The 71,511-nt window shown below is 47.9% G+C and overlaps 2 protein-coding genes and 1 pseudogene across 24 annotated transcripts; 1 reads left to right on the forward strand and 2 right to left on the reverse strand.

The window, feature by feature from the left end:
• Positions 1-21,417: 21,417 nt before the first annotated feature.
• LOC136473225 (protein trichome birefringence-like 14) lies at positions 21,418-24,980 on the reverse strand. 2 transcript variants are annotated; one of them, XM_066470902.1, is made up of 5 exons: positions 24,797-24,980; positions 23,431-23,678; positions 23,159-23,341; positions 22,749-22,944; positions 21,418-22,641 (listed from the first exon to the last, which is right to left on the reverse strand). In XM_066470902.1, exons 2-5 carry the CDS (start codon positions 23,582-23,584, stop codon positions 21,813-21,815), a joined length of 1,362 nt encoding a protein of 453 aa, XP_066326999.1. In that variant the 5' UTR covers positions 23,585-23,678; positions 24,797-24,980; the 3' UTR covers positions 21,418-21,812. The 2 variants fall into 2 exon arrangements, with proteins under 2 accessions (XP_066326999.1, XP_066326998.1); XM_066470901.1 differs by having other exon boundaries at positions 24,693-24,980.
• A 2,332-nt stretch (positions 24,981-27,312) lies between these two features.
• Positions 27,313-34,229, forward strand: LOC136477138 (uncharacterized). 22 transcript variants are annotated; one of them, XM_066475186.1, is made up of 16 exons: positions 27,313-27,804; positions 27,938-28,022; positions 28,134-28,189; positions 28,422-28,501; positions 29,076-29,992; positions 30,086-30,169; positions 30,379-30,495; positions 30,659-30,735; positions 30,890-31,001; positions 31,674-31,761; positions 31,927-31,994; positions 32,085-32,201; positions 32,332-32,416; positions 32,810-32,876; positions 33,503-33,558; positions 33,993-34,229. In XM_066475186.1, coding segments are annotated over exons 8-16 (633 nt in total). In that variant the 5' UTR covers positions 27,313-27,804; positions 27,938-28,022; positions 28,134-28,189; positions 28,422-28,501; positions 29,076-29,992; positions 30,086-30,169; positions 30,379-30,495; positions 30,659-30,696; the 3' UTR covers positions 33,994-34,229. The 22 variants fall into 22 exon arrangements, 19 of the variants coding, with proteins under 19 accessions (XP_066331283.1, XP_066331288.1, XP_066331289.1 ...); XM_066475191.1 differs by having other exon boundaries at positions 29,076-29,962; XM_066475192.1 differs by lacking the exon at positions 30,086-30,169 and having other exon boundaries at positions 29,076-29,448; positions 29,847-29,962.
• Positions 34,230-39,529: 5,300 nt separating this feature from the next.
• Positions 39,530-45,791, reverse strand: LOC136477295 (uncharacterized; annotated as a pseudogene).
• Positions 45,792-71,511: the final 25,720 nt, after the last annotated feature.

Here is a 71,511-nt window from a genome sequence, read left to right on the forward strand (position 1 = left end):
CTACAAATGTCACTCCTCATCACATGGGGTTTTTGAAGAAAAAATTTTGTAGTTGGGATTTTTGGTGTGGGGATTTTTGGGTTGTTACATCGGTCGTCCTGAGAGGACCTACGCCACCTCACCTTCTTGTTCACCAATGTCATGGCGTAGCTTGCTGGAGGGGAGCCACTCTCTATGGAATACCCCATCCGGAGCACCCCAATAGTGCTCCCGTTCGGTCTCCGCAACGTCGTAGAAACCGTTGGCCACCTTGTGGCGCAACGCGTGCCTCCTTTCCCCATGAACGACGAGTTCATAGGAATGACCGAATATGTCACAAAGTCTTTCCATGACCTACTTGTGGAAGAAATGGAGTTGCCCTTAGCCTCTGACTCCAGTAGGGGTAGCCATCACCCATCTCGTGAATGTTTTATGGCAAGTACCCCCGAGGAACACGTCAAAAGCATCCATGAGGAGGAGGCTACCCTGACAAATGACCTTGATGATGAGGTCAAGGGGGATACAGAGCCTCTACCCTCTTTGTGGATGTAGCAGCTAAAGGCCCAGCACCAAGAGCTCAAGGAAGCACAACTCTAGCTCAAGCAGGAACGTGCAGCTCGAGCAGGAACTTTTGATGCTAGAAACATGAGCAACAGCAATGAACTAGACGTAGGGACATTCTACCCGAACCAGTATAAACCTCATGTCCTCTTAGCACACCATCCGAGCTAGACATGCAATATTAGAAATTTACTAGTTGGTGGCAACTCAAAACACCGATAGTTGGCGTGCTAGGTAGGGGCCTTTTGCGCGTCTCGACATCCACACCAGGCCTCAGATGGCAAGTCACAACCTCAGCTAGCTCCTAGGCACGCACGTGTGCTTCGAGGACCTAGACTTCATTGTCACGACGGAGGGAGAGTTGGCAATGGCTCCTGCCACTGTCTGACCTCTTCACTCCGCTAGCCTCGATGCGATCGCCAAGGCACTTGAGGAGCTTTAGCTGCACGCAACAGAGGCCTGCGCCCCCGAAAGCAACCAGCTCCTTGACTTTGACTACGGGAGGTTAGATCATCAGCTAGGCATCTTCCTAGGACCCTGACTATCCTTAGAGGACTTGCGCCACCTCACCTTCTTGTTCACCAATGTTATGGCATAGCTTGCCGAAGGGGAGCCTCTCTAGAATACCCCATCTGGAGCACCCCGATAGTGCTCCTGTTCGGTCTCCACAACTCTATAGAGACCATTTGCCACCTTGTGGCACAACATGCGCCTCCTTTCCCCATGAACGACGAGTTTGTAGGAATGACCGAATATGTTGCGGAGTCTTTCCACGACCTCCTTGCAGAAGAAATGGAGTCGCCCTTCGCCTCTGACTCCAGCAGGGTCAGCCATCACCTGTCTCGTGAATGTTTTATGGCAGGTACCCTCGAGGAACACATCGAAAGCATCCATGAGGAGGAGGCTACCCTGACAAATGACCTCAATGATGAGGTCGAGGGGGATACAGAGGCTCTACCCCCCTTGCGGATGTAGTAGCTGAAGGCCTAGCACCAAGAGCTCAAGGAAGCACGACTCCAGCTCGAGCAGGAACACGCAGAGCTCGATCGAGAGATCGAGCGCCATGGACACAGTGGGTGCGTGCACCATGGCCCAGGCAAGCCAAAACATTGCTGCTGTGGTGGCCTTGCTTCGTGGGCTTCCCGGGCCCACAACACCTGAGGATCATTGGGTCCATCGTGAGATTCACATGCTACTCGAGCGTACGGTGGTGTAGCAAGCTGAAAGCTCATTGTCCTGACAATGTGAGTTCAATGCCAGCTAGCGCATGCCCTTGGAGCAACCCAACAATGACACATCAGTCCACCAGGCGCCGCAAGGCGGCAGACAGCGCACCGCGGTCCCGGTGCATGAGCGTCTCGGCCATAATTGTGACGTGCGTGACACCCTCAACACCCGTAGGCATACCCATGGTGATGTGGGGGAGGGGGCTAGCCACGGCTACCACCCTCATCATGGTGGACGCTACAACAGCAGCGAGGACCAAAGCCCAAGCCTCGGCTGAAGGCTCTAGTTTGGTTTTGGTGAATTGATGAAACCCTAAGTGCTAACCTAGTTTATCAAAGTGATTGTGAGATAAGTAGCACTACTCCAAGTGGTGAAGCAAATGAAGATCATGACTTGATGATGGTGATGCCATGGTGATGATCAAGTGCTTGGACTTGGAAAAGGGGCAAGAGAGAAACAAAAAGCTCAAGGCAAAGGTGAAATTGATAGGAGCTTTTTGGTTTAGTGATCGAGACACTTCACGAGTGTGTTCACATTTAGGATCGATAGCTATACTATTAAGAGGGGTGAAACTCGTATTGAAATGAGGTTATCAAAGTGTCACTAGATGCTCTAACTCATTGCATATGCATTTAGGATTTAGTGGAGTGCTAACACCCTTGAAAACATTTGTGAAAATATGCTAACACACATGCACAAAGGTGATACACATTGTGTTTAGAACTTGAGAGCAAGGGTTTGAAACTTCACCGACGGAGTGTACAAAAAAGATAGGGTTTCACAGAGTGCACCACACGCTATCCTCGTGGGACCGGACACATCTGGTGTCCAAACCTAGGCGTCGGTCAGTCAGTAGAGATTGATTGGACTCTAAGCAAGTCTGGTCATGTATGACCGGATGCGTTCGGTTGCTCAGAGAGCTCACTGGACTCTCTCTGAGTTGCATAGGATGCTGGCTGATAAAACTGACCGGACGCTACTTTGGCGTGTCCGGTGCTAATGACATGGTGCTCGGGGGTTTGGTCTATGTGTTGACCGAACACTGAGTGAGTCTGGTTAGGGGTGACCGGACGTGTCCGGTCATGAATTTCCACCTCTAGACACTTACTGGAAGTGACTAGACGCTGGGGTCTTACCTCCGGTCATGATCTAACTAACGTGTCCAGTCGTGAATGGAACCTCTCTGGAAACGACCGGACTCGGCAAAGGTGTGTCCGGTGTTGGCACTATGTTGCGTCCAGTCATGACTTAATCATTGAGATTGAGTGCTCAGCATTTGAAGCAAGGGATGACATGGCAGCCATCCATTGACCGGATGCTAGCAGGGTGCGTCCGGTTGATCTGACCGGTGCATCCGGTCACCTCGATTTTCATTGGACTAAGGAGCCAATGACTCTATTTCATGGGGGCTCTCTATTTAAGCCCCATGGCTAGCTCAAGCTCACTCTCTTGGCCATTTGCATTGACATAGCAACCTTGTGAGCTTACCCAAAGCCCTCTCACTCATCTCCATCATTGATTCATCATCTTTGTGAGATTGGGAGAGAATCCAAGTGCATTGCTTGAGTGTTTGCATCTAGAGGCACTTGGTGTTTGTGTTTCGCTGTGGGATTTGCTTGTTACTCTTAGTGATTGCCACCACCTAGATGGCTTGGAGTAGCGAGGATCATTGAGCAGAGGTTGGTGATTGTCTCCGGCTCCGATCGTGGTGATTGTGAGGGGTTCTTGACATTTTCCCGGCGAAGAGCCAAAAGGTACTCTAGTAAATTGCTAATGGCTTGTGTGATCCTCATCTTGTGTTAGTTGTGCGGCAACCTATTGAGGGTTTAGCGTGTGATGCCAATTAGCGCATGAACCTCCAAGTGAGTGAATCGCCACAATGAGGACTAGCTTGCCGACAAGCAAGTGAACCTCGGTAAAACAAATCATTGTGTCATCATTTGATTTCGAGGTGATTGGTATTCATTGGTATTCATCCTTGTGATTGATTGGTTCATTCCTTGACTCGGCGGTATATCCATCTTGCCCTATCTCTTTACATTATCACAAACTAGTTGTCAAGCTCTTTAGTGTAGCTAGTCGTGAGAGCTTGTTAGTTTGGTTAGTGTGGCTCTTTAGTTAGCTTTTGAGAGCACACTAACTTAGTGTAGCAACATAGCAATTGTGTGGATAGAGCTATACAAAATAGAATTGGGTAGGTGGCTTGCAACCCCATGTATAGTGCTAGCGCAAAATTCGCTTCGCCATTTTATTGACTAATCATTTGTCTTAGTGTTGTTATAGAAATTTTTAATAGGCTATTCACCCCCACTCTAGCCATTAGGACCTTTCATTGGCCTGCCAGGACCTCAGGCCTTCGACTGACACTTCCTCAATGCCGCCTTCCCGCCACGGTACCGACCTCCAACCAACATCCCAAAATACTCTAGGGAAACAAACCCCGGACTATGGATCGAGGATTATCGACTTGCTTGCCAAGCCGGTGGAGCGGATAATGATGACTTCATTATCCACAACCTTCCTATCGGTGTTTCGTACAAGCACCGGCAAGTAGATTTATTGTAATGCATGTTAGGCTCAGATGGTGCGCTAAAGGACACAAGATTTATACTGGTTCGGGTTGAATGTCCCTACGTCAAGTTTGTTGCTGCTCGTGTTATTAGCACCGAAAATGGTTCGTAGTAGGGGGTACAAATGATCGAGAGAGGGACAGGTCCCAAGTCTCTGATGGAAGGGTCAAAAGGAGGCCAAGAGCTTGGTAGCAGCTTGACTGTGTGTGTTGTGTGTTGTGCCATCAAAAGTCGGTCCTTTTGCTGGAGGAAGCGCATCCCCTTTTATAGATGAAGGGGATGGCTTTATAAGTGATAGGGCTAGGGTGCGTACACTACCTAGCCTTGTTGCTCATGTCTACCCAGCCTTGTCGCCCATTCTGGTGGGTGTGAAAGGATGATAAGCACCTACAATACTGTTGATGCCTCTGTAGAATGTCAGGATGGTTATAGAGTACTGCCCTGCGTAGGGTATGGACTGTAGTATAGTGGCTTTGACTTATGAGCATCGCCCAGCCTTGCTTCGCATGCCTTCTGGTTCCTATGAGTCTCTGTCGGAGGGACGTGGGGTCAGGGTCTGGAGTAGCGCCGTGGGCAAGGTCTTCTGATTTGGTGGACCCAAGGGGCCGGGAAGCGGACGCCGCTCCCCTATGATCATAACGTGGTGACCGCACATCCGTCATTTGTGGAGGATGCGAGTCCTTTTCTAGACCATAGTGGTTGTCGTATATCTTCATCGAGTTCCGTGTCCCAGAGCTAAAGGCGGCGCCTACAACTCTACAGGGCGAAGAGCACACACCCACAATACTTCTCAGGCTCTGCTACGCCCGGAAGGGTCTAAAGCACATGTCCCATAATTCCCTGGCAGTACCTTTCCTATCGGGGCGTAGGGTATGGTCCTTGAAGCCATGGTTGAGCCGAACGTCTTGTCTTGCCCTATACCCATCATCATGAGGAAATGGGGAGAGGTTGTCAGGCAAGATGAAACCAGTCCTTGGACATCGAGCGAGGCGAGGTTCATCCTCAGACGTCGAGCGAGGCGGAAACCAGTCCTTATTCCTCGGGCGAGACCGAGCCCATCCCTCGAGGGTTGGGCGAGGCAGAGTCTATCCCTCGGGCGAGGCGGAGCTGGCCCAAAGGCGTCGGGCAAGGCGGAGACTAGCCCTTAGCCCTCGGGTGAGGTGGAGCTGGCTCTAAGGCATCGGGCGAGGCGAAACTAAACTCCCATCATTCGGGCAAGGAACGTAGCGACGCCCTTATCCGTCCAAAAGTTTTTAACGTTCGATGGTTATTGGTTCCACCTCCTAGGGTACCCCGGTGTTAGGTCCCCGACACTTCCATTGTTCTTGGCTAATTCGACACGAACATGGTTGGAACACCTTCCACCCAACAGAATCCAAAGTTGGGCGGACCTAAAAGAGATCTTCGTGTTGAACTTCTAGGGCACGTACAAGCGTCCTGGGAACCCATGGGATCTAAAAACTACCGATAGATGGCCGAAGAAACCCTCCATGGGTACATCCAGTGCTTCTCTTGGTAGTTCAACAAGCTGCATAATGTTACCAATGCCGACATTATAGGAGTTTTCCTATCTAGAATCACCTACAAGTCCCTAGTTCATAAGCTAGGACGTAAGGTCCCATGAACCACCAAGGAGCTCCTTGACATCATCACTAGCCACGCCTCGGGTGAGGAGGCAGTCGAAGCAATCTTCGACTGCCTCAAAGGCAAGGCAAAGTAGGATGAGTACACCAGCGAAGGCACCTCCAACCATCCCGTTAAGAAGAAGAACAAGCAGCAGAGCGAAGGCTCGCTCATGGCCGTTGTCGACCGCAAGGGGGGCCAGAAGCCCACAGAGGGTACCCCAAACCACTTCGAGAAGCTACTCGAAGGGCCATGCCTAAACCATTCCTTCCTTGTCAAGCATCTATACAAGGACTGTGGCCTCATAAAGCGGTTCTTGTCCGAAGGCTTCAACAAGGGAGGGCATGGGAAGGACCCTGAGCCAACTGTGGACAACACCGAGGGGAGGGATGGTGACTTTCTAACACTGGATGGCTACCTCATGATCTTTAGAGGGTTGGCGGCCTACGACTCCAAGCGCCGCCAGAAGCTTGCACGTCATGAGGTCTATATGGCCGAACCGGTCATGCCTATCTTCCTCCGGTAGTCGGAGTCCACCATAACCTTTGATCGGACCGACCACCCTGAGAGCGTCCCACAACCAGGGAGATATCTGCTCATGGTTGACCCGATCATTGGCATGAACCATCTCACCAAGGTACTGATGGATGGAGGTAGTGGCCTCAACATCATGTATGCCAAAATGCTTGATGCCATGGGCATCGACCGATCACGCGTTCGACTGACCGGAGTGCCTTTCCATGGTATCATGCCTAGAAAGCAGGCCGTGCCACTTGGGCAAATTGATCTGCCCATCACTTTTGGGGATCCGTCCAATTATAGGACAGAGACCCCCACCTTCGAGGTGGTCGGGTTCCATGGAACCTACCATGCCATCCTACGATGTCCATGCTATGCGAAGTTCATGGCCATCCCTAACTACACCTATCTAAAGCTGAAGATGCTAGGATCGTGTGGGGTCATCACCATCAGCACCTCCTTCCAGCGCCCCTAGAATGCGAGGTCGAGTGCTACGATCACGCCACGGCAATCGTCGCCTCCAAAGAGCTTGCAACCATTGGGAAGGAGGTCGCTGAGGAAGCACCCGACCCCAAGCAGTTGGCTAGGTCTTTCGAGCTAGTGTAGGGCGCCAAGGAGGTCCTCATAGACCCTAGTGGCTCCAAAGGCAAAGCAGTGCGCATTGGCACCACTCTTTATTCCAAATAGGAAAGCACGCCCGTTGGCTTCCTCCACGCCAACAGAGACATCTTTGTGTGGAAACCCTTAGACATGCTAGGCATTCCGAGAGAAGTCACCGAGCATGCCTTAAAGATCAGGCCAGGCTCCAAGCTAGTGAAATAGTGCCTACATCACTTCTATGAGGGGAAACATAGGGCCATCGGCGAGGAGATCATGAAGCTATTGGCGGCAGGGTTCATTAGGAAAGTATACCACCTAGAGTGGTTAGCCAATCCCGTCCTTGTATGAAAGAAGAGCGGAAAATGGAGAATATGTGTTGACTACACGGGTCTCAACAAAGTGTGTCCAAAGGACCCATTTCCTTTGCCACGCATAGACCAAGTAGTCGACGCTACCTCGGGGTGTGAAACCCTTTACTTCCTTGATGCGTACTCCGGGTACCATCAAATCGTGATGAAAGAGTCCGACCAGCTCACGACATCTTTCATCACCCCGTTCGGATCATTCTATTACGTCACAATGTCGTTCGGTCTAAAGAACATAGGGGCTACGTACCAGCATTGTATGCTCAAGTGTTTTGGAGACCTCATCAGGCAAACCGTTGAGGCCTCGTAGATGACATCATGGTCAAGTCCAAATGGGCTGACTAGGTCATAGCTGACCTTGAGCAGACCTTCACAAAACTTTGAGCAAATGGCATTAAGCTCAATCCCGAGAAGTGAATTTTTAGGGTCCCGAGGGGTATGCTTCTTGGTTTCATCGTCTCCAAATGTGGCATCGAAGCCAACCCGAAGAAGATCTCAGCCATCACAAGGATGGGCCTGATTCAGAACATGAAGGGGGTACAGCGAGTTACAGGGTGCCTCGCCATGCTTAGCCACTTCATCTCATGCGTCGGTGAACGAGGTCTCCCCCTCTATTAGCTTCTAAAGAAGGCCAACCATTTTGAATGGACGTCCGAGGCCTAGGAGGCGCTTGACATGGTCAAATATCTCCTGACGAAGGCTCCGATCCTGGTTCCTCTGACTGACGGAGAACCACTTCTACTATACATTGCGGCCACCACGCAAGTGGTCAGCGCTGCCCTGGTGGTGGAGCGAGATGAAGAGGGACATGCCCTCAAAGTACAGTGCCACATGTACTTCATTAGTGAGGTCATGTCCGATTCTAGGACCCGCTACCCTCAAATCCAGAAGCTCCTGTATGTCGTCCTCATCGCCAAGAGGAATCTATGCCACTACTTCAAGTCACATCTAGTGACAGTCGTGACGTCCTTCTCCCTCGGTGAGGTCATCCAAAACCAGGATGCCATGGGAAGAATCATGAAGTGGGCACTCGAGCTGATGGGACAAGGCATCTCATATGCCTCTCGCACGGCCATCATGTCCCAAGTGCTGGCTAATTTCATTGTAGACTAGACCGATGTCCAAATGTCGCCAGTAGTCATCAACCAGGGCTATTAGACAATGTACTTCGATGGATTGCTGATGAAGAAAGGTGCCGGTGTAGGGCAAGCCATTTCCCTCCTCCAACAATATGACCAAATATGAGGTGCTCATCAATAGCCTATGCATCACCATCGAGTTGGATATCCGACGCCTCGATGTCCGAGGTGACTTCCAGCTGGTCATTGACCAAGCCATGAAGGAGTCGAGCTGCCATGATACCAAGATGGCTACATACTACTGAGAAGTCCACCAGCTAGAGGACAAGTTCGATGGCCTTGAGCTTAATCACATCCCGAGGCATCCCAATAAGGCAGCCGACGTGCTGGCGAAGGCGGCATCTGGCCGAGAGCCGATGCCGATAGGTGTTTTCACTAGCAATCAGCACAAACCCTCGATCTGCTTTGAGGAGCTAGAACAAGCCAGTGATGGGCCGCCTACCCTAGGCTTAGGGGCTAACCAGCCGTCGTCTCCATCTGACCCTGAGGTCATGGAGCTTGATGAGGATCCAGTGATAGAGCCCGACCCTCTGGCTGACTGAAGGATGCCTTACCTCGACTCCCTTCTCCGTGAGGCGCTGTAGATGACAAGATAGAGGCTCAATGGCTCGCGCGTCATGCCAAGTCTTTTGTCCTTGTTGAGGGTGAACTCTACAAGCAAAGCCACACCAGGATCCTACAGCACTGCATCCCCATCGAATAAGGGAAGTGGTTGTTGAGCGATGTCCACGGTGGGATCTACGGTAACCATGCCACGCCTAGAACCCTGGTCAGAAACACATTCCATCAAGGCTTCTACTGGATGACCGCAGTAGCCGACATCGAATAGATTGTGTGCACCTACGAAGGGTGTTAGTACTATGCTCGGTAGACCCACCTACCGGCCTAAGCACTCCAGACGATCCACATCACATGGTCATTCGTGGTCTAGGGGCTCTATCTATTCGAACCTCTCCAAAGAGCGCCTGGGGGCTATACCCAATTGCTTGTCACTGTAGACAAGTTTACAGAGTGGATAGAGGCCCGATCGATCTCCGCGATCAAGTCCGAGCAATCCACGCTGTTCTTCCTTGATATCGTCCATCGCTTTGGAGTACCGAACGCCATTATCACGGACAATGGCATGCAGTTCGTAGGGAAGAAGTTTCTCTCATTCTATGATGAATATCACATCCGCATCGATTAGGTTGCCATAGCGCACCCCCGCACAAACGGGCAGGTCGAGCGCACAAACGGCATGGTCCTACAGGGCCTCAAACCTAGGATCTTCAACCAGTTGAACAAGTTTGGCGAACGATGGGTCATAGAGCTTCCTGTGGTGCTCTAGAGCCTGAGGATGACCCCTAGCCAGGCCACTGGCTATGCACCATTCTTCATGGTCCATGGTTCTAAGGCTATCCAACCAACCGACCTCAACTATGGAGCGCCAAGGGTTAGGGCATACGATGAATAGGGAGCCAAGGCATACCTCAAGGACGCCATGGACCAGCTAGATGAAGCGCATGGCATTGCCCTCCTCCACTTGGCCAAGTACCAACAAGCATTGCGTCGATACCACAGCCACCGAGTGTGGGGTCAGGCCTTCAACATTGGAGACCTGGTCCTTCGCCTCGTCTAGAGCAGCAAGGACCGCCATAAGCTCTCTCTGCCATGGGAGGGACCATACATCATCATAGAGGTGCTCTGACCAGGCGCCTACAAGCTCAAGACCATCCACGACGAAGACTTCGTCAATGCCTAGAACATTGAGCAGCTACGTCACTTTTACCCTTAATAAACGCATACTTTCTCTTATCAGTTTTGCTATCTAACTCCCCGACCTTTAGTGACACCTAACCCTAGTAATGGCGGGGGGTCGGGCCTCACTCGGGGGGTAATAAGAGCGTACCTATCCGGTAAACATTCTCTACTCCCGACCATCTCTCACGTTAAGGCCCAGAAGCGAGGTTTATGGAAACAAACGTTGAGTAAAACTGGTCGGACTACGAGAGACCTACGCCTCAGCGGCTATGGCGCCTTTGCTCACCAGCATGACCAGAGTTTTTTTCCACACCCTAGGCTTTTTTGGCCTTAGTCACAAGAAGTGTCGGTGCATGTCTAAGAGTTTATCCACCTGGCCTACTTTCTCTGTGCCCAACCCCTATCACATTAAGACCTAGGAGCTAGGGTTGTGGGAACAAACTCTGAGTATAACTGGTTGGACTGTGAGAAACCTACGCCCCAGCGGCTACGATGCCTTTGCTCACCAGCGTGATCAGAATTTGCTCACCTACCCCCCGAGCTTTATGACCTTAACAACAAAATGGGTCAGAATGCACTAAACTTTTTATAAAAAAGGGGAGAAGGGCTAAAAAGTTGTTTAGCTATAACGAAATTTAGGAGCTTGTCCATTTATTACAAGTTCACCACCTGGCTTATCTGCCTAATTAAATTCTTGCGTGGGATGTTCTCATCCTCTATCTCCGTAGGTAGGTCATGTCCCAGTAGGGCAATACAAGTGATCGGATGGCTTAGCCACTGCCGAGGGACGGGTAAAGAGCAGCAGGTTGCCCCACGTAGGTTATGCCGACCCCGTTATGAACGACGGACCTAGATTCCGCTCAAACATATCCAGTAAGAGATCCCTAAACCCATCACTCATGCCATCGAGGTAAGTCCTATGCCAGCGGGCCACCCAAGTCGATCGAACGATTTGGGCCACTACCGAGAGACGGGTCACCCTTACTTTATGCACATTAATTTCGCTATTGAGCCCCTGACCCCAGCAACGACAAGGGGTCGGGTCTCGCTTGGGGGATGGCAAGAGTGTCTATTTGGTAGACATTCTCGATGCTCGATCCCTTTCTCGCACTAAAACCTAGAGGCAAGGTGTGCGAAAATAAACTCTGAGTAAAACTGGTCGGACTACTACAAACCTATGCCCCAGCGGCTATGGCATTTCTGCTCACCAGCGTGATCAGAGTTTTTGTCCCTGCACCCCGAGCTTTAGCCTATGCCTTCTTTAGAAGGATTTCAAGGGACCCACTGGCGGAATCTCCATCAAGGAGAGGCCGGTAGGTCACCTAGGTTAGTTGGATGGCTCGGGCCACTGTCAAGAGACGGGTATGGAGAATTGGGATGCCGTATTCAGGTTACACCGGCTCTGTCAAGAACGTTAGACCTGGACCCCACACAGACATATCCAGTAAGAGCTCCCTGAACCTGTCACTCGAGCCATCAAGGTAACTTTACTAACCCCCACTTTTCTTTTCCATTGCATGATCATTCATTCATACATTCTCATGCATGCATTCATACATTCATTCATTCATCCATACATTCATCTCATACATCCAAGCATTGCATAAGCAATTGCTACATCACAACGCTTCGCGTCGCATCATGAAGCGGTAGTTGTCTTATTCGATTTGAGCGACAACCGACCGAGGTTTGAAGGCCGGCCCACGAAGGGCTCAAGGCCGCCTCGCGTTAAACAGAGCCAGGGGAGAAAAACATAGATGAGCCCTAGCGGCCTTGCCCGACCCCACTCAGAAGCGGATAGGGACATCTAGACCTTTCTCGTTCGATCCAAACCTCGAGCCAAGCCCATAGAATCTCTATCAAGGAGAGGCCAGCGGGCCACCTGAGTCGCTCTCTGGAGTGACATGGGCATCTACCAGGAGGCAGGTGAAGGAGCAGTGGAATGCCACATGAGGGCTATGCTGACTGCATCAGCGAATGATGGACCCGGATTCCACTCAGACATGCCGTTAGCGAGCTCACCAAGCGCGACACTCGAGCCATCGAGGCAAGTGTCGTTAGCTCAGCTCCTCCGATTGTGAAAACCACAGATAGGGTGACACATGAAACATGACCGACCCCCACCGAGCCCCATGAGGCTCGAGGGCTCGACCTACCCGACCCAAACTCGGGAATCCACCTGACCAGGGTTCGAAGGCCTGCCCACCAAGGGCTCGAGGCCGCCTCGCATCAAATAGAGCCAGGGGAGAAAATGTAGATGAGCCCCAATGGCCTTTGCCTGACCCGCTCAAAAGTGGATAGGGTCATCTCGACCTTCTCGTTAGATCCTTACCTCGAGTCGAGCCCATAGAATCTCCATCGAGGAGAGGTCAGCAGACCCCTTGAGTCGCTCTCTGGAGCAACACAGGCATCTACCGGGAGGCGAGTTAAGGAGTAGTGGAATGCCACATGAGGGCTATGCTGACCCCGTCATGAATGATGAACTCAGATTCTACTCAAACATGCTCGATAGTGAGCTCATCGAGCGTGTCACTCGAGCCATCGAGGCAAGCGACGTTAGCTCAACCCCTTCGATTGCGGAAATCACGGATAGGGTGACGATCACAAAGACAAGCCGACCCTCCATGGGACCCTTGCTACACGTAGGGGCTCAAGAAAAGTTGGACTCACAAGGAGACTGACCGCGAGGTCACAGAACAATGGCTTAGATCCTAAGGAGGGGGCATTCACAAAAACAAGAGACGCTTTCTCCTACTAGTTTCACTATCCTCTTCTCGATCTTTAGTGACACCTGACCCGAGCAACGACAAGGGGTTGGGTCTCAATCGGGGGATGATAAGGGTATACATACACCCTTTCTAAAATAGTCTATAAAAATGAATGACTGAGCATGGCTGGTCGGACTGTGAGAAACCTACGCCCTAGTGGCTATGGCACTCTTGCTTACTAGCATGATCCGAGTTTCCCTCCTACACCTCGAGCTCTACAGTCTTAACAAACGGAAGGGTCGAAACGCATGAACCCCTTTTCACACATAAAAAGGGGGAAAACAAATTCGTTCACACCAAAACAAAAGAACAGACTTGGTCAAATGAAACAAAATAACAAGTTTGTTTAAATGATACACAAGGGTTGGCACTTGTTCACTGATTACAAGAATGATCGACCGACCTATTGAACTAACTAACCCCTCCGGGGGAGAACTATGCATTCAATCCTATCTGCTAGGTTTTGCGAAAGGGGAGCCACCATCGCTTCCATCTCCTCTAGCTCGTGGACTTCATAGCCAAGCGCAAAGCCATGGTTCATTGTCTCTAGATCGATGTTGTCCCCATAGTGAGAATGAGTGATCGCGAAGGATTGATTGACCCTGGCATGAAGGGTGTTCCTCTCGAGCTAGCGCACCCACATCGTGATCTCAATGACATGGGCCGCGAGCGAACTGGTCCCCTCCAATCGCACCACCTCAAGGTCATCACAGACCACTCTGAGGGCGGTGCTTAGGATACCGAGCTCATCGCTCTTCACCTAAAGATTCCTCCTCGCCTCGGTGAGGTCCATGGCTAGCCCTGCAGAAACGCTTTTGGCCTCTAGCTTCTAGGCTGTCGTGTTTCCATGCTTGGCCTGAAGGTAGCCAACCTTCTGCTACGTGTTGTCACACTCTAGGTAGGCCTGGTCAAGCTCTTAGAAAGCCTGGTCGCACTCCTCATGAGCCACGCCGTGTTTCGAGAGCAGCCTCTCTATGGTTTGGAGCAACTCATCCCACTCCTTGCGCAGCTGAGCGACCACCGTGGCATCCAGTCTCGCCCTCTTCTCTAGGACCATGAGCTTCTCCTTGGCCCCCAGCTTTAGCTCCCTTTCCTTATCAACCTTGGCCAAAAGATTGAGGATCCACTGGCAGGTCTCGGCATCCTTCGAGAGCAGCTCATCCTGCTTCTTCCTAACCCAGGTGGCCTTCTCATTGTCCCTCCACGACCTCGCCAATAGCGCCTCAAATGCCTTCTTTGCCTTGTCAGTGTCCTGACGGGCCTCAACCACCTGTGACCGAAGACTGTCTGCTTCCTTAGTGAGGGGAGTAGCTCGGCCACCCTCTATTAGGCAGCAACAAGCTGAGAGGTCACCTCCCCATGTAGCCATGCCTACTCGATGAGGCGGTCCTAGGTTTCCTTCTATTCACGAAGGAAATGAGACTTCCACTAGCTACAAGCGATGAGGGACTAAAGGGAGATGATGGTCAGGATACAAAAAATATATAGAGAAAGAAAAGAGTGAGAGGCAGGATCAAGCAAATACCTAGTCGGAGGGAACAAAAACATCGCGCAAGGCACCCCTAGCATGGTCTAGGGATTCCAGCACGGACATGATCCCCATGTTGAGGCTCTCCCACTCCATGCTCTCGGCGGCATCGTCGAGGGTGAAGAGCGTCGACACCAGATCCTATGGATTCATCCATCGGAGTAGGGGCTCGCCCAACGTGGGTGAATCGCTGCATACCGACGTCAGCTCCAAGGACGACTCCCTACCAGCTCCAAGCGCCGCCGACCCTTCTCGCCATGACATCCCCACCGGGACACTCCCTTCGGTAATGGAAGGGGTCAATGGTATGAACACCGACCCTTCTCCTAGCACCACGATGTCTAGGGACCCCTCGGCTGCGTCCCCCTCCGTCCGGCCTATGCCAGGCGCCATTGCTTGGGCTGCCGATGGCGCAGGTCGCACCGGTGCCTTAGGCGTCACCACGGTTGTGTCCGGCTATGGCCCGCCTATCACAGTCGCTGCCACCTCCACCTACATCGATGAGGCCCCAATTGGCTATCGTGCCCGCCATGGTCGGCGCCACGAGCGTGGTCGGTAGCCCCATCCGCCCCATCATTGGTAGCGGTATCGCCACCATCGCCTGCTGCTCTGTGACCTCTGAAAGCACCCCTTGAGCCCCCACGTCTACCCGTCCCACCGAGGGCACAAACACCACCATGGGGAGTGCCTGTCCGGTTGGAGACATAGTCACACTGGTGCCACTCCTGCCCAAAATGAGCGCGGCGCCAGCTGACAGCTACCACCTCACCTGAAGGATGATGTTTTTCTTTGGTGCCAGCGCCTAAGGATTTTGCTACCTGCCGATGCCACAAGGGACCAAAAACATAAGTCACGATGAAATCTGACCAAAACAGGAAAAAACAGAGGAGCTGATAACTCACCTCCGCACCATCAGGCGTAGATACATTTGGGGGGCCAACCCCTCGACCTCTGCTCCACCTCATTAGGGCGAGGTCATTTCGAGCCCACCCCCTGCTCCTGGGCAGAGGGGCTCACTCCCCTTGACTCTTGGGGAACGATGGCAGAGCCGCTCGCCTCCACCGACATCTCAGGTGCGGCAGCAGAGCCGCCCGCCCCCATTGACTCCTGAGGGAGGCTGATGGTACGTCCTACCTCTGCTGACTCCCCGGACATACCCTCCCCTCCATAGAATAGGAAGGGTCCTGACTCCTGCAAGGACGAACCAATACCTACCAGCGCATCCTCATTCTCCAGGATGTCCCACTCGACATCATCGGCTACCTCATCATCGTCACCATCGTCATCATTGTCGGTGTCCTCCCCCCGTTCCCACGCCTACAGCTTTCGCTACCTCTTACTCTTCTTGTCCTCCTTCGCATTCCTCAGCCACTCACCCTCGGCGCGATTCGCCGTCTTCAGCCGCTCGCCCTTGGCGCGATTCACCGCACTCATGGACGAATCCCTCGGCCATGGTGCTGGGTGATCCATGAAGATGAGGTCCCTCGGCTGATCCCGCCCCTCCCAAAGTTAGTATCAAGAGGTTAGGAGATCTATTGAAGAGAAGGCATGAGAAAGATAAACTTACGAAGACGACGTGGCCTAGTTTCGGCCGCATCGGAGGATGTCCCGGCACCGGGTAGATGAAATCGAGGGGGCACCCGCATCGTCCCGCAAGAGCTCCATCACCTCCTTGATGCGTTGCATGATCTCAGAGTTGGGGAGCGCCCTCTCGGCGAGCACCGTTCCATCGAACGACGCCTCAGGCACCATCATGTACAGCGGGAGCACGTGCGTCATCAATGGCGCCACCCACCTTGTGTGGTAGGCCCCAATGACGCCTGACCCCTTCAAGCCATTCTCCTTGAGGATGTGGATGGTGGCGATGTGGTCTCTGATCTTCTTCTTGTCCTTCTCTAGGACGCCCCACTTCCTCCATGACTCTGAGGCCTCTTCGATTAGGCGCTCGATGAACTCTGGCTGAGGGGCGGCGGTGGCATTCTTGAGGTAGAACCACTGTGAGTGCCACCCCTTGTTGGACATTGATAGCCACATCGACGGGTACTCGTCGACCCGATTGTTTTAGAGTTGGATGCCGGTGCACCCCATCGGTATGTGTAGCTCCTGCCTGCCGCCCTTCTCCCTCTTCTTCTGTAGGATGACGGCGAAGAAGTACCTCACAAATCAAAGTGGGGGCTAATCCCCAAGAACCCCTCGCATAGGGCGATGAACGCCACCATGTGCTGGATCTCGTTGGGATTGAGATGCTGCATTTTGATCTTGTAGTAGTACAGCAGCTCCCAAAGAAATCTATGGGTGGGGATCGCAAACCCACACTCATGGAAGTGGGCGAACGACACCACATAGCTGTCGGGCGGCAACGGCACATCCTCCTCGCTGGACAGCAGCCACTCCTCGACCATGGTCCGCGCACGGAGAAGGCTACAACGGATGAGGCCCTCCATGCGTTGGAAGGTGATGTTAGAGCGGCACCATAGATCCATTGGAGATGGGGGTGGGTGGATGCGAGCTCGACAGTGGCGAGGATGCGGAGATAGGAAACCTGAGCAATTGGCGGCGACGGTCATGGATGTGGAGGTAAGGATGCAAGGTATGGAATCCGGGGGGCGAACCCTTTGGTTTATAGGGGCGACGGATGCGAGGAAACCAACCGCCTGCCTAGATCTCCGTGCCTGCCACGATCTGCCATAACGTCCCACCGCGGGACACGCGCACGCAATCTCTGTCCGTTCCCTTGAAAAACTCACCAAACATTTTGCCTCTTCGGACGAGCCATGACTCATCACGAGTAAGAGGAATACGGATCTAAAAGCACCTCTACGGCCCGACTGGGCCTAGGAGTTCGCAGGTCAGCCCATCGATGAGTTTGACAACCACTCCAGACGCCTTAAGGGTGAGAGGTGGAAAGGAATGGGCCCTCTAGCGGCCAGTACCCGAGCACACAAGCACCATGGGCATCTCGGCCCACGTTCGAGTCTCGGCCGGTTACGATCCATGGTTTTTTTCGAAGAAAGGTACTTAGTCCTCGGGACCGGTCGAATAGACCCGAGAACTATATGGATTGGCCGTTGAGAATCTAGGGTCAGTCACCAAGCTGACCCAAACCGGATCCCCACAAACAGGATGCCGGGGGCCCCACTCAGACTAGCCCATTAACAGCTCACCGAGTGCCATAATTCGTCCTTAAAGGAAAATCGTGGCATGGCTCGGCCCCTCTGTTTTTATCGGAAAAAATGCTTGAGGGAAGACGATCGCAAAGACGAACCGATCCTCGACCGGGCCTTTGCTACGGGAGGGGGCTCGAGGAAAAGGAATCACCGCCCCCAGGTCATGTTGTGGGCAACAAAAAAAAAGGTTGAGGCCTTCAGAGTCCTCCCGTCCGGAAAAGCCTTCGAAGAAGTATTCTACTCCTCCACAGGCTCGGGGCAACTGTCAGGAACCAATACTAGGGTACTCGAAGAGGATGAGCTAATAACCATCAACATTGATTCATCCGAGCAGTCAAGAGCATGACTACAGCTCCAACCGACCCCTAGGTACGCAAGCTCCGCCTCGCCCAGCCTCTGAGGATGGGCTCCGCCTTGCCCGACACCGAGGCCATAGGCTCTACCTCGCTCGACCTTTGAGGGCGGGCTCTGCCTCGCCCGACACCGAGGCCACGGGCTCCACCTCGCCTGACCTCTGAGGGCGTGCTCCACCTCGCTCGACACCAAGGCCGCAGGCTCTACCTCACCCGACCTCTGAGGGCTGGCTCCGCCTCATCCGACCTCTAGGGGTGGGCTCCGCTTCGCCCGACCCTTGGGTTTGCACCCCGACTCGCCTGACCTCTGAGGGTGAGCTTTGCCTCGCCCGACACCGAGGTCGCGGGCTCTGCCTCACCCAACCTCTGATTGCTGGCTCCGCCTCGCCCGGCCTCTGGGGGCGGGTTGTGCTTCGCCCGACCCTTGGGTTTGCGCTCTACTTCGCCCGACCTCTAAAGGCGGGCTCTGTCTCGCCCGACCCTTAGGTTTGCGCTCTGCCTCGCCCAGCCTCTGGGGGGGACTCCTCCTCAATCGACCCCTAGGCCGGGGGATCCATCTCGCCCGATGAAGACCCATACCGCCGCCAACCACTGTAGGTCCAAGGGAATGGGCCTAGGTCAAAGCTATGACACCAGGGAGGTGACCGGCATGCCCCGATATAACCGTGGCCGTGACGGGCCATACCTGGGGATTCACATTAGGAATAGCGTCAGGTGTACCGATGCTGTTCTGCCTAACCCTCGTACGAGCACTGACAGGCGCATCAGCTCACCACGACGTCCGCCGGGACGGAGTGGAGCGCCACGACCGGGAGACAACGCCTGTGCATGGCGCCAATGACGGACAGGACCGCGACGTAGAGCTATCCCTGTTGACGTCTACAGGGTCGGCGGGACCCACATGAAGGAAAAGAAGGACCCAGCGATCCTGGAGGACTTCTTCTCCTTCTCATTCTTCTCTTTTCTCTTCACTGTAACTCGTGCTTTCCCTTGGCCTATAAAAGGGAAAGCAGAGCGTCCTATAAGGATCATCACAACACATCGCATCAATTGGGACTTGAATCCATCAAACCCCGAGCCGACCAGAACACACAAGCACACAGCCGGGAAGTGACCGAGCTCTCGGCACCGTTCACTCCTCTCACCAGAGACTTGGGACATGTCCCTCTCTCGACCGTTTGTAACATTTACTACGAACTTTCGGTGCTAGTAACACAAGCAGCAGCAACGATAAGGACGTAGGGACATTCTGTCTGAACCAGTATAAACCTCGTATCTTTTTAGCACACCATCCAAGCCAGACGCGCAATATTAGAAATTTACTAGTCGGTGGCAACTCGAAACACCGACGAGGAGTATCTCATGCTTCAACCTTTCCCATGCCTAGCCAAAATTGCCTATGAATGGTTTGAGATGGTCCAGGGATACCTCACGTCTTAAGTTGCGCCAAATCCACAAGGTTATTTGACCGAAAACACAATATTAAGCTTACCATCTCCATCCATGGCAACTGGTTGTACAAGATGGTGTTTAAGACATATTACAACAGATGCGATGGTCCTTAACTGTCACGACCCTGCCATGCATTCAAGTTTTGCATACGCATCATGATGACAATCTACATTTTAGTTTATATTTCAAAACTTGCATAGCAAAAGCTACATATTCTAAGCTAACGGCGTTTGATGGACAATTTGTGGAGTATCGACGGATAGTCCGTGACGATCAGACCGATCTATTCTTTAGCAAAGTACCCTAGTATAGTCGGACAGTCTGTCACTGCACGACAGACAGTTCGTCAACACACAGCCATGCATTGGTTATGAGGTGTCCCGCTCCTCTGTCTTGGCCCACCCATCAGCCCCGCATAGTCGCCTCCAGGCTCTAGCTCTCAGTGCCTCACCGGCCTCCGCACGGGTGGCGCTAACTGAACAGCGCGACCTAGTGTAGTTGTGGTCTACACTAAAGACATATTTGGCTCTGATTTTGCTAAAGCTTGAATCATAACTTGATAACTATCTTCATATTGGTTTCGTGAGAGAAGATGATAGATTCAATGGCCTACAAAACCTCGTTGACCTCTGAGTTAACCTAATATAAACAAATAGACATAAAGTTTATGATTTAGTTTGTTTGCTTCTCAAATTGGTATTGCTTCTATCAATGGCAACATACCATGCAAAAGGCTATCAATCATCTTATATCTTGACCCCTTCATAACTTTTACCTAGACGCACTATATATCTACGTACATAGTAAAAATTACGTATCTGAAAAAGTCAAAATATCGCATAATTTAGAATGGTGATAGTATTTATATACCCAATTGTGGGGCAATTGTGGGGCAATTTTTATGGTCTTTTACTAAATTGCTAAATACTACCTACGTTCCAAATTATAAGACGTTTTTGGCTAGATACGTTGTTTTTAGCATGTATCTAGACACATTGTATCTGTATGCATAGTAAAAGCTACGTATTTAAAAAAGTCAAAACGTTTTATAATTTGGAATGGACTGAATTGTTTTTAGCTGTTTGGATATGAAGGTTTTGATCTGGAATGCTGATGCATAAAAAACATATATCCACTGCTGGCTACGAGCCTACGACCCAGAAATCATCACAAGGAAAAAACGCAATCCCACCAACTCGCGCTCCGTGCATGACTGGGCGAACCGGCCGGCCGCTGGTCCTGATCACCATCGAGTCGAGCCTTCTCGTCGCTGCAGCTTCTTCTCAAGGCTTCGCTTGCGTTGCGTCATCGTGTATTTTAACTCGCGGTAGAGGTTTCGGCACGCAGAGCGGCATCGCTATCGCCGGACTCGGAACTCGGAAGCCCTCGACGTGTGGACTGTGGAGTGGAGGTGCTGGGTTGTTTATCTGGCAGTTGCCATCGCCTGGATAGCTAGCGTGTATTATTAGGGCAGGGCACGACCGATAAGTGGCCAGCAAACTTGCTACGTTCGTTGATTAAGCAAGGCCATATGGCCACTGACAGGTCCACTGCACTTTGGACGTGAAAATGTCGCTGGGACTCTGATTTTGGATACAAATTCCATAGGAGGAATATCAGGTTCAGGTGCGCCTCTCCTTGTTTACTCGAGGTCTCAGCATCTCAGCTCTCGTAACAACAGTTTGTCAGGAGGTCTAAATCTCAGTACCATATTGTTCAGCAAATTACTACGACATTCAGAACTTATCAGATGACCCCCACTTGTACCATAAATAATGGTGATACTGATACAAGGAATGAGAGGACGAACCTAGCAACAATCAACGTATCAACAACCACATCACATGGATCAGCAATGCATAATGCTCTGTTTGTGTTTGGTATAACTGAGTTCTCAAAGGACTGGATGCTGCAAACAGCGTCGCCCACCACAGGCAATCCTTCCAAACTATCAATCCAGTTTCCCAATTAACAATTGGCATACAAAGGTAACAGTAAGCAAATACAACAGTTACTTACACTTTGGAAAAGAAAAAAAGACCGTGTATTTTCTACAACAAAACCCGCTCCCGAAACAACGTGCTGCTGCTCAGTGTTTCCTACCAACAGCATAAAACCTCTGCAGTAAAGCCTAACAAAGTAGTACTCCGTGGTTGTTACTGTATATAAGAGCTTTTGCCCTAACATGTTTTATGTGGCTCTTCGCGCATTCAACTACAGGCTATAGCTGGGCTGCGAGGATCTCATTCCATGTATCGGGTACACCAGGAAGGCACCAGTGCAAGCAATCTTGAACGCCCTGCGTGGCCTTGATACTATACCATGATATATGCCCTTCGTCCCTCAAACGTGACAGGGCAGTGACATCCAGAAGCTTGATCCTGGTACCCCTCACCGCACCCTCGGCGTCACCATCCTCGGAATAGTTGAGGTGAATGCCACTTCCCTTGGCCAAAGGGTTTGTGTTGTCACAGCTGCCTCCGGTGTTCCAATCCCCATTAAAGAAGTGCCGAGGCGATATTGACCTGTAGAACACCTTCAGCTGGGGGTGGTGAGGGAGCTGGGCATCCATCCACTTGACGATACTGTGGATGGTGAAATTTTTGGCCTTCCAGATGACAGCAATGTTCCTGTTGTTGTTTGGTGCTCCACCAAGATACATCTCCCACTTGTTCGCCCTTAGCTTCCCTCGGTTCCAATGGTGACCAGTGTTAAGAACCAGAACATGGAATCTGTGAAGGTTGTTCTTCAGAAAAGCAGGTGGTCGGTCAAGGTGCATGGCATAACTCGTTGCTCTATCTGCTGGATTCAGAGGCTCCAAATCACACAGTGTTGACGACCAATGGTATAAAATTGTTGTATTCGTGCTCGGGAACCGATAGGCCCAGCCGTCTGGTCTTTTTGCACCTGGTGCTAACACAAAGCCATACTCTGCGCCAACATCTTCTACATCCGGCCTCTGCTTTCCACCAGTGACCATACACATCATTGATTGAAACATCTGCCTCCCTAAAGAATCACCCACATAAGCAATGGTTTTATCCTGCATTCTGAAATACATCCAAATTAGTATTTCCATATTGACCCAAAGATGTAGGCCAAACAGCGCAGCACAAACCATCTCCAAATTCATCAGATATTGACTATGGTCATGTACCTTCTCAAGAACTGAGAAGCCTCAAACTCTGGCATCTCACAAGCTTCAGGCTGCCATCTAAACTTTTCATATGCAAAATCTGTTCGCTGGGTTAATCTGCAGGACCAACTCTCTGAAAGCCACTGTTTACAACCAAACCCTGAGTATAGTGGTCTCTGATTGTCAGAAACCCACTTTCCATTCCTATAGTTACATTCTGTAGGATAGATGAAGCAAACATCAGATAGAAATTAAAGCCAGATAAACTGCGCGCTAGCTAAAGCACAAGTAAACTGAACAGGAAATAATCTTCTCGATTAACATACAAAGATCATATGAGGAATATGCCAACAGAGAAAACAAGCACATTTGTATGCTCACATAAGAAATAAATTCATGGTCTCTCTGGTAGTCACACAAGATCAGTATACCTTTCTTCTCAGGAGGTGGCACTTCATTTCCATCGGAAACATCAACAGAATAGCCTATCGTAGACAACGGTGGTGGTGCACCAGTAACTTGCCTTTCTACTTTACCTACTGACTGAGGCAATGGATCCGCACTTGGAAAGTCTTCTTCTGAGGATGTATGCTGATCTGCAAACTTCGAGTTAGCTGCAAAAGTTTGAAAGAAAATGAGAATGGAGGTAGATGCGATAAGAAGAAACTTAAGAGAGGTAAAGTCTCTGTGTGCTTAAGATGACCTGGATGAGTCAAAACCAATGGATCTGGTTGGAGGATTTCAGAATCGTAGTATGTGCCCTTCTCCCATTTCCAAAGAAGAAACAACATGAAAAATGCAAGAATGACAAGTTTAAGCTGCTTCAACCGTAAACCATTTATACTTCCCAGCCTCATCCTTTTATTGGTGTTCTGAAAATGTTCTTCACTTTAAAGTCTATGAGTGCTTAGGAACCATCCATACAAAAAAAATAGGAAAAATGTTGTAAACCTGTTTCAGAAAAGGTGAAGTTAGAGGTACAGTATATCCTTACACCAACGTTTTCAGCAGAAATGTAAGCTATGTACAAAAAGGGGGGGGGGGGGGGGGGGGGGGGGGGGGGGGGGGATTGATTATATGCATCTCATTTTTAGTATTTACTAATTTTTCAGTTGCCAAAAATAAATAGCATCAAGTCTGCCTTGCAAGCTGCCAAATGGCTAGTAAAATCATGTAGCAACACAAATACTACAGGGAAAGGCCATTTTGTGTGGTCTTTGTAAATAAGTGGCCCTTCCTACCACTTGCCTGATCACAAAGTGAAGGAACCTAGTTCACTTTCAACTCGAGAAGCAGAAGCTTTGATCCTTTACTAGTATCCGGAAAAGTTGAACCGAAAGCACATAGCATGTGAGAACAAAGAGATTAACAATTTGAATCAAGAAAACCCGCAGCTTGAGGCCGTGGGTGCAGATCACATCATCCAATTAAACCCGCTACTAAACAAACGCTCCAAGATCACGAGTAGGAGCACAAAATCTCAAACAGGTAACAGTTGCAGCACCACCGCAGGAAATCAACAACTAGGTAAGCACTCGGTTCCATCTTAACAGCAACACAAATCCAACAAACTCGCCCATGGCCCACCCCCTAAAAATCCATTTGATTTGATCCAGCTCGGAGGAGCAAACACCGCAATCAAATGAAAGCACCTAAGTCAGATCACGACAGCCCGCGTCTGAATCCTAAATAAAACTGTTCGTCGATAATCACAGCCGAGCTCATATAATCTGCGGCTAAACGGAAGTCGCGTCCCGAACCAAATCCAACGGGAAAGGGAGGGGAAAACGCGAGAATTGGGCTGCGGCCTTTACCCCGTAAGCTAGATTTACCATCACCGACTCTTAGAAATTACACACGGATAGGAAATTGTCCTTTCCCTCCGATTCCAATCCCTGAAAAATGCGGGCTTAAAAACCAATACAGCAGATAATTTCCTCCGCCAAGAGCGAGAGAGGGACTCACAGGGCTGCCTCTGGCTGCCGAACCGAGACTCCACCGCAAACGCTCAGCCCACCAATAAGAAACGACGGGGAATCTGAGGAGACGCTCCGTCCTGCCTGCCGTACCTCAGACTGGGGTTGCCTCTCCCCGCTAGATCGAGTATTCGAGTGGCTCCTTTCCGCGTCCGGCCTCCGGCCTCCTCCAGCGGCCGCTCGGGGTCGGGGACGAGGAACGCAATGAATGGGGAAGGGTGGGCGACGGGCCACTGCCGTGCCGTCCGACGGGAGAGGCCCGTGGTACGGACTGAAGCAGTAACAGCGATTATATTCAATTCAATTGCAGGTGAGAGAGGTTAGGTTAAAGTTAAACCCGATGTGTGTGGGGCTTGCCGGTGTTCTCTTTGATTTGATCTGCTGCTAGGAGAGTAGTAAAACCAAAATTCCCATTACTTTTATCAAAGAGAGAAAGTTAGGCCGTATTTATTTCTCCATCCTAAATTTTAGTCTATATCACATCGGATATTTGATACATACATGGAGTATTAAATATAGACTCATTATAAAACTAAATGCATAGATTAAGACTAATTTTGATAATGTGGTGCAATAATAAATATGTGCTGATGATAGATTAATTAAGCTTAACAAATTCGTCTCGCGGATTACTGAAAATTTATGTAATTTGTTTTATTATTATTATCTAAACATTCAATGTGACACTCCATGTAATATTTGATGTGATGCACTGAATTTTAGCCTTGAATATAAACAACCCTTCATCTTTGCGAAGAGAGAACTGTGCCGTGGATCCACGTTGTCCCGGTGTGGAGTTGCCGTGCTGTGCAACGGCTCGTTAGGCCAACCCTTCGCTTTCGCTTCTCTTCTCTCCAAACTTTTTATTTTTTTATTTAAAAAAAATCGAGTGCGTTCCAGCGTTCCAGCCTACGGTCCATCTTGCCGAGAGGCGAGAAGTTCCGTCGCTCCCCATCTAGGATCAATACACAGCTTGCCAAGTTCTTCATAAATCATTTTATGCTTTAGGGGTATTTAGATCCGGCTATTCAAATTTAAGAGGTAGGTATGTCGGGAGAATGTTGCATGAGGTATTTAGATATTAATAAAAAAATAAATTACATAATCCAGCAGTACTCTACGAGATGAATTTTTTAAGCCTAATTAATCTATCATTAGCACATGTTTATTGTAGCAAAATATTGTCAAATCATGAGCTAATTAGGCTTAAAAGATTCGTTTCGCAAATTAGTCGCAAACTATGTAATTAGTTTCATAATTGGTCTATATTTAATACTTCATATATATCTCCAAATATTCGATGAGACAGTGACTAGACAGTGACTAAAATTTAGGAGGGGCAATCAAACACCCCCTTATACGTTTTCTTTTGTGTTTACTCTTTGTTACGAAGTTCTTGTGTGCTTTCTACGTAAATGTGTAATGTGTTATGTTTATGAACACCTTTTGCTTTTTGGACTATTTGATTCCACCTTTCAATTATATTTATTGGATTTAGTCCTAACGGGGATTATTGGTACGAACGACTCTAAAGGCCCCTCTGAATTGCAAAATTTTTCTATAAGCCTACCAACAATTTTCCAAATATTTGTTGGGTTTAGTCCTAACGGGATTATTGGTACTAGCAACTCTAAAGGGCCTTTGAATTGGAGGATTTTTTTTTCTGTGTCATGTGTTTTTTTGAAAAATAAAATGATTTATGCGAAAATTTTACATGATTCATGTGAAATTCATGCGTTCCAAAGGAACCTAAGTAGTTTTGTATGTTCTTCCATTTGTTTGGGTACTTCATTAATACAAAGTATGTTCATGTAGAAGCAAATTAAAAACACAATTTTGTAGCCCTTATGTGTGTTAAATATATAGGGTACTTTGAAAGGCGTTATGCTTTTTCGTGGTAGACGACGTTTCCGTCGATAGCGAGGCGTCTGTGGTGACTTCGTCGATCTCAAGATTTGTCGGCACGGTCTTTCGAAGGTGCTCATAGAGGTAAGGTTTTTGTACGTGTGTTCATAGGGGGTGACTATGCGTGTGTGTTGAGCGTATGTGTTTGTACTTACACAAAATATATATATATATATATATATATATGGTACTTTTATAGAAGGTTTCACATATTTGATTTTATCACCTGATGCTTCAACCCCTCCATGATCTTATTGGTCCACTGTGGTCCTTGCACCGTAGTATTTCCTAGCAATTGCATAAATCAGTTAAACGTACTTCTCAAATTTTCCATGGGCAAGTAATTTCTCTTTTCTTTTGAGTAACAGAAAACTGTGTGTATTCTTAAAATGTTAGCTTGTACAGTATATTTTTTCGCTAAAGCCTGTATATTCTTAACTTGTTAGCTTGTATTCTTCTCCCCTAAATAATCCGCCTGCTTCCAGTAGGAGAAGCACGGTCCAAGTCGCTCCAAAATCTCGTGGCCGTTGGATCTTCCAGCGTGCGGCCATGATTGATTGGAGCGGATTTCGCCGAAAGCGGCTTCTGTCACTCCTCATTCGCTTCCATCGGCTTTCTCCCTGCTTCTGGCGGTGTCGTGCGGCTTCTGCTCCGGAGCCAGCCCACCAAATATTAAGCCAGCTTCGGATTCTCCTTCCAGATTCTTCTGCTTCCCGATCCTCCTTCTCTTCGCTCTCTCTCCCTCCCCCGACGCTCTCTCCCCCGACGCGGGCGACGGCGACGGCGACGGCGCCGCGCCGCACGTGCGCCCCCACGGTGGCCGCGGCCACTGAGCGACGTGACTGGTCCTCGCTGGTGGCCGCTGGTGCGCCTTCCCCTCGGAGCTGCCTCCTCTCGCCCATCCGCGGCGGCTCGAGGAAACCCTAGCTGTCGTGTCCTCGCCGGTCGCGCCTGCGGCTCTGCTCTGCTCTCCTCCGCGTTCCTTTCGCGCTGGTGCCGGTAGCTCCAGCGGCCATTGCATCCCAGGCCGGCCTTGGCGAGTGCAGGCCACCCTGCGTCAAGCCCCTCCGCGTGCGCGGCCCCTGTGTGCCGGTGCCGGCCGTCCGCGCTCGCCCAGGCGCTCCTCCAGTCGCGTGAGCCAGCCCCGGCAGCGCCTACCCCGGGGCAGCCATCTCCCTTCTCTTCTTCACTGCAAGGTCACAAATTCTCTAACCCTAACTTTCTCTGATCGGATTTGATACATGTACGTAGCAGAACTGTAGAAATTAGACGAGATTTCTCTGATCTAAAGATCATATAGGAATACATCTTTTCTCTGATTTGGTATAGATGTACCCATAGTGCTAGAGTGCTGTCTGATTCATGGAGAAGATCCCAAACAATGGGCTTATATCATCAAGAAAGTACCAACCTGGTGCGCTGCCGATTCCCTGTTAAGCATACAAATTGACCTGCTGATGAAGTGATGATAGAGCCCTGCTTTCCATTGTTCTGACATTTCCATGATGTTTCTTTGAATTGGAAGGGGGCATTCATTTGGACAATTTTAAGAGCATATACACCAAGTAGACGTGCTTCCTGGTAATTGTCGTAGTGCCTATTTTCTTCTGATAGTATATGTCTAATTGTCTATAGCGTCGAAGTTGACCTCAGCGTTGATACCCTTGCGTACGAGGTGATTTTGTTCCTATTTAGACCATAAAAACTCATTTCAATGCATTGGTTCTAGGATTTGTGTCCACTTGATTGAGAATTAGTATACCACATTTGCACTACTTTGAATTGATGCCTTATACATCTATCACTGTTACAGCTAATTCCTGAATTTTGAGAAGGGTGATCATTGCAGACCATGAGGCTTCTAATGTTGCAGAGATGGATCTGTGCATGCTGGTCGTAATCTCTTTATCCCTATCCTTCACGTAATGATTTTCTTCCTCTTTTAGTTTCATACTCTAGATTGTATGTTCATTATTCGACATGTATATTATGGTGGTCTTTTGAAGCTAAACAATGTTGTCATAGATCTAAATTTTTCAGGTACAAAAATATTTCTAGGCACACAACATTGATTGCTCTTTATCCAACTTTAAAAATACCGTAACCACATAACGCATACCATATATTTCTGTGCACTCTAATGGCTTTTTTGTATTTCCTACGCTCGAGTTCACAGTCTGAACTATATGTCAATGTTGTCATAGATCTAAAATTTTCAGGTACAAAAATATTTCTAGGCACACAACATTGATTGCTCTTTATCCAACTTTAAAAATACCGTAACCACATAACGCATACCATATATTTGTGTGCACTCTAATGGCTCTTTTGTATTTCCTACGCTCGAGTTCACAGTCTGAACGACAGATTCCTGTGAATTTGAAAGATCCGTTCATTACTATGCCATCCTGAACCTGAATTGATTGGTAAAATTTTATAATGGTCTAATTGAAACTTTGTTCTATAGACAATGCCGCATGCTCTCTCTTATCTGTCTAGCTCTCAGACTTGATCCATAATGGTCATGAAGATGGACCGATAAGAGCCTCATGCACGGGGAAAATGGCTGCAGCTCTCAAAACTGGCTATCAAGCGATGAGAGGTAAACAGGAGCAGTCATTCTCTACATGCTAAGATTGTGATTTCATCTTTGTTAAAAAGCCTACAGATTCACATGGCATAACAATAGAAGGCGAACAGGTCGTTGCCGCCGTGGGCAGCCCAAGGTTGAAGACGAGGGCAGAAGAGTCATTTTCCCCACCTTCTCTCTCCGCAAATCTGATAAATGAATAAAATATTCGGTGCGGTGTGTTTCAGCAAATGGACGCGATTTTGTAATGGTACTGGGCAAATTTCGCTCTTGGCGGTGTCCATCAGCATATTAGGCTTTTTAGCGATGTCCTGCAGCAAAATTCCCCTAGATTTTTTGTCTAACAAACATAGTGATTTGTTGCTCGCCATGAGTGTATTTATTTTTTCTGGAACGAATCTGCATTTTCTTATTGCATTGTCTTTACCTCGATTCAATGGACATGTGGTTGCCTGCTTAATTTTCTCTACAAGATCTGTACTGGATTACTAAGCGCCTTGTTTTTTTAGCCGGTTCCATGCATTTAGTTTTCATATAATTCATCAGGGCTAATTGATTGGTGTTCTTTTTAGTTTTCCTCAAAGATCAACTGCCCTTTTTTTGTGTGGGGACCAAAGCCTCATTTTGACCACATTCAGTCATCTCTAGGGTGTCTGAAAAAAACAAGCATCTACATTAGCCTGCGCGATGCCGAAGATAGTGGCCATGCCTTTGTTCCTATGTACTAGGTGAGGAGTAAGAAGCACAGGGGACTTGATTTATAGGTTAGTGACTTGCTTCATGCCTCGTTTGTGGTGAGTATTTTTTCAATGCATAGTGAACATACGGCTAGGTTCAGAGAATTCACTCTCATGTTATTCTTAAACTTACTGATGATGAAATTACAGTTTTTGCGATTTAGTGACCATCTGCTACCTCAGAGACAGAGGGCATTGCAAAGCCTTTAAACTACCCCACTTCAAATTGATTTGGTACAGATTCTGTCATATTTTTTGGTTTCAGAAACCTTCGAAGTTTCCATTAACATTAACTCGAGTGTGCTCACAGTTACAGCAAAAGACATTCATACTGTCCTGTTTTGTTGTTAGCTTTAGTTTACTGATAATATCTTGCAACTTAGAACTACGTGTTCAGTTTTCCTACACCTGCTACATTTTATATCATCTACATGAACATACAGGTCAAATTGATAGCTTACAACTTACAAGGGTGACCCAATAATGAATCTGCTGCCACAGTGAGGTTGGCCTCCTATGAAAAGGAAGAAAAAAAAATTAGGATCTGGACGAGTACCTAGGTAATCGCTTGGTCATCTAGAGCTGCTGCTTTTTTGCATTGCTGTGACATCATTTTCCTGTCTATAATACCTCCATGATAAATTTAAGTTCCATAATTCAGTATTGCTTCTGGATAACATTGTGCCTAGAGCCTGTGTGAATTGATAGTTTCTGTTTCTGTAGGAACTGGACAGTAAAGCACATGAAGATACATCAATCTCATGTCTAAATGCAGGCTTGTTATTTGCCAATCCACGCAGGTATGGAAATTTCATTCTGTACCATATTTCAGTTATAGAGATTTACATGTGTCATTTCCATATATTTTGTGAGGATTAGGTTTTGTACCATTTACCCCTTGCTCCCTTTGATTTTTGGCCAATTGGAAGATTGTTGTTGCGTTGCTGATGTCAGATGCCTCTTCATCGTCTAGATGTTGCTGTTCAGATCAAAGTCTCGAAGCATCTAAACGTCAGTTTGGTTGGTGCTACACAAAAAAGGGAAATGCCAAACATGGATCTGCAAGGTTTGAATTATTAACTGTTCCTGTTTCGGTGAGAACCTTACTTTCATCCCACTGTTTCTGATTTTGAATTTCACTGTTTTTGCTGTGGCTGCTTGGCCTCGGTCTTTTCTGTTGACCACCTTTTTGTTGTGCTCATACATGTAGCTAACATTTATCTTTCATATGGCCTTCTCAGTTTGTACATCTCAAAAAACAATTGAGAGTGCTTCATATGGTCTCTTGCTTTCACCTGTTCTAATAGTAGCTTCTAAAAAGCGATCAGCTTAGCGATATAGGATCCTGCCTATGGTACCTTTTAAAAGACCATCACCTTATCAATTTAGGACGTCTGTGTGCTTCCTCCATCCCAAAACATAAGACGTTTTGACATCTATAGATTCATAGCTTTTGCTATGTATCTAGACATAACATAATCTACGTGCATACAAAAGCTATAGATCTAGAAAGCCAAAACATCTTATAATTTAAAACGGAGGAAGTATATGTAATACTTCATCCTGTATATAGTAATACTCATCCTTTGTTCTATGTGAGCTATTCCGAAGTTGTGAACTTGCAAAACCACATAGATTATCTGCAAACAACAATGCTTCATAAGCCTGCATACTATAAAACATTATTCTTCACCAAATTAACAGTCATACCATGTGTTTGTTCCTGGTGCTCATCTAGGGGAACACAGCCTGACAATTTCATTGCCTATCAGGATAGATACTTACTGCTTAATACCCATGTTAATATGCTTCCTGTGCTCCTCAAGGTACTGCCCCTCACATTCCATACGATTTGCTCGCTCCTAATTAGGATCATGTAAATTATCAAGACTGAGTACTAAAATGTCCTTCAGTGTAGCAATACCGCATCAAGTGTTCTCCTTAAGCAAGACAAACAAATGCTCTCTGTTTTCTCTTTGTGATAATTTCAGGGTTGAGAGTTCATTAAGGTTAATCTGGATACTCCAGCTTCCTTGCCTGCCAGATCATTATTGTCTTGGTAAGCTTTGCTCATGCCTATGGTCATTCTCCTTCTCAAATTACTTTGACTACAGAGTTTATACCGATGACTACTTACCATATGTGCAAGTGTGGTGTGCAGGACGACCAAAGTGCAGGCACGGTGATGCAGCGGGTGCTGCGGCTGGACATGGCACTGCAGTCGCCGCACGGAATCCTCCTTCGATTCCTCTCTCTCGCGATTTTTGTAAGTGCTGTCGAAGAGGGGTTCCCTTGACCACCTGGGCTCCATTTCATCTAATTGTTTTTCAATTTATGCATCTGTACATTGATTTTGTTCTCATGGATGTGATCTATTGCCTGCCGTATCACTGCAGCAAGCAGGATGAGAATCGGCATACCTACATATTTTGTTGCTACCTTGTTCATTTGGTGTCTTTTTTCCTACTTCAACGATTTAAGGTCTGTCTGCCTCTCAAAATTAACCTATCTGAAATCATTATAATATAGATTTTGAATATTTGAATGGTCTTTCAGAATATGAATACTCCATATTTTGCAAAGATGCAATACTATTCTTTTTTTGAATGGTCAGTTGAGCTAATTTCAAACCCTACTTATTCTTTCTGAATATGGATACTTATATCTTGCAAGGATGAAAAAAGAGCATTTTATGTTCTGCCAACTTAGTCAGTGTGCGATTTCCAAGTATTTTCTGTGTTATCAAAGGTCCCATATTTCGCATTGGAAACCTACACTGTTCCCTTCTACAGATCCTACATTACTCAGATATATATGTACCAAGAGTGTTATCTATTTCGTCAACTTTTCACTTTTTCAGGTTTACCTTCCTAGGTTGTGTCAACAGGATGATAGTAAAGAAATTCAGAACTACCTGATACACTCTAGGAACATGAAAAAGGTTAGCCTTTCGGGTTATTAATTAACGTGGTTTGTGTTTGTGCCTCCGAACAACGATGACATAATATTGTTGTATTATATATAACATTTGCATTTGAAAGATATATTTTGCCTTTTTTATTTCATTATCTTTGATTCAGTTTTGTTATTGCCACAGTTCTTCTGTGTGCCTCAGAAATTTGTAGACTTGATACATGATGCTAGCTTCTACTGATTTTGAATGAAAAGGGTTGCAGCATGGACGGTGATAGAAATTTCATTTGTTCATGTAGGCTTCTCCATGACTTTGACTTTTATCAGTTGCCTACAATCTCATATAACAATAATTGACCGCAAAAATCTTGATACTGAAGAAGTGATAGTAAAAATTTAGTGATGATGAAACAATGGTAGGTTTGTCCAGCTCTTTTCCCTTTATGGACTTATATGTGTGTTCGGTTTGCCTGGAATACAAAGAGGCCACCAGTGGCCACATGATGGCTTGGAGAAGTTGCATACTAAGTTACCTGATTTTTTGGTTCTACTCCTACCTCTTAGGATTTTGATCCTATTCTCTTGTTGTTGTTTGCCGACAACATATTCCTCATGTTCTCAACTAATTCTGCTTATTTCCTCCTGATTGTGCAGGTCGCCGGGTACCTCAAGGGCTCATTTCTCGTTTACTGGACAGTTGATGTATTGTGGTATGACAGATCCTGCCAACTCTTCAAACTATTAATGAGTTTGTCATTGGGCCAATGGAAATTCTTGGATGCTGCAAAACAGCACTTATTTTCCTTTTCTTTTCATTACACAGGGTGTTTTATGTAAGATGTTTTCTACTATAATTGAATGGTATATTATGGGTCCGCAGGTTATATGATTATTACAGTTCATTCCAATTTAGTTAGGACTGTAAAATATGTTTGGCATAGTTCAGGCTTGCATATAATATCTTTGCTCACGTTACCTTTTTTTTTTTTTTTTTGCTTTCGTCCCATGCTTTTTGGGACCAGGTAGATACTGCTATATCCATCCATGTTTTTTAGGACCACGTAGATACTGCTATACCCTTATGGTGAATATTTTATGAAATTTCTCCCCAATTATTCCTTAATTGATTGCCTTGCTCCTGCAGAGAGTGACAATATGGATCAAGATGACTGCTTCATTATTTTGCGAGATGGGCGAGGTTATATTTATCACATCACAAACGGCTGTGATTGCTTTGCCATCTCAGTCCTATGTACATGGCAACGGCTCCTGGGAAACATGTATCAGTCCATTTAAAAACTTCGTCATGTCACTTCGTGTTTACTCATTATGTCGTTACTTCAGCTATGCTTAACCTTCTATGGCTGTGTAATGTTACCAAGTACGTGTTTGTTTGTCTACTTTGGTTGTTAGCTCAGTCGGAAGATTCAATATATATTTTCAAATGTGAACTTACCTATACCTATGAAGTTACTCATATTGCAGTGTATATATCTAGCATATTTTCTCCATCTTTACAATCTTTGCCCTGCCTATGCGCGCGATGGCGCGCGCCCCTCGCTAGTATCGAAGAATTCAGGAAATGAGTGAGCCGTTGAGGTGTACATTTGCTATCCGTTTGAAGCACGTGATTCCTGCCGGAGCGGGCTGATTCGCTGGGAAGTATCACTTATCCACGAGAAGGGAGCTACTCCTAGGCTCGGTGGGCGGTGGCCGATGGGCCCTTTCTTCTGTCGAGCCAAGCCGCTGCTGTGGAGCTGCCGAGCCGAGAAAACAAACACGAATTTTGGGCTCACTGGAAACAAGCAGGCCCACCCGTTCACATAGTCCAGTAGTATTTCCACTCAAAAAAAAAAACATAGTCCAGTAGTATTGGGCAGAAAATTGCTTAGACGCACCAAGGCAGGCAAGTAACTTGCCCCGTTCGGCTTGCTGAAACTTGACTGAAAAACACTGTTCTGACTGAATTGTTGTGAGAGAAAAACACTGTTTCAGCTAAAAAAAAACAAGCCGAACGAGCTGGTTTCTGGGTAAGCCGAACGACGATACCATGCCAGTGCTACCGTGATGTGGCTCATTGGAAAGTGCAACCTTATACAGGAAAAAAATGTTTACGGACATATCTTATCATCATCATCTACTACTACCATGCCAAATTTAAGCTTAACAAAAACTTATGCAGAAGTTAAAAAAAAAATCAGCTTGTGATCAGTAGCAATACACGGGTGCAGAGATGCCGACTGATCGGCAGCTTGCCGCAGCAGCTGGTGCAGCAGCTCTAGCTACTGCTCTTCGTATAAGAAAACAAGCAGCAGCGGCTGCTGTGCTGCAGAAGCATAGCCGAGCAGCTCAAAACTAGTACTGATACCAAATAGCTGTCCCCTTATTGAGTGCCAACGTGTTGTCCTTTCTACAAGCAGCGAACGGTCGATCCCGATTTCCCATGTTTTAGCAAAAAAAAAAGGTAGATCCGGATTGCATGGTTGGGATGTCGTTGTTTTCAGTTGCAATCATCTCAGCCTCTCCGGTCTCCACCCTGTACCGTGATTATTGCTGTCCGGGAACATGGAACATCGATCATTGCCATTGCCACCCTTGCTCCAAATCCAGCAGAACAGAAGCTTCCTACGGAAATACTGGTATTCAGAAGCTGCGCCGTGCGAACGCACATGCAGGTCGGTGGTGCAAGCGTGCGGCCGTGCGGGTGCAGCTGTCATGAATCTGCAGTTTCTTTTTTTTTTATCAGGAAATCCCGTTTGCTGCCACCTGCCAGATTATGGGCACGTGTGACCTCCCATGGCCCTGTTCGCTTGTCTTATAATCTGTACTTTTCAGCTTGTTTTTTTAGCCGAAACAGTGTTTTTCTCACACGACAAATAAGCCGGAACAGCGTTTCAGCTCGTTTTTTCAGCGAAGCGAACGGGCCTAGATCCTAGACAGCTGAACAGGGTTGTGTCCGGCTGGCAGACAGGCAGAGTGAGGGCGGTATGCCGCTGTGCTTTTCAATTGCAGAAGATGCTCTGTTGGTGGTGTATATAGGGAATGGCTCAAATATTTCGGTCGGTAGCCATAAATCAGAGTTCACTGTGGGATCTTGAATTTCTGTTGTTTTTCCATATGGCAAGCATCCAAGTTACACGAGTATGAAACAGAATTGTCAGATACTAGATAGCTGCAAATGTACCTGCAAGATAAGCTCATCAGCAACTTGTGCAGACATCACACTTGCCTGACAGTAATGGTTGTTTCCTTCAGCTAAGAGCCTAAGAGAACGGTAATATCTGCGCGAGTTGTTATCCGAACATGTCGTCCAAGCAGTAAAATAATAGTGGCATCACTGTCAAACACGCTGCTTAATTTGTTAGCTACTTGATTTCCTCCTCCATCTTTCAATCCTGGCTTCAGTTAATTTCACCTAACCGACAATCCGAATCACACCCCTCGGCAGGTTTTCAAATTTCCATAGCGCACGTCTGTTCACACGAGAAAAGAAAACCATGGCCGTCGCGTATGCTCCGAGAAAACCGCGGCAAAAGCAAGGAGCCTTTAAGTTAACAAACAAAGCCGATCTCTTTGGCCATTTGGTCTGACTACTTCGGCAAGCTGGTAGTTTAAAACTTGTAATTTGATACGGCGACTTTCGCTTCGTGATGCTAGGTCTAGACATCCATTTTTCTAAGGGCACTGTGTGCAGTTGGTGACCAAATCGCTATTAAAGTGCTGTTCCGGTGATGACAAAACAAGAACATTGGGACACAGAACATTCCTCGGAGCTCCAAATGCCTCATTCTACTTGTGTTTACTGTTCACATGACGAAGCAAGGACCACTGAAATCTCCCATAGCTGACTTCGAAGAGCTTCTCTCTTTTTTCCCCCTACACGGAAATTCCCGTGCTTCTTTTGTTTGAAAGAACTTTTCAAAGAACAAAAAAAAAAAAAGACTGCATTTATGTTGATTTCAGATTCGTTCATATCTTGTCGAAGATCAGAGTTTGCTATCTCATCCCTCACATAAGCATGATGTTAGTATATATGGCCCTTGTAAACAGACAACATGGTCTTACATGCCGAATTCTGACATTAAGGGGGTGTTTGGGACTGCTCCACAAACTCTGCTCTACAAACTCCATCATGGAGCAGCTCCACAAAAAACTGGAGTTTGTGGAGTATCTCTTTAGGTGCTCTCACAACTCCACCCTTTTTCCTCGAGCAGAGTGCGTGGAGCTGAAACCGTTTGGCTAAAAAACGTGGAGCGAAGCTGAAAAACGTGGAGCGGAGCAGTCCCAAACACCCCCTAAAGGCGCGTTTGTTTGCCAATATGAAATGGGCCACCGTGCCCTGGGGGTGCAACCTAAGGTGTTTGATTGCCTGGACAGGGTTGGGAGCCAGCCTCGCACGCTACGTAAAGCAGCCCTCGGCTTGGCTCCGGGGAACGGATTTTTAGTTTCTCCCGGGCTCGGCCCGAGCGGGAGCGATGGAGCCAGAGGCGAAAGATTCCGTCACCTCCTCGCATTGTCGTCTTCTCCAGGCCACCGTGAGGAAGCCACGGGCGCGGGCACCACCGCCACGCAGGCCACCGGGCGCGGGCGCCGCCGCCGCTAGCGAGCAGGCCTCCGAGTCGGAGCTGTCGTGGATAGAACGCGCGCTGGCGCGTTGCCCTGCTCCGGACAACAGCCCTGCCCCAGCGCAGTGGTGAGCCCTCCCCAACGCGGTGAGCCCGCCCCAACCCAGCCCTGCCCCAGCACGGCCTGGCGCGGCGGCCCGCCTCCACCTCGACGCAATTCTCTGATGCAAGCTCTTGTCCGGTCAAACAAACACCTTCCCGTTCCCAGCCAGCCTCTACTTGGGCCAAGCAAACAAACAGGCCAGGCTGAGTTGGTACCGACGGGCCACCCTAGTGCAGTGAAACAAACGCGCCCTACAAGTTCTTCGGTGATTACGTCATCGCGCCGTCCGTACTCCCATGTCCTCTTAACGAACCTCCCTGCTGTCAACTCACGGTTATAAGAAAGCAAGAAACTCTACCCGAAGACAAATCTTCTTTTTTTAGACTAATTCTGCTGGAAACATTTTTATTTTGCAGAAAGGCTAATGATCAACCGATTGATTTACCGGTTGTTATCAACTGTTTTTTGGGCCGTGTGATGTGGAAGCGTCAGCCTCCCCCCCCCCCCCCCCCCCCCCCCCCCCCCCGCGATCATGCTGGCGTGTGCGTGCGTCCGCTCGGCTTCAGTGTCAAGCAAGCAATCATGCCGTGCCTGACACACAACACGAGCAAGGAACACCTTGCGACAATCTCTCCTCTCTCACCTCCTTGTGTGGATTTTGTTTTTTTTTAATTTTTGAAGAATTTGTGAATAATTTGATATATATATTTATTTGATGTCTGGAATTCATAGAAATAATTTGTAAATCTTTTTGAAAAAATTGGCATACATTTATGTTATTCCCAAATTACAACACTCTTTCCAATAAATTACACTGAAGAAATCATCGTAAATATAGTAATAAGGCAGTGTAAATATAGCTATAAGACAGTGTAAGTGTATGAGAAAATTTTGATTGATGGGACAGGCTAAAACAACCGGGTGTTGACTAGACATTTCCTTATTTTGTGGTTAATTCTGTTGGAGACTTGAGCGGCAAGGAAAGACCTGACTATTCTGCATCAGAATTATACGTGTCTTGCATGATCTCCCTGAACTTTTGGTAGATCTTTATGGATGTAGCAATAAAATGCTCGATTACATGTCTGCTATGACATGATTAAGAAATCTCGATTAGTACTTATCTTCGAGAATCACAATTTTAACGATTTACTTCGATTGCCTATTTGCATCGGTCCCTAAATTGTTCGTTTGCTTGATGTATAGGATACGACTAACTACATACTAGCATGCGCTTTCAATAAAATTTTAAAAACTACTTAGACCTGTTTGGATTAGCTAGGGCAAGTTACTAGTTGGGATAAAAATTAGCACGAATTAGTTGGAGTTGACTAGCAATTAGTTGAAGGCTTGGCTAAAAAATTAGCCCTCATGTTTAGACGGAGGATGGGTAATTTTGACTAATTTTTATTAGCTAACGATTATCTCTTGGTATCAAACATGTCTTTACTAGCACGCTATGAAGGATTGCCGACCTTTAAAAGGTGAAAAAAGAACAATGGATGTTTGTAATGATCTCATGTTTTTTTCAACTTTCATTTTTATTTATATCGAAGCATTGAGTAGGAAAAACTCGAAATCACAAACGCAAACTTTGCCTCGGCCTATGGAGTACTCATAGTGCATGGTGAAATCTGCAAGAAAAAAATAATTTATTTATATTGGTGATTATGCAAACGATCAAATTTTGCACTGTAGATGTCATTATCAAAATTTGTACAACTAACGGTGGACTATACATGCTGCAAAAATCACGAACATCAACCTGTATGCTATATTAATTGCAGAATAATTCTGGATTGGATTAATTCCATGTTAGCATCAGAGAAGGGAAGGATTTGAAATGAAGAGAGTAAGGAAGGAGAACACGCCATATGACGGTAGGAGGAAGCTTAGTATTCAGTTTTCTGTTCTCATATCTTCTGTCCCCTCTCTCTGAGCTCTCCGTTCATATGTATACAGGCCTTGGGCCACGACGTGAATCACACGGGCGCAGCTGTGTCTGCCTATGATTCACGCCCACTCACGCTCACTGAGCCGCACGCTGGCGCGTCGGACCCGACTGCTTCTCCTTGGCTCAGGCCCGGCCGGGTCCGTGGCGCCCGTGATGCACCCAAGTTCCTCGTTTTCCTCTTGGTTGGTGGCTGACTGTGGTCCGGCTCCTCTGGCGACGCTGACATCCCCTCCCCGACGAAGACCTGCTTGTCCCCAAGCAGGAGCGCGAGGAAATCTTTGTCGGGAGCTTCAGTGTCTTCCCAGGTTGCTAGTGATCTTGGTAGATTGGACCATTGCACCAGCACCTGGGGTACGACGTCGTGGTCAGTGGTGTGGATGCGCCGCTGGAGGATCTTCAGTGGGATTTGCAGCCCGTCGAGAGTGCGGGTGAAAGGTCCTAATATGGCTAGAGGGGGGGTGAATAGCCTATTTAAAAATCTATAAATCAACTAGAACAATTTGATTAGTATGACAAATAGCGTAATGCAAACTTGCTCTAGCTATACAAGGGTTGCAAGCCACCTATCCAACAATTTTAGTTGCAATGAATACTTAGGCACATAAACTTGCTATGTAATTACTCACTAAGAGCTCTCAACCTTGCTACTCTAAAGAGCTCAACTAGATGAATGTAAATAATAAAGCAAGCTCTCAATTCTAATTACACTAAAGAGCTTGTATCAACTAGTTTACAAGAATGTAAATGAGTGAGTAGAGTGATTATACCGACGTGTAGGGGATGAACCAATCACAAGATGAATATATAGCCAATCACCGGGAGAATGCCAAAGAAGAGAGACAATCGATTTTCTCCCGAGGTTCACGTGCTTGCCAACACGCTACGTCCCCGTTGTGTCGACCAACACTTGGTGGTTCGGCGGCTAAGAGGTGTTTCACAAACCTCGTCCACACGATTGGACACCGCAAGAACCGACCCACAAGTGAGGTAACTCAATGACACGAGCAATTTACTAGAGTTACCTTTCGGCGCTCCGCCGGGGAAGGTACAACTCCCCTCACAATCACCGGAGACGGCCACGAACAATCACCAACTCGTGCCGATCCTCCACCGCTGCACCGAGCCGTCTAGGTGGTGGCAACCACCAAGAGTAACAAGCGAAATCCGCAGCGCAACACGAATACCAAGTGCCTCTAGATGCAATCACTCAAGCAATGCACTTGGATTCTCTCCCAATCTCACAAAGATGATGAATCAATGATGGAGATGAGTGGGAGGACTTTGGCTAAGCTCACAAGGTTGTTATGTCAATGAAAAATGTGCAAGAGATTCCCCTTGAGCCGGCCATGGGGCTATAAATAGAGCCCCAATCAAATAGAGCCGTTATACCCCTTCACTGGGCAAAACGCGCTCTGACCGGACGCTCCGGTCATACTGACCGGACCCTGGACACAGCGTCTGGTCCACAGATGTAAGCCACGTGTCATTCTGAGTTAAACTTGAGCCGCCAGATCACAACGGCTATTAACTGACCGGACGCTCCGGCAAAACTGGTCGGACGCAGAATCTGCAGCGTCCGGTCGTTTCCAGTAAGCTCCCCGAGGCGTATTTCTTCGACCGGACGCGTCCGGTCCACCTTGACCGGACACAGACCAGCGTCCGGTGCAATACCCTCGGTACTGTGCAGACCCGTCAGTTTGACCGGACGCAGAAACCAGCGTCCGGTGCTTTCAGACCCAGCGTCCGGTCAGTTGACCGACGCCAGCGTCTTCGCGATCAACTCGTTTTCACTTCTAACTTCTTCACCCTTGATCTAATGTGCCAACCACAAGAATTTGCATCTGGCGCAATAGAGAGGGACCCAAACCCATCTCAACCCTGCAAACACCACCTCCTTTGTAGATGTGCCAACACCACCAAGTGTATCACCTTGTGCACAAGTGTTAGTATATTTTCACAAACATTTTCAAGGGTGTTAGCACTCCACTAGATCCTAAATGCATATGCAATGAGTTAGAGCATCTAGTGGCACTTTGATAACCGCATTCCGATACGAGTTCCACTCCTCTTAATAGTATGGCTATCAATCCTAAATGTGATCACACTTGCTAAGTGTCTTGATCACCAAAACAAAATGGCTCCTATATTTTATACCTTTGCCTTGAGCCTTTTGTTTTTCTCTTTCTTCTTTTCCAAGTTTAAGCATTTTACCATCACCATGCCATCACCATTGTCATGATCTTCGCCATTGCTTCATCACTTGGAGTAGTGCTACCTATCTCATAATTATCTTGATAAACTAGGTTAGCACTTAGGGTTTCATCAATTAACCAAAACCAAACTAGAGCTTTCAGTGGGGAAGATCAGCGATGGAGTGAGATGTAGGCACCGCCGTCTTGAGCTGGGACACATGGAATATGGGATGAATAGTTGAATTCTCTGGAAGCTTGAGCTTGTACGCGACGTCGCCCACACGTCCGGTGACCTGAAACAGGCCAAAGAATTTGAAAGCGAGCTTTTGATTAGCGCGTGGAGCCAAAGATGTTTGGACATAAGGCTGTAGTTTGAGGCTTCTGAGCCCGAACAAGGTGCTGCTGAATGAGTGTGTTCATCATGGACTTTGCCTTCATCCAATCATCAAGATGAACTAAGGAAACTGAACTGTCAGCAGAGATCCCAAAGTGTTGAGGGTGATGACCATAGAGAACAAAAAATGGTGAATGGCTTAGTGAAGAATGCCATGTGGTGTTGTACCAATACTCAGCCAGAAAAATCCACTCAATCCACTTAGCTGGACAAGAACTGACAAAGCAGCATAAGAATGTTTCCAAGCATTGATTCACGCGCTCCGTTTGGCCGTCGGTTTGAGGATGGTAAGCTGAAGACATCTAGAGAGTGACTCCGGCCAAACAGAAAAGCTCTTGCCATAGCTGACTGGTGAAGATCTTGTCTCGGTCGGATACAATCAACAATGGCAGACCGTGGAGGCGGTACACATTGGTGATAAATGTCTTGGCCACTGTAAGAGCAGTAAATGGATGAGCCATTGGAATGAAGTGTGCATACTTGGAAAAATGATCCACAATCACCATGATACAATTTTTGCCACCAGACAGTGGAAGGCCCTCCACAAAGTCCATTAAAATGCTTTGCCAGGCCATACTGGGAACCGGTAAAGGCTGAAGTAGACCTGGGTACTTGGCGTGATCGGGCTTGGCTTGCTGACAAGTAGGACAGGCAGTGACAAACTGATGATTTCAAACCCATCCAGGCAAAGAGATGCTTGATTCGTCTGTAGGTGGCAGGAAATCTCGAATGACCACCCACTGGTGAAGAATGGAAAGCCGTGATAATCCTTTGTTGGAGAATGACATCTGAACCTACCCAAATACGACCCTTGTATCGAAGGAGCCCTTGGTGCAGAGAGAAGTTTGGTTTAGAGGTGGCAGAGACAGCTAACTTAGTCATCAGTTCTTGAGCCTGAGCATCAGAAGCATAACTATGGATGATGGCATCGAGCCAGGAAGGTACTGGTGCTGAAACGGCAGATAACTCCTCTGGGTGGCCTATGCGAGACAGTGCATCTGCAACTCGATTGTCAGTGCCTGGTTTATAAACTATTCTGTATTGCAAGCCCAACAACTTAGTGAAAACCTTCTGTTGCCATGCAGTGTGAAGGCGCTAATCACTCAGATGAATGAGGCTTTTGTGATTGGTGAAAATGACAAACTCACCCAGCTGCAGATATGAATGCCACTAATCAACAACAATGATGATAGCCATGTACTCTTTCTCGTAGGCTGACAACCCTTGATTCTTGGGTCCCAGAGCTCGACTGAGGAACGCGAGGGGATGCCCCTCCTGAAGGAGTATCGCACCGACCCCATAGTGAGAAGCATCTGTCTCAATACAGAATTGCTGCTTGAAATCAGGTAGTGCCAGCACTGGAGCAGAACTCAAACATTTCTTCAGAGATTGGAATGTTGTCTCATGTTTAGTCGACCATACAAACAGCGAATGCTTCTTCAACAACGTTGTCAGCGGCTTGGAAATGACTGCATAATGTCGGACGTAACGGCGGTAGAAACCGGCGAATCCGAGAAAGCTACGAAGTTCCTTGATTGTAGTCGGCGTTGGCCAAGAAACCACTGCCTCAATTTTAGCCGGGTCTGTAGCTACACCGTTAACACTGATGACATGGCCCAAATAAGAAATCTTAGTTTGCGCAAACTTGCATTTGGATAGCTTGATGTGCCACTAATCTTGGGCTAGCAAGGAAAAAACCAGACGTAGATGGTCGAGATGCTCCTCAAAAGACTTGCTGTAAATGAGTATATCATCAAAGAAAACAATAGCACACCGGCGGAGGCAAGGTTTCAGAGTACTGTTCATGGCGCCTTGGAAAGTGCCTAGCGCACCAGAAAGGCCAAAGGCGACAACCTTGAATTCATAATGACCCACATGAGTGGAGAACGTTGTTTTATGCTCTTCACCTTCACGTAACCGTATCTGGTGATAGCCTGATAGGAGGTCCAGAGTAGAGAAATACCGAGCACCGACAAGCTCATCCATGAGTTGCTCAAACACTGGAATAGGAAATGCAGTCTTGACAGTAAGTGCATTGAGGTAGCGATAGTCCACACAAAATCTCCAGGAACCATCTTTTTTGCGTACCAGCAATACAGGTGAATTGAATGGTGAAGTACTGGGTTGGATTATGCCCTGTTGCAGCATAGAGTCAACCTGAGCTTCAATTTCATCCTTAAGGGCTGGCAAGTAATGGTATGGCCGAACTGTGACAGGCCTAGCCCCTTCAATCAACAGTATCACATGATCACATGCTCTCTTAGGTGGTAGTTGGTCAGGTGGAGAAACAACTGAAAGAAATTCATTCAGTAAGACACTGATGGCTGGAGGTAACTTAACCTCTGTAGCAGTGGGTTGTGGAGTGATACTGAATATCTACACCAACAACTCATCATCCCTAGGAGCCTCTAATAATGGATTGCCTTGTAACCTGACAGTTGTACCTTTATAAGGAATGACCAACCAACGATGCAACCAAACCACCTTCATTGGACTGAAGAGTTGTAGCCAATCCATGCCAAGGATCATGTCATAGTGTGTGATGGGCAAAACCTTGAAATCATGATTAAACTGGTACTGTTGAATACTCCATACTGCTGCTGGCAATTGTGCAGAACACTGCATGAAGTCTCCATTAGCTACTTTAACAGCTAGTGAAGGACACTTAACTAGAACGACAGATAGCTGAGATAGTAAATTCTAGCTGATAAATGATGTGGAGCTACCTGAGTCCAGGAGGATCAGGACCGGCTGCTGCTGAAACATGCCTTGGAATTACAAGGTCTTTACCCCCGGTTGTGCTATAGTGTTAGAAGATAGGCAGTAACAGGTTTCTTCTGGCTCTGGTCCGTCATTGCTCTCTGTTGTCGGAACCTCTACTGGTTCTTCGGAGAAAAGAGCATAGAGCTCGTCCAAGACATGGAGTCCCACTTGCTGCGCACAATTGTGTTCACGATTCCACTTCTCTCCACAGTGATCACACAAACCACGGGCACGCCGGTAAGCCTTGAGATCAGCTAGCTTCTTGTCCAGTGGTTTTTGATTCAACAAAGGCTTGTCCACTGTGCCAACTTGCAAACTGTCTTGTCGAGGAGGAAGGGGATAGCCGGCCTTCTGATGCCATGGCTTGAACTCACATTTCCGTGATGACTCCGTAGCCTCTTCCTGCAACAACACCAAAGTATACGCAATATCCAGGGAATCGGGGCGTTGAACAAGAATGACAGTACGAATGTCTGAATGTAAGCCATCTAGGAAACGAGTGATGTAATGTAGAGCATTTGTGGAGGAATCATAGGCTGTGAGCTGGTCAACAAGTTCAGAGAAACGATCAACATAATCTTGCACAGAAGAAATTTGGCGAATGCAGTTCATCTTGCGAAGGAGGTATTCATGTTGATTGTGATCAAAGCGGGTATGCAAGGCTTGACAAAATTCAGACCAGGTCATGATTTTCAGTTTGTCAGTAACTGATTGGATCCAATGTTTGGCAGGGCCAAGGAATTGCATGCGTGAGCACTGAATCCAGACTGAAGGATCAACAGAGTACATGTCAAAGTAATCTTCAGCGCAAGTTATCCAGAGTTTGAGGTCAGTGCCATCAAAGGTTGGGAAGGACATTTTTGGAAGCTTGCCGGTGGGGTTACGGTGGGTCTTAGGTGGGCGATTGTGGGATAACACTAAGTCATATGCAGTGCCATAAAACTTAGGGGGGTTTGCAGAGGAGTTGTCCATACCCATGACCGGGGAATGAGTATAGGTTGTGACAACCCCAAACTCATTCTCCTGGTGGTGAGGATCGACATCGTGCCCGTTGGGCCGAGCAGCCTTGTAGCCAGCAGATGCAGATGCGGCGTGCTGCTCCGACTTGACTGGTGGCTTGGTGAAGATAGTCGGCTCGAGGTGAGCGGCGGCGGACTCAATCACAGATTGGTTCCAGTACTTGTCGAGCTTGCCGATGTGAAGATGGAGGTCGTCGACGATGCCTTCGTGTTCCTGGCGCCATGAGGTGAGATCTGAAGCGGTCTTCTCAATGGAGCTGAGGCATGCGTCCTGGCGAAGCTCAAAGTCGATGATCCGTTGCTCGACCGCCGTGTCGGCCTCCCGGAAGCGCTTGTCCAGGACTTCATCCGCTTCGCTGAATCGCCGCTCGAGGAGATCCGTCTGCTCGGTGATTTGCTTCTAGGTGACGGCTTGCGCGGTGGCGGGTTTTTGGAACTCCGCCAACAGTAGCTGGATATCCGGATTCATGGCGCCCCGACATTTGGTGGAACGAGTATGGTGGAATCGAATCGGAGGCTTTGGCGGTGGTGGCGGTGGTGATGGATCCAGGTCGCATGTTCTCGGCTCGATTCGCGGATCCGGGGATTTGCAGGAAATCAATTGCACTACAGCAGGTAACTGCGACGCGATGAAATCTACTAACCACGGCAAATTGCGAATCAGAGTAGAGAAAGAGAACGCGAAGGAGAATCGGAAGGCTCTGGATACCAATTGTTAGCATTAGAGAAGGGAAGGATTTGAAATGAAGAGAGGAAGGAAGGAGAACACGCCAGATGACGGTAGGAGGAAGCTTAGTATTCCGTTTTCTGTTCTCATATCTTCTGTCCCCTCTCTCTGAGCTCTCCGTTCATATGTATACAGGCCTTGGGCCACGGCGTGAATCACACGGGCGCATCTGTGTCTGCCTATGATTCACGCCCACTCACGCTCACTGAGCCGCACGCTAGCGCGTCGGACCCGACTGCTTCTCCTTGGCTCAGGCCCGGTCAGGTCCGTGGCGCCCGTGATGCGCCCAGGTTCCTCGTTTTCCTCTTGGTTGGTGGCTGACTGAGGTCCGGCTCCTCTGGCGACGCTGACATTCCGGTGTCTCCATCAAATGATATTCCATAATCCTATTCAAAATTACAATTTTTGCAAGATATTTGCAGGTCACCTCTAATCAGTCTCATTAAATATTACATGGGGTACCATTAGGCCAAGTTTGTGGAGAAGTCCTACTCTCCTAGCATCTCTCGTGTTCTTCTACTTAGCACTCGAGAAGTTTCAGTTTCTGTCCACACCACTCCCTTTCAAATTGATGAATTTGCTTTCGCAGCCACGGAAATCGGAAGCACCTAACTGTGATTTTTGAACCTCTGATCCATCTTTCTTGGCCTGGCATTTTTCTTCAGTGATGACTTGCACGGTCGAGAGCCAAGATATTTTTGCTAATTGATGTGATGTGCGACGATAATGACACTTGTTAATTAATTAGTTATCTCCCAAAGTCCCAATGTGCTAGTCCTAATAGTGGAAGAAATGTTACTAGCATAGCATCACTTCTTGGCTTCCTGCCAAAGCGAAATTATTGTACTCTCACTACTGTTCAGATAGGTGCTGATCATCTTCTAGATATGAAAAAGATATTTGTGTTGGAACATGAGTTCTGCTACATCCATCAGAAAGGTTGACGGCGATGTGTGCATGAATAATGCCAATTGCAGTACACGAATATTTGCTACCAGTAGAAATTTGTTTCGAAAGCGTGCTATGCACGTACTTCGTTAAGGGAAGTTGGAAAATAGTTACACGTCCCGATGGGCACAGCGGCGAGTTGCCAATGCCGACATCGGGTGAAACACAGACACAGCACTACGGGAATAAGGATATTTGCCTAGTGCCAGGACACTCGGCAAAGTCTAAAAAACACTCGGCAAACGACACTCAGTGAATTTTAGTCGGCAAACAGACTTTGCCGAGTATTTTTTTGTCGGGCACTCGGCAAAGCCTTTGCCGAGTGTCGGAAAAGCACTCGGCAAAGATTTACACTCGGCAAAATAAAAATACGAAAAAAGACCCAAAAATAATAGCAAAATTTTTTTTCAGGGGAGGCCGCCACCGACCAGCGGTCGCCCATCTCCATCGAAGTCGGAGCATTTTTTGCGCTAAATTCGCGGCTAACGCGGCTGACGGGATTTGAACTCACAACCTCTTTCTCGCATGTCTGCTGCTCTACCACTGCACTACACTGTCATTTATGTCTAGATTCTATTATCTATCCTCATATATTATACTAAATCGAGAGTAAATTGCTTGTTTGAGGCCCTAAACGAATTCAAATCAAAAAGTGGTCAACTACAAAGTTTCATAACTTTTCGAGATCTACAATTTTAATTTAGGAAGTTTTTCCATCCAAGGTCGTTTGAAAAATTCGAATTTCAAATTTGAGAGATTCAAACGTAGTTTTGCATGATAAGATGATTTCAAATCAAAAAGTTGTCAACTACATAGTTTCATAACTTTTAGAGATCTACAATTTTCATTTAGGAAGTTTTTCCATCCGAGGTCTTTTGAAAAATTCAAATTTTAAAATTTTCAAATTCAAAACGTCATTTTTGCATGACAAGATGATTTCAAATCAAAATGTTACCAAATACAAAATTTCATAACTTCTCAAGATCTACAAAGTTTATTTTGGTCATTTGTTCATCCGACATAGTGGTAGTAACATTATTCACAAATCTTATATATCTCTCTTCTACTCTCATGAAACTAATGAGAGATATGAGAGATGTAGATTTTATAAAAAACGTTATTGTCGCTTTGTCAAATGAAGAAATGACCAAATAAACTTTGTAGATCTTGAGAAGTTATTCAACTTTGTAGTTGAAAAGTTTTCATTTGAATTCATTTAGGGCCTCAAAAATTGTTTTGAAAAACTGATTTGCCAAGGGCCAAAAAAAATACACACGGCAAAATGCCTGTTTGCCGAGTGCCAAAACAAAGGTACTCGGCAAAATACATCTTTGCTGAGTGCCAGAAAAAAGGCACTCGGCAAAGACGTATTTTGTCGTGTGCCGAAAAATAGCACTCGGCAAAATACATCTTTGTCGAGTGCCAGAAAAAAGGCACTCGGCAAAGACGCATTTTGCCGTGTGCCGAAAAATAGCACTCGGCAAAATACATCTTTGCCAAGTGCCAGAAAAAGGCACTCGGCAAAGACGCATTTTGTCGAGTGTTTTTTTGCCTGGTGTATTTTATTTGGCACTCAGCAACGACCGTCTTTGCCGAGTGCCCGATAAAATACACTCGGCAAAGCCTCCGGCACTCGGCAAAGTGCCGGTTTCCGGTAGTGCAGATCACCGGCTCAACGGTGGAGCTATACGGTTGTACTAAGTGAAGAACAATATTGCGACTGAGGGGTAGGCGTGGACTTAGGCCGCCACCGCGAAGAGCGGCGCTAAGCTCCGGTAGCCGGCCGCGATCCAGGAGTCAGCCTCTTCTCGGATCAAGGCGAGGACCTGGAGCGGCGTCCTGCCGTTGTTGTTGAACGTCCGTCTGTTGTGCTCCTTCCAGAGTTCCCACAAGACGAGTAGTACAAGGGAGTCGAAGCCATGCTTGAAGGATTCCGGCACCGCTGTCCGTGCTTGCTGCCACCAATTCGCTAGGGAGGAGTCATCGTTCGGTCGTAGGTGCTGGAAACCAACGCGCGCCAGCAGCCGGTGCCAGACCTCGCGAGTGAAGATGTAGGAGGCCAGTAGGTGGTCGGTGGTCTCATCGTCCTGGTCGCACAAGGCTCAATCAATGCTCTGCTGAAGTACATGGCACATCCGGCGCTCCGCCTTCCATAGGTGGCCATGCAACGCAAGCCAGAAGAAGAATTTCACCTTTGGTGGGACCGATGCTCTCCAAATGTCGTTGGCACCGAGCAGCGATGTCATACCAGTGAAGAATGCTCGATATGTCGAGGACCTTGAATAGTCACCATTTGCCATCCACTTCCAGATGAGGCGGTCCAGGGTATGCGACACTAACTGTACACCCTCGACCTTGTCCCAGAGGTGGACATACTCGCAAAGGACTGCAGCAGTGGGCGCGCCGGTGATGTCTCATGCCCACTATCTGTCGGGGACCAATACTAGGGTACCCGAAGAGGAGGAGCTAATGGTCATCAATATTATTCATCCGATCAGTCAAGAGCGCGACTATAGCTCCAACTGACCCCCCGATGCACGGGCTCCGCCTTGCCCGACCTCTGGGGGCGGGCTCCACCTTGCCTGACCTTGATGCCGCGATCTTAGTCTCGCCCGACCTCTGGGGGCGGGCTCAGCCTTGCCCGACCTCGAGGCCATGAGCTCTGCCTCGCCCAACCTCTGGGGGCGGGCTCCGCCTCGCCCTACCCAGAGGCCGCGCGCTTCGCCTCGCCCAACCTCTGGTGGCGGGCTCCGTCTCGTCTGACCCTGAGGCCGTGGGCTCCACCTCGTCCAACCTCTGGGGCGGGCTCCGTCTCGCCCGACCCCGAGGACGTGGGCTCCACCTAGCCCAACGGGGACCCATACCACTACAACCACTCCAGGTCCAAGCACATGGGCCTGGGTCAAAACTCTGACACCAAGGAAGAGACCGGCACGCCCTGATGTAACATGCGGCCATGATGGGCCGTACGTGAGGATTCACATCAAGAACAGCGTCGGGCGTACCGGTGCTGTTCTACCTAATCCTCGTACGAACACTGACAGGCACGTCAGTTCACCACGACGTCCACCGGGACAGAATGGACCGCCATGACCGGCAGACGATACCTGCGCATGGCATCAGTGATGAACAAAGCCATGACGTGGAGACATCCCTGTTGACGTCTACAGGGTCAGCGGGACCCACCTAAAGGAGAAGAAGGACCCAGCAACCCTGAAAGTCTTCTTCTCTCTCGTTCTTCTCTTTTCCTCCGTTGTAATCCCCGCTTTCCTTTGGCCTATAAAAGGGAAAGCAGGACGTTCCATGAAGGAGGCCGATCCAATCCGACCCGATAGATCCAGATTCACACAAGAGCACGGCATGAGTACATGGCTGAGCAACAACCAAGTTCTCAGCACCCGCTCACTCCTTTCATCAGAGACTTGGGATCCTTTTCCTCTCTCGCCTGTTTGTAACCCCTACTACAAACTTAGAGTGCTAGTAACATGAGCAGCAACGATGAGCTAGACATAGGGACTTTTTGCCTGAACCAGTATAAACATCGTGTCCTCTAAGCACACCATCCGAGCCAGACACGCAATACTAGAAATTTACTCGTCTGTGGTAACTCGAAACACTGACAGTTGGCGCGCCAGGTAGGGGCCCTTTGCTTGTCTCGATGTCCACACCAGGCGTCGGATGGCTAGTCACGGCATCAGCTAGGTCCCGGGCGCGCACGTGCGCTTTGGGAACCTAGACTTCATCGTCATGATGGAGGAAGGGTTGGTGTAGGCTCCCACCGCCGTCCAACCTCTCCACCTCACCGGCCTCGACACGATCGCCGAGGCACTTGAGGAGCTGCAACTGCATGCACCGGAGGCCCACACCCCTGGGAGTGACCAACCCCTCGGCTTCGATTACGGGAGGCTAGAGCGCTAGCTTGGTGCCTTCCTAGGACCCCGACCGTCCCGAAAGGACCTACGCCACCTCACCTTCTCGTTCACCAACATCATGACACAACTTTCCAGAGGAGAGCCGCTCTCCCTAGAATACCTCATCCGGAGCACCCCGATAGCGCTCCCGTTAGGTCTCTGTAATGACGCAAAGACCGTTGGCCACCCTGTGGCTCAACGCATGCCTCCACCACCCATGAACAATGAGTTCATGGGGATGACCGAATATGTTGTGGAATCTTTCCATGACCTCCTTGCTGGAGAATCGGAGTCACCCTCTATCGATGAAATATGGTCGGTAGTCCACCGAGGGGGGTGCCCGTGGTGGTAGATTGTCGGTAGACGGTGCGTGTAATCAGGAACCAGATGGTTACAGAGGCACAAGACACAAGATTTATACAGGTTCGGCCACTGTGTTGGTGTAATACCTATGTCCTGTGTCTCATTATTCTGTATTGATTGAGATCTAGATGGATTGTCCTGTCCTCTAGGGGACCCTTGTCTCTCCTTATATACTCCAAAGAGATAAGGTTACAAGTAAAGTATCCAATTTGGTACTATTACAATATCTAGTACAACTTGTAATCTAGCCGTGTACGTCTTGATCTTACGGGCCGGGCCACCTCGGATGGTGCGGCCCATGTACCATCTTGTGGTACCCGGGGGTATATCCCCCACAGCTAGTCCCTGAGCGCCATGTATTCTGATGCGACATGCCATTTTAACCTTCTCCGAACAGTGAGGCTTGAGTTCTTGACATCTCCAACCACCGTTGTCGCCGGAGAAATAGGTTGTCCGAAGCATGTATGGTGCTCTTAAGAAGAAAGAAAAAGATTTCCGTCCTGGGAAGTGTGCCCACTTGTATTTCTGAAAAGAAATGTAAGTGCGTCTTGAAGCGTAGCGTCTTTGATCATCAGAGGCGTAGTGGTCGAAAAACAAGCACATTCACCGCAAGGTGAAGTGTGCCCACTTCGTCCCCAAGCCTGGTAGTAGGTGATGCAGGCATGTGGTGCCAGGGTCTAAAAAGAATTCCCAGTTAAGTTGAGAATCCAATCGTCGTACAGGCGATACGAGATGCATCGGCAGGTGCATCGTACCGATGTAGTCCCCGAGCTTGCTGGAAGGCGTGGTATGAGCCTTGTAGCAAGGTCTAAGTGAGAAAAATACCCCAACTATATGTGAGTCGACAGTTGCATGTAGTCGAGACGCAAAGTCCCCGAGTCGTGGTCGGAGAGTGGTCGAGGCAGTCCCCGATCATAGGTCGAGGAGCGAGCGACGAAGTCCCCGAGCTATGGTTGGAGAGTGATCGAGGCAATCCCCGAGCATAGGTCGAGAAGCGAGCGACGAAGTACATGATGTACAAAATAATAAATTATGGAGAAAAAATCAGCGGTGAAGAAATAGCGTATGACGCTCAGCAGTCATTTGCAAATGAGCATGATGTGATAAAGCAGTCGGTGCTTTGTAAACATCAGTGTTAATGTGAAGTTTGTGTTTATACTTAATATAAACTGCCCGACCAGTTAGTATGTAGCTGAGTCTCCAGCCCTAGCTAGCCCGTTAACCATAACACGGGGCGTGGAGCCCGTGCACGTGTAGGAAGAACGAAGCGTCGCTAAGGAGCCGCTGCCGACCACCCATAACGCAGAGGGCAGACGCTCGTGCACGTGTAGGGAGGAGCCGGAGACAGAGCCTTTTCTGGAGACATCGAGCGTCAACATGACTGGTCGAGGATTTGCATTAAGTATAGCTGTATGTTATATTTAAGATTGTATACATGGACAAACGTTATTTGAAGAATAACCATGATGAGGACGTTTGTGGAGAAACGTCGTAATGAAAAAATTATATTAAATATAAATATTAGAAGTGTACTTATCTTTGGATAGAAATCTGGTCGGCGGTGATGAAGTTGTCCGGTCCTCGAGCTTTCCGACCTGTCGTCGTGACGGTGGTCGCGGTTGTCATAGCGCCGTTCTTCGCGGCGATCATCATTGCGATGTGGTCTGGTGGTCAACGTGGTCGGAGCTCGGCAGAGCCGCTTGGGACGTGGTCGACGTGGTCCGTGGTCGATGTGGTTGGAGCTCGGCGGAGCCGCTCGAGACGTGGTCGACATGGTCCGTGGTCGACGTGGTCGGAGCTCAGCGGAGCCGCTTGGGACGTGGTTCGCTAGACGGCTTGGACGTGTATGCGGAGTCGTAGGCGAACAGGGCGTAGTTGGAACGCGTTGGCCATGCAAAGGTCAGAGCTCGCAACGTGCGGAGTCATGGCGTAGCTTGACGAAGTCTAGAGCACGGGTTGAAGTTGTCGGCATCGATCCCGTTGATGTCGAAGTCAAAAAGTGTCGAAGTAGAACTGTGTTCCTGGGGCGAAGCGCCTGGCCTCGACGTCCGCTGCTGGAGACTTGGATAAAGATGGCTTGCTTGTTTGATCCATGGTCTTCGTATGCATGGTGCTATAGATGCACGTACATGCAAGCGTTCATGTATGAATACATACAACTCCTGATTGCTTGCATGCCGGATTGGGTCATGTCGTGAAGACGTTGGACTCTTGTCATAGCAGAGGCAATCAGCGCAGAAGCCAAAGCCCCCGTCGTGTCTAAGTTGGAGTCGGACGTGGTTTGGATGACCTATTCATGCATGTATATACCTGTATACGCCTTGGCGTTGCTTGCTTGTGGAAGCTATATAACTAGCTTGCATGATGACGTAGATCAAGAACCCATGCATGCAAGCCGGAATTAGCCAGCACGCCTTTCAGATCTTGAATGCTCCTTTGTTTACTGGATGGATGATTCTGGAATCATCGGTTGGTGGCGTACGACACTATCTAGTCGGCGTTGACAAAGTTGCCCGGCGCTCGAGCTTTCCGAACTGTCATCATGGCGGCAGTCGCGGTTGTCACGGCGCCGTTCTTCGCGGTGATCATCATTGCGACGCGGTAGGTGGTCGGAGTAAGTAGGCCGGGCGACGTCACCCTTGTGACGCTGGTCGGCGACTCGGGCGGAGTAATCGGTGTGTATGATGGCTCGGACGGCTCACTTAGATGGCTCGACGGTTCAATGTGCGCGTGCGCCACGTTTATGCCGGCGGAGTGGGCTGCCCGCGATTTGCTTCCATGTTTTCACATGTTGATGCCACGGTCGCAAGGAAATTATTTCCATATATGCTTGACGCCATATATGTGTGTGCACATGCAAGTGCCGTAGCAATCTGTAGTTGGCCTTCCTTCCATGTATATACGTATATACATAAGCGCATGCAACTAGCTTTGCATGGCTCAAGTAATTGGCTTGCATGGCGTACAGATTCCTTCGTTGTCCGCTTGTCGATGCTTGTATGATGCAAGTTGCATGTCGCTGTACGTGCATCACCATCTCGTAATGACAAGACTTCTTGATTGCTGAGGCCTTGATTTGAACATTGATGCGTGTTGGAGACGGAGAAGGTGGAGTTGCAGATCGACTTGTGATTAGATCGGATCTGAACAAAGCTGAGATGAAATCGCATCTGGAGTGGACGGAGACGAGACGACACGCATTATTCTTGATGCCAAACTTGCTGTGGAGCGTAGAATCACGTGGCCAAATGCAGGAGTATCAGGACGAGTTGCGTAGCGACGTCAAGCCGCCACGAATAGCCTCAAGATGATGACTCCATCCCGATTTTTAGCAGATGTTAAGAGAAATTCCCCATCTGGCTTGCCAAAGGATCAGCACGCACGACCCCTAAAGGGGCCCTCTACCTAGCGCGCCTCTGTCGATGAAATATGGTCTGCAGTCCATCGAGGGGGGTGCCTGTGGTGGTAGATTGTCGGTAGACGGTGCGTGTAATCAGGAACCAGATGGTTACAGAGGCACAAGACACAAGATTTATACAGGTTCGGCCGCCGTGTTGGCGTAATACCTACGTCCTGTGTCTCATTATTCTGTATTAATTGAGATCTAGATGGATTGTCCTGTCCTCTAGGGGACCCTTGTCTCTCCTTATATACTCCAAAGAGACAAGGTTACAAGTAAAGTATCCAAGTTGGTACTATTACAATATCTAGTACAACTTGTAATCTAGCCGTGTACGTCTTGATCTTACGGGCCGGGCCACCTCGGATGGTGCGGCCCATGTACCATCTTGTGGTACCCGGGGGTATATCCCCCACACCCTCCAGCTCTGACTCTAGCAGGGGGAGCCATCACCCCTCTCATGAATATTTCATGGTAGGTACCCCCGAGGGACACATCGAAAGCATCCATGAGGGAGAGGCTACCCCAACAAACGACTTCGACGATGAGGTCAAGAGGGATGCAGGGGCCCCACCTCATCTATGGGTGGAGCAGCTGAAGGCCTAGCACCAAGAACCCGACAAAGCATGACTCCAGCTTGAGTAGGAATGCACGGAGCTCGAGCGAGAGATCGAGCGCTATGGAGACGACGGGCGTGCGTGTGCCATGGCCCACGACGTGAACCAGAGGATCATCGAGGACGATGAAGCCCTCCCACACTTCACCTGGGTGAGCAAGAACATCGCTACTGCGGTGGCCTTGCCCTAAGGGCTTTCGGGGCCCGCGACACCCGAGGATCGTTGGGCCCATTGTGAGATTCGCATGCTATTCGAGCGTACGGCAGCGTAGCAGACCGAGAGCTCACTGTCCTAATGATGCGAGCTCAACGCCAGCCAGCGCATGCCCTCAGAGCGACCCAACATGGATGTGTCAGTCCACTAGGCGTACTGAGGTGGCAGGCCACACACCGTGGTCCCGGTGCATGAGCGTCTCGAGCGCAACCATGACGCGCACGACACCCTCGATGCCCACAGGCGTGCCCGCAGTGATGCGAGGGAGGGGGCTAGATGCGGCTACCACCCTCGTCGTGGCGGACACTATGACAGCGGCGAGAACCAAAGCCCGAGCCCTGACTTGCTAGGACCTCAGGCCTTTGGCCGACACATCCTCAACGCCGCCTTTCCACCGTGGTACCGACCACCGACCAACATCCCAAATACTCTGGGGAAACAAACTCTAGACTATGGCTTGAGGATTATCGTCTTGCTTGCCAAGCCGGTGGAGCGGAAAATGATGATTTCATTATCCGTAACCTTCCATTATTCCTAGCCGATTCGGTGCGAACGTGGTTGGAACATCTTTCGCCCAACAGAATCCAAAGTTGGGCGGACCTAAAAGAGATTTTCGTGGGAAACTTCTAGGGCACATACACATGTCCTGGAAACCCATGGCATCTAAAAAATTGCTAACAGAAGGCCAAGGAAACTCTTTGTGGGTATATTCGGTGCTTCTCCCGGTAGTGCCAGAGGAAGTTGCGTCACTACTTCGAGTCGCATCTGGTGACGGTCGTGACATCCTTCCCTCTCGGCGAGGTCATCCAAAACCGGAATGCCATAGGAAGAATCACAAAGTGGGCACTCGAGCTGATGGGTCAAGGCATTTCATATGCCCCTCAGATGGCCATCAAGTCCCAAGTGCTGGTTGATTTTGTTGCAGAGTGGACCGAGGTCCAAATGCCACCAGCAGTCATCGACCAAGAGTACTGGATGATGTACTTCGATGGATCGCTAATGAAGAAAGGCGCTGGTGGGGGGCTGGTCTTCGTTTCACCCCTCGGGGAACACTTGAGGTACATGGTTCACATCCATTTCCCCTCCTCCAACAATGTGGCCGAGTATGAGGCACTCATCAACAGCCTACAGATCGTCGTCGAGCTAGGTATCCGACGGCTTAACGTTCGGGGTGACTCCCAGCTGGTCATTGACCAAGTCATAAAGGAATCAAGCTACCACAACGCCAAGATGGCTGCATATTGCCAAGAGGTCCACCAACTGGAGGACAAGTTCAACGGTCTCAAGCTCAATCACATCCTAAGGCGTCTCAACGAGGCAGTCGATGCGCTAGTGAAAACGGCGTCCGGCCGAGAGACAATGCCGACGGGCATCTTCACCAGCGATCAGTACAAGCCCTCGGTCCGCTATAAGGAGCCAGAACATGCCGGTGATAGGCCACCCGCCCTTGGCTTAGGGACTAACCAGCCGTCGGCTCCATCCAACCCCGAAGTCATGGAGCTTGACGAGGATCCAACGATAGAGCCCGACCCTTTGGCCGACTAGAGGACGCCTTACCTCAACTACCTCCTCCGTGAGGCACTGCCGATGGACAAAATGGAGGCTCGGTGGCTCGCGTGTCGTGCCAAGTCCTTTGTCCATATTGAAGGCAAGCTCCACAGGCAAAGCCACACCGAGATCCTATAGCGCTACATCCCCATCGAACAAGGGAAGCGGTTGATGAGCGATACCATGGTGGGGGTCTGCGGTCACCATGTCGCGCCTAGAACCCTGGTTAGAAACACGTTCTGACAAGGCTTCTATTGGCCGACCATGGTAGCTGACGCTGAACATATCATGTGCACCTATGAAGGGTGTCAATACTACGCTCGGTAGACCCACTTACCGACCCAAGCACTCCAAATGATCCCCATCACATGGTCATTTATGGTCTGGGGGCTCGATCTGGTCGAACCTCTCAAGAGGGCACCCGGGGGCTATACGCACTTACTTGTCACCGTAGACAAGTTTACAAAGTGGATAGAGGCTCGACCGATCTCCGTGATCAAGTCTGAGCAAGCCGTGTTGTTCTTCCTTGACATCATCCATCGCTTTGGGTCCCAAACTCCATTATCACGAACAACAACACACAGTTCACCGGAAATAAGTTCCTCCTATTCTATGACGAGTACCACATTCACGTCGATTGGGCCACCGTGGCGCACCCCCGCACGAACGGGCATGTTGAGCACGCAAACAACATGGTCCTACAAGGTCTCAAACCTAGGATCTTTAATCGGTTGAACGAGTTTGGTGGATGATGGGGCGTGGAGCTTCCCACGGTGCTCTGGAGCCTGAGGATGACCCCCAGCCGGGCCACCGACTACACACTATTCTTCATGGTCTACGGTTCCATGGCTATCCTCCTGACCGACCTCGATTAAGGAGCACCGAGGGTCAGGGCATATGACGAATAGGGAGCCAGGGTGTCCCTCAAGGATGCCATGGACCAGCTAGATGAAGCGTGCGACATTGCCCTCCTCTGCTTGGCCAAGTACCAGCAAGCATTATGTCGGTACCACAGCCGTCGAGTGCAGGGTCGGGCCTTCAACATCGAAGACCTAGTGCTCCGCCTTGTCCAGAGCAACAAGAACCACCACAAGCTCTCTGCACTATGGGAGGGACCATACGTCGTCATGGAGGTGCTCCGACCAGGCACCTACAAGCTCAAGACCATCAAAGACAAAGTCTTCATCAATGCCTGGAACATCGAACAGCTACATCGTTTTTACCCTTAATATACGCATACTTTCTCTTATCAATTTTGCTACCAACATCCTATTCTTTAGTGACACCCGACCCCAGCAACCTGAGGGGGATAAGCCTCACTCAGGGGCTGATGTGAGTATATCCACCTAGCAGACATTCTCTATGTCCGACCCTCTCTCATGTTAAGATCTAGAAGCAAGGGTTGTGCAAACGAATGCTGAGTAAAACTGGTCAGACTGCAAGAAACCTACGCCCCAGCGGCTACGGTGTTTTTGCTCACCAGCATGATCAGAGTTTGTTCACCCATACCCCGTGCTTTATAGCCTTAATGATAGAAAAGGGTCAAAACGCATTAACCTTTTTATACAAAAAGGGGAGAAGGGCTAAAAATCTGTTTGGCCATAATGAAATCTAAGAGCTTTTCTACTCGTTACGAGTTCGCCGCCTGGCTTATCTGCCTAACTAATTTATTAGGGGGATGATCTCATACTCTATGTCCATAGGAAAGCCCTATGCCAGAGGGTCACCCAAGTCGATCGGATGGCTCGGACCGCTGCCGAGAAACACGTAAGGAGCAGTAGAATGCTCCATGTGGGTTTTGCCGACTCTATCATGAACGACGGACCTGGATTTCACTCAGACATATCTAGTTTGTGGAAACAAATGCTGAGTAAACCTGGTCAGACCGCAAGAAACCTACGCCCTAGCGGCTACGGCATTTTTGTTCAACAGCGTAATCAGAGTTTGTTGCCCACACCCCAAGCTTTAGCCTTCGCCTTCTCAGGAAGGGTTTGGAGGGGCCCACCGATGGAATCTCCATCGAGGAGAGGCCGGTAGGTTGCCCAAGTCAATCGGACGGCTTGGGCCACTACTGTGGGTAAGGGGCAGCAGGATGCCCCATGCGGGTTAGGCCTACTCCGTCATGAACGACGAACCCAAATTCCACTCGGACATATCCGATAGGAGCTCCCTAAACCCGTCACTCGAGCCATCGAGGTAACTTTACCAACCCCGCTCTACTTTTCCAGTGCATGATCATTCATTCATCCATTCTCATGAATGCATTCATACATTCATCCATACATTCATCCCATACATTCAAGCATTGCATATGCAATTGTTGCATGACAATGCTTCGCGTCGCGTCATGAAGCGGTAGTCGTCTCATTCGATATGAGCGGCGACCGACCAAGGTTTGAAGGCCGGACCGTGAAGGGCTCAAGGCTGCCTCACATCAAATAGAGTGTAGGATCTACAGGAAGATAAAGAAGGCCTAGAGGGGGTGAATAGTCCTATAAAAATTCAACTCAAAACTCTGTTAGAACAGAGGGCAGCACTGCAGCTCTACAAAAAATAATCTAACACAGTTGAGATTTAACAGATATGAACCTGACCCCACTAGCTGCTTAATCCTGCAATATAACTTCAAGATCTAGTTCGAAGACTGGATACCACAGAAACTTCACACAAATGTGAATCGAGCAACTAAACCCTAACAACAGCTAGCAACAAAGTAAACAACAAGTATAATAAAGACGAAGCATGCAAGACACAAGATTTATCCCGTGGTTCAGCTCACCACTAAGGTTTGCCTAACTCCACGTTGTTGAGGAAGCCACAAAAGGCTTGAGCTTGCCACAAAGGCTTGCCTTACCCTCGTTCTCAAATCAAGAGAGTGAACTCTTGAAGTGAGGGGTGATTTCTTAGCTTTCGAATGAGGTTACAAACCTCCCAAGGCTGCCACACAAGTTGGCAAGCACAAGGGCGATGCCTAGCCGGCTAGGAGCAAGCTCCAAGAGTAACAAACCCTAGAACCACTGGCCAAACGTGAACCAAATGCTTTTAGACTTTGGGAATCAGTGGATCTACTCTCCAATCGAGTTTTGTTGCCTTTTCTCTCAAGTTTTGATGGTTGGAATCAAGGATTTGCTTGAGGGATGGAGGAGCAACAATGGAGGAGAGAGGGTGAGCTTTGGTTCTATTTTTCTCGAGCAGAATGACTTAGTGGAGAAGATGACCGTTGTGGGCCAGGCCTGAGGGGTATAAATACCCCTGAGTCCAACGGTCGGTTAAGGGCGGCACTACCGCTCTTAACAGAGCGGCACTGCTGCCCTAGCCAAAACAGGTAACATGATCTGAAATTTGGTTGGCTGTTTTGACTAGATGAGATGATGTAGATCTGTGAATTTGAGCATCTGGTTCAATAGTTGACCAACTGTCCTAAAATCCCTCTTAATAGTACGGCTTTCCCTAAACTCAAATTCAAAACATAAAAGAATTTAAACCTCTTTTGAGCTGGGTCTAGCCACCTTTCTTAATTAGGACACTTGTAACATGTACATCATCCTCATTCTTTGATTCCCTGCTTGTCATCTCGATAAACCTCATTAGTCCTCTAATTTGGTGGTCATCAATGCCAAAACCCACAATAGGGCTTGATTGCACTTACATAGAGCCATGGGAGAAAACACAGATGAGCCCTAGTGGCCCTCGCTCGACCTGCTCAGAAGCAAAAAGGGTCATCTCAACCTTCCAGTTCGATCCTAACCTCGAGCCAAGCCCACAGAATATCCATCGAGGGAAGCCCAGCGGGCCACCTGAGTCGGTCTCTAGAATGACTCGGGCATCTATCGGGAGGCGGGTTAAGGAGCAGTGGAATGCCACATGAGGGCTATGCTGACCCGTCATGAACGATGGACCCGGATTCCACTCAGACATGCCTGTTAGTGAGCTCATCGAGCACGACACTCGAGCCATCGAGGCAAGTGTCGTTAGTTCAACCCCTCCGGTTGCGGAAACAGTGAACGGGGTGACGCATAAAATTTTGCCGACCCCTACCGAGCCCAATGGGGCTTGGGGGCTTGAGCCGCCTGACCCCAACTCAGGAATCCGACCGACTGAGGTTCGAAGGCTAGCCCGCGAAGGGCTCGAGGCCACCTCACGTCAAACAGAGCTAGGGGAGAAAACACATTTGAGCCCCCAGCAGACTTTTCCCAACCCTCTCAGAAGCGGATAGGGTCATCTAGACCTTCTCATTCGATCCTAACCTTGAGCCATGCCCACAGAATCTCCATCAAGGGGAGTCCAACGGGCCACCTGAGTCAGCCTCTAGAACGACTCGGGCATCTGCCGAGAGGCGGGTTAAGGAGCAGTGGAATGCCACATGAGGGCTATGCCGACCCCATCTCGAACGACAGACCCAGATTCCACTTGGACATGCCTGTTAGCGAGCTCACCGAGCGCGTCACTCGAGCCATTGAGGCAAGTGATGTTAGCTCAACCCCTCCGGTTGCGAAAACCGCGGATGGGGTGACGATCACAAAGATGAGCCAACAATCGACTGGACCCCCACTATGCGTGAGGGCTCAAGGAAAGTTGGACTTGCAAGGAGACTAAATGCGTGATCGTAGAACGATGGCTTAGATCCTAGGGAGCGGGTACATATGAAAACTAAGAATAATGTTTCTAAAACAAGAGACACTTTCTCCTACTAGTTTCACTATCCTCTCCTCGATCTCTAAGTGACACCTGACCCCAGCAATGGTAAGGGGTCGGGCCTCACTCAAGGGCTGGTAAGGGAGTATATATATACCCTTTCTGAAATAGTCGCCGTGCCTAACCCTTTCTCATGATTAAAACCTAGAGTTTGCGAAAACGAACGCCAAACAAAATTGGTTGAATTGCAAGAAACCTACGCCCCAGCGGCTACGGTGCTCTTGCTTACCAGTGTGACCAGAGTTTTCTCGCCCGCACCCTGAACTCTATGGTCTTAACAATAGGAAGGGTTAGAACGCATTAAACACTTTGGGAATCAGTGGCCAAATGTGAACCAAATGCTTTTAGACTTTTTGAATCAGTGGATCTACTCTCCAATCGAGTTTTGTTGCCTTTTCTCTCAAGTTTTGATGGTTGGAATCAAGGATTTGCTTGAGGGATGGAGGAGCAACAATGGAGGAGAGAGGGTGAGCTTTGGTTCTATTTTTCTCGAGCAGAATGTGTAACACCTCGGGTGTTAGCCTTGCATAACTTGACTTGCATAGCATGAGCATGATCATAAAGCATTCATATATAAGCTTGGACACTTGAAACATTGGATTGAAACATCTGCAACGTTTGCTTATTATCGCATGTTTCTTAAACATATGCAACTTTTCTCGTTATTTCATGTCTCCATGTGTCTATGCATATGATCATGAGTGGACACATGTACTTGGTGGATGTGAGTCACACAAACATGTAGCAACACCTAGGGTAGCAAATAGGACCTTGTTCATGGTTGCATTTCATGAACCAACACTTAAGCTTTCTTGTGATTACACTAACTAGCCCTATGAGTGACTACTACATGAAATGATTGAATGACCTTGCAAATTGCTTAAACATGTTTAGAGTATCTTTATGAACAACTTTGATATTCATGGTTAGGGGTAAAAAGGTCATTAAGCCATGCTTTGATGTGTATCATCATGTAAATGTGACATGTTTGACCAAGTTTGAACTAGGTGTTAGAGACCTTGCATGGAGGAGATCACTAAAGCAAAGTTGTAGTATTTGACATAAGGAACAACTTTTATTTTTAGGTCATTGACTGATTTAGCTCCTAGCATGCTTGAATGGGTCCCACAAAAATCAGCAAAATTAAGATTTCCACACTTAAGAAAATTTTCTAAGTCTTGTACCCTAACCGTGCTGACAGCCGATGTTTGGGATGATTTTACTCCGTTTCTGTTGCGAATTAGAACAAGTTCTTTGAACAAGATTTGTAGTGGGTACTTCGGGCTTCAACTTTGGTTTAGGAAGTTTTGGCTAGAAGTCCACGGATTAGGAGTTTGATCGACTCGAAAATGCGCTGTCAGGCTGCTACTCGCTCGATTGAACGAATTGAATCGCAATTCTTCAGTGGCCGACCGGTTCAGGCCTTGGCCGCCGCGTGGACGCGAGACTGGCCGCGCGTCGTCGGCGCTCTACCCAACGCGGCCAAGGCAGGCAGACGCGCGCCTTCAACTCCCCAGCTTCCGCCCGCTCCCTCCCGTGCTCACCATTTTCATTTCCTCGGCCTCATTTCCTCGCCACAGCAGCAGCCAAGCACCTCCTCGCCTCCGTCGTCGCCATAGCCACGCAAAGCCTCGCTGAGCCGCCCATTCGTCACCCCAGTAGCACCACCGTCTCCCCAGCAACTCCTGGCATCCCCCATTGCCCACTGTTCTAGCTTGGTAAGCCACCGCAGCGCGCAACACCTCGCCGGAGCTCCGCCGCTAGTCCCATCACTGTGGCCACGTCGCCTCCATCCACCATTGGTCGTGATAGCTTGTGGTATAGGATCATCATGGTCTAGAGATACTCGTCTATGCCTTAGTTGGAGCCGCCGTAGCTTCCACCGGCACCTCACCGTCGTTCAGCACCACCGCTCCGCCATGGCCGCCGTCGTCGTCACTAGCGTCGATGTTAGGGCCGGGCAAGTAGTGCAAACGATGCGCCTCGTCGAGTAGAACGTCTGGTGAAGATGTCACCGCCGGTGAACTCGCCGCCGTCGAGTTCTAGCCGCATCCGTAGAGTAGCGCCGCCGGCTCTGTTTCCGTCTCAATGACAGGTGGGGTCAACTGACCAGTGGGTCCCGCTTGTCAGCGACTCCATGTATTAAAGCCAGTTCATTTTGAATGCAAATTTCATATGTTTTGTAATTTTTGTATCTTCAGTTTGGTAGCTTCAAAAATTGTGAAATAAATTTGTTAGTGTTCCTTAGGAAGTGTAGTATTTAGGAAAAATATGTCCTTGACATTTACAGTAGAAATTTTTGGAGATTTAAATAGCGATTTGAAATGTGCTTTTGAATGCATTCAAATTTGTTTATTTTATATCTAGAGTTCCTGTGCTCCAAAAATTATGAAATTTTTGTGGTAAGCTAGTCTTAGCATATATGAACTCTGGTAAAAATTTGAAGATGAGTGCATGTGTAGAGTTGTAGTTATAGATTTTTCTTTTATAATTAGGAGATCCTTGTGTAAATTTTTATAAATTATTTAAGAATCCAATACTCATGAAATTTGTTGGAGGGTGTACTAGTAGTATATGGATGCTAAGAAAAATAGGAAATCTATTGCTTGACACTTTTCAATAGGGTTTTCTAATTATGCTATTTCCAAGCATTGTTGCCTTATCATTTTTGTATAGGAGGTTCTACTTGGCAAAATGACATGAAATTTTTATAGTAGTCCTTTGATAGCATTAGTAATGCACTGTAAATTTTTGAGAATTTATGAAGTACATTTGGTATATGTTTATTATTTAACCTAAATATCTCAGTAAAATAATAAAGGAATTTAAATAAATAGTTTGGGCTTCACCATTATATTATCTTAAATGTATTTGGTATGCTTAAACTGTTGGTAGATTTTATGTTGTCAAATTTTGACTGATTACATGAAGTAGAAGTATTGTTACTTTGTATTGCATATTGAATAGTTTTTGGATAGATTCAGAAGTTTAATGAGTTGCATGTTGAAAACGATGTGTACTGTAAAAATGGTTAATAACAAAGTTGTAGAGAATTTGATAAGTTTTCCAGAAAGTCCAGGATCACTAGATTTGGATTAGTAGAACTCCAGTTATGAGTGAAACAAATAGCTGCTAATTTGTGGTATAATCGATGCATTATGGAAGTAGATAATTAAATAATCGAGAAGAGATATGCACCTACTCAATAAACATGATGCACTTGTTAACATATATGCATTCGTAATACTTATGCCATATTCATGCATCTAGGATCGGAGGAAGAGATAACGTTGCTGGAATTCGAAGAAGCAGAGGAAGGGGACCAGCAGGAGAATCTGCAAGCCGCAGCTCCCGAAGGCGTGGAGCAGAATCCTAAAGAGCTTCCGGAGTGTCCTGACCACCGCCCTACTTCCTTTCTGCGAGGCAAGCCCCGGAGCATTCTAAGTCTCCCAGTAATTTACAATGTTTAATTAAGTACTTATGATTGATGCATTAGGTTATAAGAGTTGAATGGAACCACTTGATGCATATAAATTCCTTGTCTAGATATTACACCTTTAACCGGTATAGGTCTAGGATCGAATATATGCTTAGCCATGCTTAGACCAGTAGAAGTCAGGTGATGTCCTATCACCTGTGAGATATAGGTGGATACCGGAGCACGGTTGGCTATATCTGCTATCGTGGAACAGAACCATGAGGTAAAAGTAAATCAAGACCGGACGGGAGGTCGATAGAGAAGCAACAAGACATGGAGGTCTTGGGTGTGGATCTATCCCCATCTATGTCGATCAAGGACCATACCATTGTTGGAACTTCTGACAAGATTGAACGCATACCTCTCACTTAGCTAGCCGGATAACTCGTTCCGACCACGAAGCCGAGTAATTTAACTCAGGCCGGGACCCATTCTGTTGTGCGCTCCTTCCGGGGAACGATCAGACTGAGCCCAAGGGCAGGCTTGGCCTGAGCATCCTGGCATCTGGTGTTCCAGATTGTGCGGTGCAGTACGGACCCGCGAAATGTGTACCTGAGTTGTACCAAAGGTGACCTAAGGCTATCGTGGCTGGTAGACCTAGGTTTGTGTTAGGAATAAATTCCTAGCTGGTTGAAATCGATTCGAATCGTCGTCTCTCCCGGATAGTGAGAAACTTGACTAGCTCCAACATCGTAGTAACTGTGTTATGAAACATGATGGTTCGAATGAATATGGAATTACAATACCTGCTATGGTTACTATTGTATGCTTCTAAATGATATACCACATGTTTGGCACAGGATAGTTGCTAATCTAGAAATGGATAGTTATAATTAACTTGATAAAGGAATCATAATTGTACAATGGGTCAATTGAATTTTTCGCAAAATGTTGTCAAGTTATGTCCACTTATACAGCCTTGCATAATCCTTGGAGTCATTTTATTTCTGGTTCATGACGGGTAAGTCTAGCTGAGTACCTTCTCGTACTCAGGGTTTATTTTTCCATTGTTGCAGATGGCACTGTGTACCATGGTTATTGCAAGAGTTGCTTCTATCCTGCCGTGGATGAGGAGTAAGCCTTGGGCAGGCTTCTTTATTAATTCATATCCTTGCTTTTGTGGACCGTGATCCGACTTAGCACTGTATCAAACTATGTTGGAAACTTTATTTTCGAACTTAATTGCTTCCGCTTTATTTATCAAACTCGGTTTGTAATAACTTTTATTCGTACTTTGATGATGAAATCTATCTGTGAACTTTATGTAATATGTGGCATGTATGTTGAATCCTGTACGATCTTGGTTGTTGTAAATCATTTATCGAGACCCGTCGTGGTACTCGATGGACTACCGGGTTTATATGGGTTCAAGTATGACAGTGCGACCACTTGCGGACTGCCATTGTACTTGTACTCTTATAAATTGGTCGGTTTTGCGATAGAATGACTCAGTGGAGAAGATGACCATTGTGGGCTGGGCCTGAGGGGTATAAATACCCCTGAGTCCAACGGTCGGTTAAGGGCGGCACTATCGCTCTTAACAGGGCGGCACTACCGTCCTAGCCAAAATAGGTAACATGATCTGAAATTTAGTTGGCTGTTTTGACTAGGTGAGATGATGTAGATCTATGAATTTGTGCATCTGGTTCAACAGTTGACCAACTGTCCTAAAATCCCTCTTAATAGTACAGCTTTTCCTAAACTCAAATTCAAAACATAAAAGAATTTAAACCTCTTTTGAGCTGGGTCTAGCCATCTTTCTTAATTAGGACACCTGTAACCTGTACATCATCCTCATTCTTTGATTCCCTGCTTGTCATCTCGATAAACCTCATTAGTCCTCTAATTTGGTGGTCATCAATGCCAAAACCCACAATAGGGCTTGATTACACTTACAGTCTCCCCCTTTTTGGTAATTGATGACAACCCAATTAGAGCTTACATATGATATGAAATCTAAACTGAGATTTTTGAATCATGGATGTAGGAGCCTCCCCCTAAATCTGTGAATAGAGATTTGAATTCTCAAACTGGCATAAAAGGCCATGATTCACATTTTAGGTGCGATGGGAACCTCCCCCTATATCCATGCCTGCTATGGGGTGCCGAACAAAGTGTCACAGGAATAAACATGATGCATATGACAGGTTATATCAGTTCAAGCACACACGATTCTAGCTGATACAGCAGAGGGCAGCACTGCTGGCCTAATAGGGTGGCACTGCCGTCCTAACTATGTCAGTTAGGTAGCAAACAGATTTCTATAGCAAATCATATGAATATAAAACAATTTAAACTCAGAATATGACAAGCTAAAAACAGTACCCATGAATACATGTCCATATCCGAAGCAAATAAAGTCACAAAGTAGCATAATTTCATAAAATAGAGTTTTGAGCGACTCTCAAACTCACAACCTGACAACTACTCTCATCGGATCTGAACATAAGCGCAGCAGCGAAGAATCATATGGCGTCGAAAAACTATTGACCCCTCTAATTTTCTCCCCCTTTGGCATCAAGTACCAAAAAGAGAAGAAAAAGAAGAGAGATCACTCATCACTGTCGGAGTCGACGCGGGCACGTCCGGCGACGTGGGTGTGCAAAGTGAAGCATGCTAAACATCGTGGAGGTACTGCCCCAGCTGATGTAGAAGGCCTTGGCTGATCCGTCGAAGGACGCAGTCTCCTGGAATATGTGCGAAGCAAAGCTGCCTGAACCTGTGGATCGGCCTCTGAAGGGTGAATCTCTACACCAAGGTCCTCCTGCCTTGGGGGCTCCTCAAAATGCTGCCCCTATGGGTACCCATAGTACTGACTGAATGGCTCATATGAGTGCCCATACTGCTGATCTTCTAGCTGCTCATCATGGTGCTCATCTGCCTGATCCTGCTCCTCATCAGAAGAAGAAAGGCGAGGCAAGTTAGGAAACTAAGGTGGTGGCTGCACTGGTGGAAGTGGTGGCAGCCCTGCCATCTCCCTAGCATGCCTCACTGCTTCTCTATTCTCCATTCGATCCTCATAAGCAGTCTGTGAAGCATATGTACACTGAGCAAAAATTGCCTTCATCCATGCACTCATTTTTCCCCACTTTGACTTCTTCTTTTGTTCCCTAGCCCTGGACGGCTCAGGAATATCTCTGTGTTCAGCCCCAGAAGAATGAATGCCTGCTGCCCCACTATCTCCAAGTCCTCTAGAACCAGTGTGCTGAGTAGCTGAGCCAAGTCCCCCTAAACCACCATGGGTCTTTTTGATCTTATAAACAGTGTGCTCACAATCCTTAGGGAACCACATGCCAGTCACTCTATCAATCATAAACATGAGGTAAGGAGCATAGGGCAAAGATCTCCTCCCATCATCCATGGCATATGCAAGCTCAACCCAAATAAACCTTGGAACATTAAATTTCTCACTGTTGGGAAACCTAGGCAACACATTAGTGATATAGCCATTCAAATCTGTTGCATTGTCTTTAGGGTTGAGAGTGATCCTGAAGATATTGTTCATGATGTAATAAAAACTCTTGAGCTTTGTTCTTGACCAATCAGGAACTGCAAGATTTTGATCCTCCCACATGAAGCTTACTTCCATTGGTTCAAAACGACGCTCATTATGTATCCTCTCATATGCCCTGTGGATGTGTCCAAAACCAAGAATTCGACAGAAGGTGACAAAATCAATGCGATAATGTCGCCCATCAGTCATCCAATGAAGCTCATCCACTTCCCTGTTCCAATAGTAAGTAGCATGGAATTGAGCAAGAATCTCCCTGTTCCAGTCATACCTGAAACTCATGATGTCTATCGTCTCAAAGTGGTCACAGGTCTTGATTGCTGTAGCAAACTGATGATCATCCCTGCTCTCCAAGTCACCAAAGTCAATGTACTGCATCTTGCTAATCTTGCCCTTGGACTTAGACAGAATGGTTGTAGCATAAAAATCAGATTGGAAAGCATTCAAAAATCTATAATCAATACCATTTGATCTGTCAGAAGAGTAGGGATCAATCTCTCTGGCTTCACCTGTCTTCTTCCAACTCATGGAATAATCAACAACTCTATGATCATCACTGTTTTGGGGAGGAATGAGATCTAACCTATCAGTGTTATTTCTCATGTAGCTGCTATCAAACTCAGAAATGTGCAAAGGAGAATCAGGCCACACATGAATAGTTCTTCCCATCCTCTGAATGTTTTCCTCTTTAGCAAGGTCTTCATCAAGATCTCTGTCTCTGGGAGTATAGCTCGCCTATCCCCTGCCTCTCTTGACCTTTTGCTTGGTTGTCAACACCTTCTTTTTACCTCGATCCATCTATGCAATATAAATGAGACTTGATAAGAAACTGTATAAGATAATGAGTTAGACATAGCTGCAAGCAGGTTTTAACAAGAAAAAGAACTTTGAAGATAACACAGAAAACTATGCTGGATTTGAAATCAGCATGGTAGGGCGGCACTGCCGCCCCCTGAGGCCGGCACTGCCGCCCTCAGTAGCTTCACTATTTCATCTTCAATTTTCTCGTTCTGGTTAAATCCTATTTCCAACAGTGTCTATTCATCATCACAATTTCAGAATCACAGTCTAAACAGAGAACACATGAAACCCTAGCCATAGATTTAAAAGATTGAGTATGAAAAACTTTTAAAATAATTTTTGATAAGTGAATCCAATCCATTCTAAACTTCATTGGCTATATGAAATTTAGTATAGCAGTTAGAATCTGCAAGGGGTGCCATTAATGGTCCCAAGGGCAGCATTGCCGCTCTCCCCAAAATCATCCAACCGGTGAAATCCAAAATCAACTCGATTCAACCATCAAAAACCTTTCTAAATCCTCCATACTCCCCCTAGAAACCGAAATCCATGACCAAAAGCTTCACATTGCATAGATCGAGTAGGGGTTAGGGTTTCACCTTGCTTCCAAACCATTGGAGTGGAGGGAGAAGAGAAGAAACAGCTCGGCCAGGAGCCTCCTGCAGTGACCAGCGAAGAAGAGTCTCGGCCGGCTGCAGGGGCGGCACTGCCGGGGTGGCAATCCGTGAAGAACGGCGGCGGCGCGTGCTTGTGAGAGAGGAAGAGAGAAGCACAGGCGTCGGCGTCGGCTGGGAGAGAAGGAGAGAGTTGCGTCGGGGGCCAGAGAAGGAATAAGTAGAAGAAAACAGGCCCCACAACCCAGCCAAAATTGACTGAAAACGGCCCAGTTTTTAGAGAGCAGCACTGCCAGCCATAATGGGCGGCACTGCCGCCCTGCCAATTTTGCAGGGATTACGCTGAAACTTTATGACCTTCTTAACCTCAAATATGGATATATATTCTCTGAATATCATGACCAGTAAGCAATCAACAATACAGACAATGGTCATGACACTTAGTTGGCCTTTTTAAAGTGATTTTGAAACACAATGTAATATCTTTTTGAAACATTTTCCTATATTGCTAGGTTGTCAAACAGAGGTGTGCCATATTTCAAACCATGTTACGAGAATCAAGTATATTTAGCTCACTACGCAAAGCACAAAACCTTGACTCATCGAGAGGCTTAGTGAAGATATCGGCTAGTTGTTTTTCGGTGCTCACATGACGAATTTCGATATCTCCTTTGGTTTTGTGGTCTCTCAAGAAATGATGTCGGATGTCTATGTGTTTGGTTCTTGAGTGGCTTACGGGATTGTTTGCAAGCTTTATGGCACTTTCATTGTCACACAAGAGTGAAACTTTGGTAAATTGACATCCGAAATCAAGAAGGGTTTGCTTCATCCAAAGTAGTTGAGCACA

The sequence above is a fragment of the Miscanthus floridulus genome, chromosome 8, assembly GCF_019320115.1.
Source record: "Miscanthus floridulus cultivar M001 chromosome 8, ASM1932011v1, whole genome shotgun sequence".
Lineage (NCBI taxonomy): Eukaryota > Viridiplantae > Streptophyta > Magnoliopsida > Poales > Poaceae > Miscanthus > Miscanthus floridulus.

Bases quoted from the DNA above. Each gene is read 5' to 3' on its own strand.
- LOC136477138 (XM_066475180.1), top strand. From the start codon at position 30,697: ATGTCTAAATGCAGGCTTGTTATTTGCCAATCCACGCAG. The intron at 30,736-30,889 runs GTATGGAAATTT...TGCTGATGTCAG, and splicing joins TTATTTGCCAATCCACGCAG to ATGCCTCTTCATCGTCTAGA. The intron at 31,762-31,926 runs GTACTGCCCCTC...TGATAATTTCAG, and splicing joins TGCTTCCTGTGCTCCTCAAG to GGTTGAGAGTTCATTAAGGT.
- LOC136473225 (XM_066470902.1), bottom strand. From the start codon at position 23,584: ATGAGGCTGGGAAGTATAAATGGTTTACGGTTGAAGCAGCTTAAACTT. The intron at 23,342-23,430 runs GTCATCTTAAGC...AAACTTTTGCAG, and splicing joins ATTGGTTTTGACTCATCCAG to CTAACTCGAAGTTTGCAGAT. The intron at 22,945-23,158 runs GTATACTGATCT...TCTATCCTACAG, and splicing joins GCCACCTCCTGAGAAGAAAG to AATGTAACTATAGGAATGGA.